General features: G+C 39.8%; 2 protein-coding genes across 4 annotated transcripts; one reads left to right on the plus strand and one right to left on the minus strand.

Annotated features, from left to right (window-relative positions):
* Positions 1 to 8: 8 nt before the first annotated feature.
* Positions 9 to 2,176, minus strand: LOC130549866 (histone-lysine N-methyltransferase, H3 lysine-79 specific-like; the record flags this gene model as incomplete). Its single annotated transcript, XM_057327210.1, has 8 exons — positions 2,096 to 2,176; positions 1,881 to 1,980; positions 1,475 to 1,554; positions 1,313 to 1,378; positions 1,058 to 1,227; positions 415 to 495; positions 158 to 311; positions 9 to 75 (listed from the first exon to the last, which is right to left on the minus strand). Coding segments are annotated over exons 1-8 (799 nt in total), but the record flags the coding sequence as incomplete, so codon positions are not given.
* Positions 2,177 to 6,870: 4,694 nt separating this feature from the next.
* On the plus strand, positions 6,871 to 39,533 carry LOC130549867 (uncharacterized). 3 transcript variants are annotated; one of them, XM_057327212.1, is made up of 16 exons: positions 6,871 to 8,241; positions 11,869 to 12,010; positions 12,118 to 12,331; positions 12,418 to 12,477; positions 12,787 to 12,846; positions 13,278 to 13,337; positions 13,769 to 13,828; positions 14,264 to 14,318; positions 14,609 to 14,668; positions 14,835 to 14,942; positions 22,009 to 22,061; positions 24,934 to 26,911; positions 27,053 to 27,148; positions 30,487 to 30,561; positions 33,327 to 33,398; positions 38,883 to 39,533. In XM_057327212.1, the coding sequence occupies exons 1-16, from the start codon at positions 8,085 to 8,087 to the stop codon at positions 39,113 to 39,115; spliced, it is 3,483 nt and encodes a 1,160-aa protein (XP_057183195.1). In that variant the 5' UTR covers positions 6,871 to 8,084; the 3' UTR covers positions 39,116 to 39,533. The 3 variants fall into 3 exon arrangements, with proteins under 3 accessions (XP_057183195.1, XP_057183196.1, XP_057183197.1); XM_057327213.1 differs by lacking the exon at positions 13,278 to 13,337; XM_057327214.1 differs by lacking the exons at positions 12,787 to 12,846; positions 13,278 to 13,337.
* Positions 39,534 to 51,628: the final 12,095 nt, after the last annotated feature.

The following is a 51,628-nucleotide window of genomic DNA, read 5'->3' on the forward strand; positions in this document are numbered from 1 at the left end:
CTACTTACTCTTTTCAAGACTCTCCAAGGTATCTCTTAGGTTTGTCAACTTGGTAGTAACCTTCTCAAGCATCATCTGTGAGACAAGAGAAAAACAACATGATGTAAAATCAAAGCCAGCCCAGGAGTTTTAGAGCAGCACTTGTGTGCACACTTACCGTGTTTTCTCTCTCCTTTTCCTTTTCTTTCTCCATCTTCCGCTGCAGCTTTTTCAGTCTCTCGGTGTCGCTAGCGATTTCTTTTGATATCTTCTTCTGCTTTGATGGGACGCCTTTGTTTGCTTCTAAAGCCACTGATTTATCCTGAAGGTCACTGTGATCAGAGTTAGTATTAATACGGTCAAACACGTACGACTGAAACGTGAAGAAATAAAAGCAAACAGAGCGATCATTGTGTGTATTATGTGTCTACTTACCTTTCAATATCTTCCATCACATGCTTCAATACTTTGCGCACTTTCTCATACTTCAGATCGAGGATGACCAGATCTTCAGCCCTGTGTGATAAATCAATATGTGGAGAATCATGAGCTCTTAATGTTCAACATCTCCATGATGCTTGGAACAAACTGCTCGCTGATGAAGAGATTAGATTCATCTTTTCATCCTAAAATCACTTCATTATTACAGTTTGGAAATGCATCGTGTGCACAGTATGCTATGTTATCTTTCAAGCCAAATATAATATAAAACACAAGTCTGCTTCTCTTTGTCAGTCAAACCATCTGCTAGAGAACAAAACTCCTAAAACTTCATTTCTTAACACAATAACAGTGAGATTTTGATCATTCAACAGCTTTCAGTGACTCCTGATGGATCCGTAATAATAACGGGCAGAGCAACAACACATTCAGACATCTGCTCGGTTGTGGATTGGAACAGTTCTTGGAGTACACATTTGAGGATGAGGACGCATATTCAGTTGAGATAAATCAACATTGATCAAAAGCATGCTGTTTGTATGTATATATACTGTGTTTATGCACACGTAATGACTCACAGCTTTCCCTACAGAAGTATTCACCAATGAAAGGCTCAACAACATGATGAAAGTCTTACTCTGATTCTGCTATCGCAATTGATTTCATCGTGGATTCTTTTAGGGAGGATAAAAAGGCGTGGGTTTCTTTCTGCAGCTTCTTTTTCTCTCTTCTTTTTCTCTCCTCCATTTGTTCTTCTTTTTCCCTCAGTAGCTGCTGAATTTCCTCGCTGTTGTAAATCTGTGGATGCTGACAAAGAAACAGAGAGGTCAGTCAGAAGAGTTTTCACAAAGGCATATATTCTTTTAACCTGATCAAAATACACTAGTCTTACATTCTTCCAATCATGTTCCCTGAGCTCAGAAACGTGCTGCCAGACCTCCAGACGGTCATGATGTTGCTGTACAAACACAAGGAGGAATAAGAGAGGTGTAACACATGAGGTTTGTAAAAATACTAATGTGCTTAAAGAAGAAATTGATTATGAATGAAGTACGTGATCTGTGACGCGCTCTTTCTCCCGTGCATTCCTCTTGGGCTTCTTCTGTTGTTGGCTCAGCAGAGGCAGTTTGACACCTAGAACACAACATATTCACATCAAAGCAAATTCCTTCATTAAATGTGACAATACAGTTGATTCATGGTTTCATGAGCTCACCACGAATGGACTCAAACAAACTCAAAGGGAAAGACAGCCTAACACAGCTGTCAATCAAGATTTAAGAGAGTATAACCATGTCTGTGATTACATTAAAACCAAAGCAACAACAATACTTGAATAAATAACACAATATTTGCATCTTAACTCTATTGATCATTGTGGGTGGAGCTACGCCCGTCAGGCCCGTCCATCGTTCTACATTAGAAATTTAGCACAGCGTTCCAAGCTTGAATGAACTCACCTCTGGGGTCAAACGCTTGTTCATCATTGAACCTCTGACAGATGAGGCCCTTCCCACGACCATTCTTCTTATCTGGTTTGCTGAACAATGTCCTTGGATCCTTCAACAGACAACAGAACACAGCAATTGTCCATATTATACTAAACATATAAATGAAAATGTTCTCAAAATACATTCAAACACCTGTCTGGGATTTAGCCATATGGTGAACTCACTTGAAGGACAATGATGTGGCCGCCTCTGAACGGCTTTGTTTTGGATGGTGGTGGCTGTGGCCGCACTCCTCCAACATACATAACATCAAATGTATCATGTTAAAACAGTTAGTGTACCTTCTGTATTTTTAACTCACCCCAAACTAGTTTTTACCATTTTAAATCCTGGATCAGTTTAATGTTGGTTATCAAACTCACCTGTGTGTGAACGTAAGATGTTTCCACCATCTTTACTCCTCTGGGGTTCCTGAGGACCTTTGCTGCTCTCAGACTCCATGTTCCTCTCAGGTGGTGGTGGGTGTGGACACAATACAGCAACACCTGCATAATTACATTATTTCATCTGAAATATGGTTTTCAAGTAAACCTTCATGTACTTTTACTTTACACACCAGCAAATATGTTTTAACGCTGAAATGTAATACATTACCAGAACGAGCCTGTTCTTCTGTGGTGCTGATGGGCCTAAAACGTCTGAATTTGCTCTGGATCATTTTTACTGAAAACTTCAAACAGATAAAAAATAAATAACTTCACTTTCATCTAGACCAGTTTTGCATCTCTGACATTTGGGCCATCACAGTGTAAATCTGCAGTATTCAATAAGGTATATGTTGAATGACATGACCAAACTGGAAAACAGATCTTTTTTAAAGTACATTTTGCGTAAAATAGCTCTAGTATCCCAATTCCCACACTATCTGTCCTAAATACTATTTGAGTCCAATTTAAGTTGAGATCCAGTTTCTATATTTCCTTGCCAGCAGATGTACAGACTATAATTCATAAATAGACAAAGTGTCCTAGATGCATGAAATGAACCCAAGAAGAAAAGACATTTCCCAATGAGAACATTGTTTATGATGAATAGTTCTTAACGTGCTGATTAAAATGATGAATGTAGAAGGAAGGACCATAATAATCCCTCACAGAGCTGATGAAACGTTAGCTGATCGTTTAGAGTAATAGTGTAATTTGCTGCATTTTTTGTTTTCTGCAGCATTGTAACTTATTTTTTTTGCTTATTTTGTCTGCTTTTCTACATTACTTTTGTTGCTAGTTATGTTTATATTAGTGTTGTTAAAATAATCTGCAGCTTTGTAATGTGTGTTTTTGGGCGGAAAAGAAGCTCGCGCAGACCGGAAGATCTTTAAATGATGACAGTTTTTAGCGCCATGTCTATTCCCTTACAACATTCAACCATGGTTTTATTACATTTAAAACAAAAAAACACGGTTACTATAGTTAATCCACGACTTTATTTTCCGGGATAGTCAACTTCGGTCATGGAGGGCCAGTGATCTGTACAGTTTAGTTCCAACACACAAATCAGATTCAAATGTATATAATTACTATGCAGGATTTATTTTTACACACTACAAGGATGCAATACTAATGGAATTCATGAAATTGATAAAACAGAAAAGAACTGAATATTTATACATCTCAAATTCTTGATGCTTAATTTATGCATCATACATCCTTAACCAGTCTGTGTTTCTTGCAGCTGATTTATACCTTTTTTCATTAAACCAATTATTTTCTTTGCATTCAGATGACTTTATTCCAGAAGCACAGGAGACCGAAGTTAAGGACATTCAAGAACCTACTTCTACAGTAGTTCTTAACCAACACCAGAGGAAGTCGCCTAAAAAGAGAGGTGATCTTAGAAAAGTAAACCAGGTTGATTGTCCTGATCTTTAAGACGGATGTTTTATTCGAAGATGCATGACAGTGATGTGCATTTAAAGTAACCAAACAGACCTCAGTCCCCCTTTTGACTACTGCAATAGGAAAAATACTATGTAATTAATGGGGGGTGAGATCTGTTTGATTACCAACATTCTTTCAAATATCTTTCTTTTGTTTCGCAGAACAAAGACATGTATACAAATTTGGAAAAACTAGAGGGTGACTAAATATGACAGATTTGTCATTTTTGGGTGAACTATATTGTATTATTTCTTTAGCTTGATTATTAGAAATAATCACACAGGTGCACTTATTAGAATGATTTCCAAAGGATCATGTGACACTGAAGATTAGAGTAATGGTTTTTCCATTAGAGGAATAAATCATATTTTATCTATATTTAAAAATATATCCTTAATAACCATTCTTTTAAATTGTAATTGTGTTTTAACAGTGTTACTGTTCTCTGTATATTTGATCAAATTAATTCTAGCCTTGATGAGCATGAAACTTCTTGACATAAAGTAATCAGTTTAAATGATGAATTTATAAATGTTATAATTTATAAAAAACTTAAAAAAAATGTTTTATGTATACTTAGGTAAACAAGCTGCTGTCAAAAGAAGCTGGACACCGGATGAATGTGCTGCAGTAGAAAGGCACCTGAAGAAGTTCATTGTGAGGAACCAAGTTCCAGGCAAAATAGACTGTGAGAGCTGCATTGATGCAGAACCTCAAACCTTAGGAACTCGAGACTGGAAGTCAGTCAAGTACTACATCAAAAATCGCATTTCTGCCATAAGAAGAAGAGTACAGTGAATTCCAGGTATCTCAGTGTTTTGGATAACTTCCCGTTAGTGTTCACATTGGCACATGTGTTCTAAGTGGTTTCAACAAAAGGCTGGCTCTTTTGTTTTTATGGTATCCTTATAAAAAAAGGTTTAGTTTACCCAAAAATATACATTGTCTTCATTTGTCATTCCAAACTCATAAGAGATTTATTTATCTTCAGAACACAAATGAAGATATTTTAAATGAACCATGCAAGATTTCGGTCTCTCCACAAAAAAATCTGCTCATCCTAAATTTTTTCCCAATTTAATGTTATTAAAGTTAATCCCAATTTTATGAAGTCATGTGAATGCTTTATACGTGCAAGAAAAGTCTCTGACAAAATATTTTTTTCAGTTTAGATTTGTATTCCTAAACAAAGTTTCATGGAAGAGACACAAACAAAGCTATCACATTGTCCCATAAAATTATCAAAAAAAATAAATTATAAATGGTTTTAAGCTTGAAAGTGTAGGATGAGTGGTTTTTAAATCGCAAGTCAGAAATCTCAGGTTTCATTCAAAAATCGCCACTTTTGTTCCAAAGATAAATACATTTCTCATGAGTGAATGTTCATTTTTGGATAAACTACCCCTTTAAAGTTCTTTCTGTTATCTTTATATTCTGTTAAAATATGAGATAAAATGTGCAGACTCGGACAGTTGTCTTCAAAAATGTTATATTTTTATATTAAAATATCAATTTCTAGACGTGGGCAAATGCCTTTAAATTTAAAGTTAAGATTATTCTTATAGTTTTATACTAATGGAAAAAACTGTTGACATTTCCTTTGTGAAGCCATGAGTTGCTTAGAGCATTGACATTACTTTGATAAAAAAATAAAGCATTTTGTACAAGTTTGAAATCTGAAATGTTGTTCATCCTCTTTGTATGGTACTGGCCCACGTGTATTATTACGAATTATAAAAAGTTAATTTCCAGTATTTGACTGTAGTTGCTCAATAGCTGTGCTTTAAAGTTCGTTTACAGAATTTGTGCTACTCGGTGGGCTTGTTTGTAGCAACACCTCCAAGCAGGGTCACCTTGTGCCACGAGTCACCCATTCTCCTGAATGTGGAGTTGAAAGGAGCATGGTGGAGTAAAATTGAGCTAAAAACACCTATAACTGCAGCTTCTGCATATGTTGGCAAATGTCTGATGAAACTGTGTAGAGCCCTGCCCCAGACAATTTCCTTCGCTGTAGTGGCCATATTAAGCCTTGATTTCTCACCTCATGCAGTGTAATTGCAGTGGTGCATCTGGTTAGTATTTAGTATTCTTGGCATTACACCGTTTCCTAACCAAACGCGATGCGACGCCGGGACGTGCTATAAAATATATATTTTCTGTTAATCAAAGGTTTTGACCTAACCAGCCGTGACAGTGCTGCGCGACGAGCAATGGCAGTTTCTATTTTAGAAACTGTTTCTATTTCTGTGAATGATCAATGATCTCATCTGATGTAAGTTCTGCACCTCATGAATATTAATATACAAACATGGATGAGGACAGGCTATATATGTTTGATTACATGCATTTAGATTCTGAAATTATTGTATAGCGTCCGGTGAGGGATCCTTGAAGTTATGAGAACAGGACGCATCTCTCTATGTGCACTCTAGCTGCATCGCGAGAGGCTGCGTGCACAGAGAAAAAAAAATCTGATTGGTGGTGTTTTGTGATTGATTGTTGCGTCCCACCTCTTATTTAAATTTTTTATATGTACAGAGCCTTTTACAATGTACATCGTCACATTTTCAGGTAAAAAAGTAACAATCAAATTATAATTAAATGTTCTACACTTTATATACAGCTTTTGCTTTTTATTATTACACACATAATTTAGAGACGTAACTCCATAAACCTACTGTGCAGGCAATTGTTGGTTGTTTCCATAATAGTAACTTTGTTCCCTGCTAAGATATAAAAAATAGAAATGTGTGTGTATCTATGGACGAGGACCTCACAAGTTCTAAATGTTAAAACCAGAGCCCCACAAGTAACCAAAAAACGCATATGAGAATATTTTGTTCAAATTTCATTAAATTCAAGTTATATTAGTTTTTAAAAAATTCTCATTATCTTGCTTGATTTTTTATAGAAGCGTAGGACCACTGGAAAGGGTGGACCCCACAATTGGTCAAAAAACGGTGGTCCCCCTTATGCCAGAAAAACAAGTACGTGTGTGTGTGTGTGTGTGTGTGTGCGTGTGTGTTGGCATATGTGGTTTATGAAACCAATTTTCAGGTTTACATACCAGCATTATGAGACCATTCGGTTTATGAGGCCATTTTTAGTGGTCTCGTATTTCTGGAAATTTAAATTGTCATAAATATTAACTAAAAATTATTAAAATTGTTATTAATGTGTGTATGATTCCTAAATGCAGTAATTTATTCATTAGTGTTACTATTTTACTTTTATTACACTACCTACCCTTTTTAGAACCTTTAAAATGATGGTCCCTTAAACCGTGTTGTGTCTGCGTGAACTTACAACAGTGCCCCTGTAGGTGGGATTTGGTATTGCAAAGGTATACACACTGGCGCCAAAATTACACACACATTCGCGCCATATGCGTTAGGCGGAAGTTACCAGCTACGCACGTAATGTTACGTTGGCCAAATCAAGAGTTGCCGCACTTGAGTGAACAACGGAATCTTCGGAGAAAAGTAAGTCCTTAATATCTTATATTTTTACATTTATGTTTGACATTTGTCACTCTTAAATCGACCTTCTCCTGTCCTTTTTGGGATTTCGAGTTAGTAAGGTAGAACTGACGCCATTTGTCGACGTTCATTTCAATTGTCAAATATTTATTTAATGTGATTTGTTTTAATGTAATATGAAACTGTAATGATGAACTTCAAGGTGATGTAAAAAAGTTAGTTGGCATCAAATGTGGTAATTATTCAGAAATTCAAGGAAAAGTGGTGTCGTTTCCTTGTGCGGAGCACACTGCTAATTTGTCACATCGTCTAAACACTTATACGATATACTTTCATTTGATTATTTATCGAAGTTCAAATATAACACAGTAGAGAATAAGCATAAAGTCCACAAAATGTCACTTTGCAGTCTCGAGTGATTTCAAATCATCCTAACGGGAGAGCTTGAAGGTTAAGTTAATGCGTACTCTAACATGAGGACCTGCAGCTTGCTCCCCTGGCTGCCTTGCTTCACACGCGTTGGTCAGTTCAAGAGTGAAAAATATTATGTGATTTATGTAATTATATATCGTTTGTGATATAATAAAAAACTATTTCGTGTCTATCCATGTATTATTTAACTGGTTGATATGGGATTTATAAAGTACTATATTTTGTAGAGCAGTGTTTTTGTAATGTTATTGTAATGATGTTTAGGTAGGCCTATGTTTAGGTAAAATAGTTAAACATTCAATAACCACGAGTTTAAAAGGCAGTCCTTTTCAAGCACCAAGCAACTTAAGCATGTTATTAATATAATGCTGTTTATAAAGATTGAATTTGCATGGTATTTTTTAGTGAGTCGAATGACGAGTTGTAGCAGAGGATTAAATCCTCTCAAAGATGCCATACACCATGTGAAAATGGGGAAAGACAAAGACACAATAACAGAGCGATACATTAATCCCACCAAAGGTGAGTGTTTTTTTTGTAAACCTTATCTTGATTAGTTAAATTCTACTATATTTAGTTAGGTTTTTCAGTCCGTATTCCTTACCATTCACCATGGATATAATGTAGTCACACTAACTGTAACCATGGTATGGTGGCAGGGTCAAATGCTACTTCAAGGTGGTCTAAATATTCTGCTTCTTGAATGTCATTTTGGTAACATTTATACTCAGGGTTCATTTGTTAATAGCTAACTACATTGGTTAACATGAACAATTCTTCTACTTCATTTTTTAAATCTGTATTAGTCTTAACTTCAGCATTTACTAATGAATTTTTAGATCAAAAGTTGTATTTGTTCACATTAGCACTGTGAACCAACATTGATATGATCATTTTACAAAATTGCTATTACAAACAACAAGCTATCATTAACAAATGTTAATTAATGTTGTAAAATTATAGTTATTTCATGTTAGTTAATGCATTGACTCTTAACAAATGAGACTGACCCCATCTATAGTTAGTTTGCACTACCTTCTGCAGAACTTAGGCTTTGTTCAGACTGTCACCCCAAATCCGATTTTTGTGCATATCCGATTGGAATCTAATTTAAATGATTGATTGTCCACACTGTGTATAGCAATTGTTCAGATCCAGTGTCCCGTTGTGCTCTCTCGTGTTTTGCAATATCTGATTTGGTTTCTATGACAAGGGAGTGTTAAACTTTATGTGCCGCTGTGCAAACCGACCAGTGTATGACATCGCAGTACCGCAAGAACAATTCCACAGCACACTGCTCTATGTCGCTCTCGCAGTATGATGATGTCATACGCTGATCAGTCAGAGCAACGCTGTGTAGAGTTGAACAATGTTAATTTTTCTTATAATATGATGATGTGTAGCCGATGCGCTGGATTACTATGTCTAATGAACCTGCTGCTGAAGCACATGGGACTGGTATACTCGGCTTTATTCAGTAATCCCGTCTCCTCCAGCAGACAGACAACAATATCTGCATTGACATCTGATGTGCATACATTTGAATGTGTTGTTTCACGTGGCGCAAGAACGTTATGTAAGCCAAAAGCAACTCGTATCCGATCTGAGCGTTCAGACTGAAACGGATTTCCAGAAATGCAATTTGAATAGGACTTTAAACCACATATGAATGTAGCTTGAAACTGATTTGTATAAAACGGATTTCATGTGATTTTTTTTGCTTTCACACTGGCTAAATGTGATCGTATTTCAATCGGATATGCACAAAAATCTGATTTGAACTGACGGTCTGAACTAGGCATGTGCCGGTATCAAATTTCCATGCTGCGATTAATTGATTAAGGTTTCGTCGCGGTAAACGGTATTATCGCAGTATTCAATTCTATGAGAAATGCAGGTTGAAAATATAAACCAACTTCAGTGTTTTCCTCTTGATAACAACTTTATTTTAAATAATAAAGAGAACCTCAAACATTTAAATATAAATAAAACAACACACAGTAATGATGTATAAAGTGAGTTTATTCAAACGGAATAAAGTGCAAACTGCAAAAGAACAACTTTTGTTAACTGCTTTTAAATATACGTCTGAGTACTACAATTCATATTATTATTATTATTATTATTATTATTGTTTGAATAACAAGCCAAGCCAGTGTGTTAACTATTATAGCAAGCTAAACATTTATAAACAGCAAATTCACTCGCACTTTGTGACAGTGTATGACTTTATTGCGTTCCATCAACGTATAATTAAAATAATTATTCTGCCACAGTCAAATTTCATTACTCGGCTTACTTTTAACCCAAAATATTTCCAAATCTCAGACTTCACCCCTTTAGAAGGGGGATAAATCGTCGGCAGCGTTCCTCCTTCCGCCATGCTTCCTCTCCGTGTGCTACTGTTTACATCAGAGTGCGCACGCGTCTTTTGCTCAGCAGCGCGCGCGCACACACACGTAGGCATCTCCACATGGGGAACGGGATTGTTTAGATCAGAGTGCGCATTCCTACGCAGCATACACGCAGTGTACTTTTATCCAAAAAATAAAGAAATACGCGTTCTAAAAATCAAAATGCTGATCTATATATTTTCGCGGTATTTGAAAGTGCCTGCGATAACAACATCGTGCGAATCCATTACTGCGATTAATCGCATTACCGAATATCGGCACATGTCTAGTCTGAACGTAGTCACCGTGGCACATGTGCTATTGCCCTATAGGGCTGGGCGATTTGACGATGTTATCGTATATCGCCGATGTCTCGCAAATATCCCCATGTCGATTACAACAGACAGATACCGGACGATAATCGATAATAATGGAAAATACGCGTTATAACATTATCATGCGATGTAGGCTTTAGCGTGAACGTTAATGTTCATATGCCCAGGCAGTCAGTAACAGTGACAGAATTTTGGAAGCGCTGTTTTGTTCGGTCAGTTGAAAGTGCTGCTGTTTTCTGCCGGTCGCTGCAGACAGACCAAGAGAAAGACGAGCTGCGTCGGCAAAGCAAAACCTCACACTCACGGGGCTGTACCGGTGTTCGAATTGTCCTACCCTGTCAGATTTTCCTACCGCTGGGCAAAACTTAATATAATCTAAACCACATTGACAAAATAAACAGGTAGGATGATTTTACAATGCAAAATACCCTGTCAGATAGTCCTACCATCTTAAAAGAAACATGTAGTATTCATTTACAGCGCAACACCCAATCAAATTGTACTATAGGTATTAAATAATATGTAGAATGATTTAACAAAGAAAATACACTATCATATTCCTGTAACAGTATAAAATAAACAGGTAGGATGATTTTATAGCGCAAAAAAATGACGTAACATTAATGTTCGCATGCCTGGATAATCTGACGGGTAGGATGGAATTTCAGGAGATCTGCAACATTTTTCTACTGCATAAAAGCTTTATGGTTTATCTACGCGCCTTACCTGATGAAAGAAGTCACTGCAACACTGGTTTGTGCGCGCGGCATGCCTGTGTGCGTGTGTGCACGGGTGCGTGTTTGTTTGGCACTTGGCGGGTCTGGAACGAATTCCTTCCCGGTCCGTATCCGCAGATTGATCGTCTGCGCAATGTTGCATGAAGTCAAACACACCCGATATTATCGGATATCGCGATGATTTTAAAGTCGATTATCAATAAAAAAAATGTAACACATCGCCCAGCCCTATTGCCCTATAGCAGTGGTCACCAACCCTGCTCCTGGAGATCGACCGTCCTGAAGATTTCAGCTCCAACCCCAATCAAACACACCTGAACTATCTAATCAAGGTGTTCAGGTTTGCTTGATAATTACAGACAGGTGTGCTGAAGCAGGGTTGGAGCTGCAGTCTGCAGGACGGTCGATCTCCAGGAACAGGGTTGGTGACCACTGCCCTATAGTGTCACATGTTGCCACAGATAAGAGAAGTCCAATTCGAATAATAATTAATATACTTGGACAACGATCAAACAAGGAGATGCTCAATTTCACAACATAAAATAACTTTATTAAATAATTTTATAATAAAAAATATTAATAAAACATAATTTAATACCTTTTTTTAATAAAAAATTACTTGAAGAAATATTTATTTTTAATAAAAATGTTTAACTGTTGCCTGTTGTTTTTTATGTCATTTAGGTCGGGGAGTGTTTGCAAAAACCCTTATTTTTAAAGGTTCCTTTATTCTTGAATACAGAGGAACTTTAATTGAGAAAGGGGATTTTGATGAAATATTAAATGAATATGCATACTTTTTTAACCACCAAGGCCATGACTACTGGTAAGTAGCCTGAATTTTACTGAATGTTAACACTTCTGCATCATAATGCATTTTTTTAAACGTATTTCTTAACCCTGAAACCAACAATTCAATTTTTTTCCCTATAGCATTGATGCTTCTTATGATGATGGCTCACTCGGTCGACTTGTTAATGATGATGAGAGGCCAAATGCGAAAATGAGGAAAATTGTTGATGTTGATGGAAAGCCACATCTTTGTTTATTTGCAATCAAGGACATCAATGAAGGTGTAGAAATAACATATGATTATGGAGGATATAACTTGCCATGGCGTTCTCGCCATGAAAAGGAACATTGCAAGGTACTATTGTAGAGTATTTCTGAATGTTAAAATAAGGTAATTTACTAATATCATCTAATTGCTTCAGCTTTGCTTCTGTCTTTCAGCACCTTCATGAGCCTGTCACTCCAGCCATGACAGCATGTGACATCACATCTCCTAAAAAGGTTTGTTTATAGTTTTGTCAATTTAGTTTGACGCTCATCCAGTGCTAAAAATTAGTTCTCATATTGCTACTAAATGTGACATAGCGGTAGACTGTTGCTTTATAACACTTGTGTGCGTTTTCTCATGTGAGATGAGGACATGATTTGGTTTATGAGAACACAAAATGTCTTTGTATGTGACTTAGCAGTAGACTATTGCTTTATAACACTTGTGTATTTTCTCATAATTTGGTTTCAGAAGAGTTAATGCTTTGATTAAACAGCTGAATGTCTCATTATTCCTCCTTTCTCCTTGTCTCTGTCTTTCAGCACCTTCATGAGCCTGTCACTCCAGCCATGACAGCATGTGACATCACATCTCCTACAAAGGTTTGTTTATAGTTTTGTCAATTTAGTTTGACGCTCATCCAGTGCTAAAAATGAGTTCTCTTATTGCTACTAAATGTGACTTAGTGGTAGACTATTGCTTTAAAACACTTGTGTGCGTTTACTCATGGTTTATGAGGAGACAAAATGTCTTTGTATATGACTTAGCAGTAGACTATTGCTTTATAACACTAGTGTGTGTTTACTCATGGTTTATGAGGACAAAATGTCTTTGTATATGACTTAGCAGTAGACTATTGCTTTATAACACTTGTGTGTGTTTACTCATGGTTTATGAGGTCACAAAATGTCTTTGTATATGACTTTATAACACTTGTGTATTTTCTCATAATTTGGTTTCAGAAGAGTTAATGCTTTGATTAAACAGCTGAATGTCTCATTATTCCTCCTTTCTCCTTGTCTCTGTCTTTCAGCACCTTCATGAGCCTGTCACTCCAGCCATGACAGCATGTGACATCACATCTCCTACAAAGGTTTGTTTATAGTTTTGTCAATTTAGTTTGACGCTCATCCAGTGCTAAAAATGAGTTCTCTTATTGCTACTAAATGTGACTTAGTGGTAGACTATTGCTTTAAAACACTTGTGTGCGTTTACTCATGGTTTATGAGGAGACAAAATGTCTTTGTATATGACTTAGCAGTAGACTATTGCTTTATAACACTAGTGTGTGTTTACTCATGGTTTATGAGGACAAAATGTCTTTGTATATGACTTAGCAGTAGACTATTGCTTTATAACACTTGTGTGTGTTTACTCATGGTTTATGAGGTCACAAAATGTCTTTGTATATGACTTTATAACACTTGTGTATTTTCTCATAATTTGTTTTCAGAATAGTTAATGCTTTGATTAAACGGCTGAATGTCTCATTATTCCTCCTTTCTCCTTGTTTCTGTCTTTCAGCACCTTCATGAGCCTGTCACTCCAGCCATGACAGCATGTGACATCATATCTCCTACAAAGGTTTGTTTATACTTTTGTTAATTTAGTTTGACGCTCGTTCAGTGCTAAAAATGAGTTCTCTTATTGCTACTAAATGTGACTTAGTGGTAGACTATTGCTTTAAAACACTTGTGTGCGTTTACTCATGGTTTATGAGGACACAAAATGTCTTTGTATATGACTTAGCTGTAGACTATTGCTTTACAAGACTATTGCACTTGTGTGTATTTTATCATCATTTGGTTTCAGAAGAGTGATTTGGTTTATTACATTTATAATTGATCATGATGATTTGTTATTATTTTATTATTTGCTGATTAGTTGTCTTTAGTTGTTGAGTAGTTGTTTTATTTTATTTTACTTTTACTCTGGAGCAAAAATATGCCCTAAAATGTTACAGATATAAAGATATAAAATCATAATCATTGCTTTATTCATGTTTTATTTTGTACCCAGGACATAATAGTTAGATCCAAGCAGGAATCCAGAAGGCCAGGCAGTGGTGATGATGGTAGGACATTCTTCTTAATGTAACAAATTTAATATTTTACACAGAGAATTGCATTTTTGGACTCTAATTTTTTCACATTTCCAAAATTTATTTAGTTTTTAATCAGAAACAAGAATCTGCCAAAGAACACCAAAAGCTTTCAGCTTCAATTGCCCAGTACTTAAAATAGTTGAAGGAATTAAAATGCCATCCTAGGTGTATATGTGTTATACCAATAATACCAATGTAAGTATACCACTCATTAACACAATCTAATTGTTTTCTCTTTAATTATAATGTTTGACAAAAAGAAAGAGGAAGAAAGAGAAAAAAGAAGACAGTAGGAATGAGGAGGAGAGAGACATCCAGAGGTAAAAATCAACTGACCCATCTACCATTCATATTCAAGCATTCAACGGCCCTGTAAAGTGTCATTAGCTTAACGCGGTTCAGTGTCGATTCTGTTCAATTTAATAACGGAATGAAATCAATTTTAAATCAATTTTCAAGTTATTTATTTGCATTTATTTTCTTCAGTTTGTAAGACGCATCAACTTGTCAAAGAGGAGATGAATTCGCTTGAAAAATGTTCACTTTGCTCTGGACCGTTTTCCCCGCTAAAGTGGTGGGGGCTGAAATGTAAAGGTTAGTGTAAAATTATCTTGGGATTCAGTGAATATATTTATTACTGTGCAATACGTGGTAATACTGTGCAATACACTTCTTTTCTGTGACCGGTTAATTCTCCACCAAAGCCCTTGGAGAAGAGAGGGCACTTTTCAACCCCTTCTCTACACTATAGGGTACAATATCAATAGCCCTATTGACGCATGTCAGAACAAATAGGCTTTTTAAATCGAGGTCAATAGAGGAAATGTGAGGAAACAACTGATCACTTTATAAACTGGCAGCTGCTAATGTTCATAATATTTACCATAAAACATTCATTTTATAGAAAGCTATATTTGGAAGTTACAACAAAGTAAATGTTTTTTAAGAGAATTCATAGAGAACTATGTTTTTATGTCTTGTGACTTTTGCAACATTATTTTTGTTTTGGCTAATAGACTTTCTGAATGGCCTGAAAACTAGAACCGGTTCCCATCCAAAACAGATTTTGTTTATGAAAAGAACCAGAACCGTTAGCAGAAGACATGGTTTCCCATGACTGTATATGCATTTCACAGATGCGCTGCACCTTAAACAGCCAAACACACAGTTCCCCATGACTCTACGTGCGTCTTTGGTAACTGCACATTGTTTTTTATGTCTGTTCACATACCGGCGATTGGAGGTGTAACAGTATGTGTATTCGTACTGAACCGTCATGGGGAACATTCAAAATGAAGTGATCATTCCTATGCCCTTTCTACCTTCGAAGGGCAGAGCGTGCCATTAGGTCAGTGGTTTCTTCAACTCTGTCCCGCGAGATCTGTTTTCCTGCAGAATTTAGCCCCAACTCTAAAACACACCTGAACAAGCTAATCAGCGTCTTTAGGAACAGACGTGTTCAACTGAAGCGGGCTGCGCAAATCTATCGGCGTATGTCATTAAAGTACCGCGAGAGTAATTCAAGTGCCGACTGCTCCGTATGGATCTGAATCGCTCTCGCAGTATTTTATGCGATACGCCACGCAAATTGCGCAGCCCTGCTGCAGTTGAACGCCCCTGTTCCTAAAGATGCTGATTAGCTTGTACAGGTGTGTTATCAGAGTTTCTCGGCAGGAAACTGGATCTTGCGGGCCAGTGTTGACAACCCTGACATAATGGCACGCCCTGCCCTTCGAGGGGAGTAGGGCATAGGAATGATCACTTCCATTTGGAATTTTTCCTGTGACGATTCGGTACGAATACACATACCGTTATACCCCTTCAGGCAATGCGCAGCTCCTGTCGCAACTAAGTTACATTATACTGTATTTATCTCAAATGATCATTAATATACATACTGACTTCCACCTACACCAAATACATTGACTGCTATTGTTATGTAAATAGACTCTGTGACTCACGTTTTATTTCAGTTGCCTTATAATTTTTTTAATTGATGTTAGAAAAGTACTGTCTGATCATATCATGTATGAGTGTATTTTATTGTAATAGCTATGCCATTTTTACCAAGATAGTTGGGTGAACTAAAACAATTTACTAGTCAGTGCTAGGGTTGCAATACGAAAACCGGAATTGTTTGGGAATCAGTATCGAAAGGCTAGGAATCGGATTGGAATCAAAAGCAATAGAAATCAGATACTTGAAATGAAAACTTAAATTATCTTCATCAATTCCTGTGTGCATATTTTCTGAAATGTACATGTTAAGTTATAAAGCACAGGAACCACAAATTGACCATAGTTTCATTATATTAACAACAGTTTAACCATGATGTAGTTAGGCTTTGGTAATACGAACTATAAGATCCCCTCAGTAGCTTCATGGGCTCCGAAATTCTTGATTAACTGGCTTTATTGACCAACCAGATGGATAACCATAGACTCAATAAATGCCGTGAGAACTAATAAGAATAAGACAAATACAACATACAAAGGACTTAAATAAAATAAAAAATACATAGTTTTTGCATTCTTATAAGATAGAATTGAACTGACTTCATTATAATTATTAAACAGAAATCAAAACAGAATCCAAATGAATCACGTTTCAAAAATGACAAACTTACTTCATTGTCCGCTTATTACTAAAGGAGAACTTTATCTTGCATCCAAAGACCTTCTTAATCTTAGATGGGTAGAATTTAACGTCTTGGTTACGGATGTAACCTCGGTATCCTGATGAAGGGAACGAGACGTTGTGTCGAACCGACAGAATGGGGTTTGTCTTGAGAACCTATCATCTTCTGAGTATATAGAAAAGGCCAATGAAAATTGGCGAATGAAATTTGCATGTTCATTCATTCACCTGTTGGTCTGAGGAGCCTAAAGCATCCTCCCCAGACCGCTGGGGTGGGCGGCCAGTGTTGTGGCATGAGGGACACAACGTCTCGTTCCCTCCATCAGGGAACCGAGTTTACATCCGTAACCAAGACGTTCCCTTTCTGTCGGTCTCTTGACGTTGTATCGAACCGACAGAATGGGGTTCCTATGGAAAACGCCACAGCACTGAGCCGCATCACAATCTCTGCGGAGCGACGTTGACTGGCCTGGGCGAGTCAGACGAAGACGCTAACGTGAAATTATGACCATCCAGTGGAGAGGAAGGGGGACCCAGAGCTTTACACAAAGTTGGGAAGCCCCTGCCACCGGCCGTCACGGATGGAGGCCTAGTTCTCTAAATGGCGAGAAGCCGCCCGGCACCGTACGGGCCACTGGGTAAGCATTCTTTCCCCCAGGGGAAAAACGCTGCAGAGGCCACTACCTACCGTAGGGAGGAATTAGTGGAGACACCACATGGTCTCACCATCAGGGGAGAACTCATGGGAAAATGTGCGGACTGCAGGAGTTAACCGCAAGGTGGGAGTCCACCTAGGGAGGTCATGGGTTGCCGAGGTGGGAACCATTCATGAGGATACATCAGACGGAACAGCCCACGGAGGGGGGGTTACCACGTCTGGAGCACTAGGTCCGGTTAGAGCCATCTGGGAGATAACTCAACTGTTCCCCGGCCTAAGGGGGCAGGGCTGCTCTGCCCAGCCTTCCCCCTGGAAGGGTGCTTAGTGATGGATAAAATTCCTGTTCTTTACCCAGTGGGGGAAAGAGGGGAGGCGTAATAGCCGCTCATCCCGCTAGGGAAGGGGGAAGGGCTTTCGCAGGCGTACGCCCTACCGGCTGCCGGGCCTACACCTGCCAGGATGCAGGCTGACACCGGTTCCGCGCGTAGGTATTAGAACCTCACAGAGTTGTTGGGCATAGCCCAACCCGCAGCTCTGCAGATGTCTGCTAGAGAGGCGCCCTGAGCCAGTGCCCATGAGGAGTGAGCCTCACTCCCAACGGGCAGGGGCGAATAGAGATCGGTATGCCCTAACGACGGCACCCACGATCCAGTGTGCCAGCCTCTGTTTGGAGACAGCCCTCCCTTCTGCTGACCTCCGAAACAGACAAAGAGCTGCCCAGAGCTTCTGGGCTCTGCTTGCGGTCCAAGTAGAGGCGCAGTGCGCGTACTGGACACAACACAGAAAGGTTGGGTCTTCCTCCCCGATGGGGGAGCGCCTGCAGGTTCACCACCTGATCTCTCGGAAGTGCGGTGGGAACTTTGAGCAGCGTAGCCGGGGCGGGGTCTCAAGATAACGTGAGAATCCCGGCCCCGAGTTCTAGGCAATCTGTGGACACGGAGGGTGTTTGCAGATCCCCTACCCTCTTGAAGGTGAGCGCCATCAGGAGAGCCGTCTTCATCGTGAGGTGAGAAAGAGCGGCATCTCCGAGGGCTCGAAGGGGGCGGGGCCTGCTGAGGCCCGCCATCTAGGTCGCAAGAGGGTACGGAGCGGGGATAAGGCGGTCACCCTCTCACGCCCCTTAGGAAACTAATGACCAGGTCGTGCTGTCCCAGAGGCTACCCAGCACTTGGGTCATGATGAGCGGCCATAGCGGCTACATACATTCCCAGTGTGGAGGGGGAGAGGTTACCCCCCAGTCTCTCTTGAGGAAGGGACAGCTTGTAACTGACCGAGCAACTCCGCAGGTCTTCTCGCCGAGAAGAGCACCAGGACGAGAAAAGGCGCCACCTATGGGCGTATAGCCGCCCAGTGGCCGAAGCCCTAGCCTGAGTGACGTCCAAACCAGACCGGGGGTGGGTCACTCAGGATCTCCTCACCCCGTCCAGACATGGAGACCAGGTTCTGCCTGGGATGCCATAACGTGCCCCTTCCCCTGGGGAAGCCATCCGCCAGGTGGAGCGGCCAGGGGGAGTTGTTGTCAGAGCCTTAGCTCCGAGAACCAAGTCCTGGTTAGGCCAAAAGGGGCGTAACTAGTACCACTTTATGCTCCTCTTCCCTGGCCTTGCACAGGACCTGTGCAATGAGGCTCACTGGGGGGAAGCGTACTTCCGCTTGTCCCGCGGCCAGCTGTGCACAAGGGCATCCGTGCCAAGGGTTTCCTCGGACAGGGAGTACCAAAGCAGACAATGGGTGGAGTCCGGGGAGGCAACAGGACCACCTGTGCGTGGCCGAACTGCTCCCAAATGAGCCGGCTGATGAAGCCAAATGAGAAAGAGGACGCTCTGCACCGGGGAGAGCTCGCTCTGCTCACTTGACCTGTAGCCCCACTGATCTAGGTGCCGGAGCACCAGGTCCCTGTGTGTACACAACAGATCTCGAGAGTGCGCCAAGCTAAGCCAGTCGTCGAGATAGTTTAGTACCCGCACACCTCCTTCCTTAATGGGAAGGAGGGCAGCTTCCAAGACCTTCGTAAAGACTTGTGGAGACAGGGACAGACCGAAGGGGAGGACCCTGTACTGATATGCCCGTCCCTCGAACACGAACCGTAGGAACGGCCGATGTCGAGGGAGGATCGAGACATGAAGTATGCGTCCTTCAGGTCGATTGCCATGAACCAGTCCTGACACCTGACGGACGTCAGGATGCGCTTCTGCGTGATCAACCTGAAAGGCAGCTATTGTGTAGGTACCTGTTCAGAACACACAGACCCAAGATAGGGCGCAACCCCTCGCCTTTCTTGGGGACAATGAAGTACAGGCTGTAAAACCCGTTAAACATCTCGGCTGATGAGACGGGCTCGATCACTCCTTCGCCAGAAGGGTGGCGACCTCGCCCGAAGTACGGGAACATCCTAGCCTCTGACTGAGGTATATCGGATGCCCTAAACTTGGCAGGCGTGAGGCGACTGGATCGCGTAGCTGAGATGGATCGTCTTCCCTAGCCAGCCTGACAGTCTGGGAAGCTGGCAGGTTCCCAGAATGAGACAGGGGGACTAAAGGTACAATCTTTTTCATCGTCCCCCCGGGGGGTGGTTCGATGGCTAGCAGTACGGATTCCTTGCCGGGGGAGGTCCCCCGGGGAGGAGATCGGCTCTGCTGTTTTTCCTGCCTGGTGACTGCGCAGCTCAACGCACTGTCTGACTGAGAGTGCTGAGGGCTGGTGTTTATACTCGACATTGCCCGGAGGGGGCCAGCAGATGGAGAGACGGGGCAGGATCCATCCCTATCCGACTTCCCAGCGATGTGGCTGGGGTCGGGCCCAATGGTAGCCTCGATCCCCCTGAGATCTTCCCATGAGGGCCACTTCGCCGCAGCTGCTGATGGGGCGATGGTCTCCTCTTCGCTGTCTCCTCCAGGGGGGGCTGCCTGAGTGGGGGGCGCCAGAGCTGGAGGGCATCGAAGAGGACCAGGGCTGCTGGGAAGCAGACAGTGCACGGGACTCGGCGGCCGAGTCGCGGCACGCAGGACTGCTTCTTTACTGTCGAGAACCCTCCGGGGGAGGCCGCGTGCGGGTCTCGCGCCCCCGACGGGCGGGGGGTGAGCGGGGCTGCTGCGGCTCGATAGTAACACCAACCAGCCCCCCCCCTTGCGAGACGGGTGCATCGAGAAAGCGGACCTTCTCGGCGTTACTCATCTGCGCAAGGATCAGCCAGAGGAGTTTCTCATGGACCACAAGTGTGGACATCGTCCGACCCAGGGCCCGCGTGGTCACCTTGGTCGCCCGTAGAGTGAGGTCGGTGGCGGCGCGGAGTTCCTGCATAAGCGCTGGGTCGGTCTTACCCTCGTGGAGCTCTCTCTACGCCCTGGCCTGGCAGGAGCCATAGCGTGGAGAGAGGAGGCAGCTTGGTCTGCCGCAATGTAAGCTCGCGACACCAGAGATGCTGAGACCCCACATGCTTTGGACGGGAGTCTAGGTCGAGCCCCATCCCCAGGTGGCCGGCGGCATACTCCACTTGGGGGACATCGACGTATCCTCTAGCTGTCCCAACCTCGAGGGAAGAGAGGGTGACAGAACTTTGTTTAACGTGAAACGTTAACGTTTAATCAGTTTCACAGTTAAAGTTTCAAACAAAACACACAAAATATGATAAACAATAAACTGCATTCAATGTCAGTTATACAAACTGTAATAAATCAGACAAAACTTGGTTACTATGTGAATATACACACAAAATGGTGCTCGTAAATGTGTATATATATATTTTGCAGACCAGTCAATAAGCAGGCTAAACAACCATACAGGTTGATAACTAAATGTTATACTTAAACTGTGGAATCGAAACTGGGAAACGATAAGAATCAAAATCAATAAAATTCAAACGATACCCAACCCTAGTCATGTGTCTGTAGCGATTGTATTTATGGTGTATTTTCCATGAATCAGTGCTGGAATACTCTTAATCATATTGATCATTTTATGTATTTTACCAACATTTGGGCTTGTATCACACAACCCAATATTTTTACAAGTATTATTTGTTGTTACAGGTTTTGGTCACACTTCAGTTTAGGGGGGAAATTCTCGCTATTAAAACTATTAACTACAACTTTTTCCCCAATAAACTCTTAATTTGTTTCTTTTTAATAGTTAGTAAGGTAGTGGTTAGGTTAAGGTATTGGGTAGGATTAGGGATGTAGAGTATGGTCATGCAGAATATGTGCTTTTTAAGTACTAATAAACAGCCAATATGCCAATAATAGGCATGCTAATAACAACTAGTTAAAGGTGAGAATTGCCCCCTATACTGAAGTGTTACCCAGGTTTTTAATTAGTAGATTGGCTGTGTGAATAATTGTAAAATTTTCTTATCACTTTGTTTTACAGTGTGCAGTACTGCATTGCATGTGTATTGTTTCCATAAAAGACAAAAGGCATGGGTAAGTGTTTTGAAATCAAGTGTTTTGCAACACTTTGTTTTTTTATGCTAACTTAATGTATTTCTCTTCATACTTTCTGACTTATTTTTCTAATGCCACCCTAATGAAAGTTTTCAGTATTTACAAGGACTAACAAAACTCAAACTATAGCCAAATCTTTCTGAAATAGTCTCTCTTTCACACCCCCACACACAATTAATTGTAGTACTGTTATGTCACACCTACATCCCCCAATTTCCACACAGGCACAACACAACTCACCAGGTTCGGTTTCCTTTCACAAAATAATCTAAGACTGTTTATACATCCAGACACATTCACATTGTCTGTCTTCAATCCTTTGCTATCTTGCTTCTTTTACCTGTGGATACATACTTTGGCGCTCTTTCGTTTACTCCATTATCTGATCCCTCACTCTTTGTTTGGTGGTAAACCACACCATTGAGAGAATCTGTCTGCTTCCTATGACTCCTATGACAGAAGAACCCACAAATACAAATTCAGTGGGGATGATTTTTTCCATTTAATCTCATCAATTGTTCACTCAAGGAATAAACAAGCTGCATCTCATTTTGGAAGGGTGTGTCCTCGTCTTCCAGAGGTCAGATCCTAAAAAGCAGTGGTCACCAACCCTGTTCCTGGAGATCGACCGTCCTGCAGACTGCAGCTCCAACCCTGCTTCAGCACACCTGTCTGTAATTATCAAGCAAACCTGAACACCTTGATTATATAGTTCAGGTGTGTTTGATTGGGGTTGGAGCTGAAATCTTCAGGACAGTCGATCTCCAGGAGCAGGGTTGGTGACCACTGCTCTAAAGGATGCGGTATATGGAGGATCTTCAACCTAGAATTAAACGAGACGCACTTCATGGGACATGCTAGAAGAAAATGCTCTTAAACCGGTCAAATTAATACAAATTTCTACATGATTTTAAGAGATGAAAAGTCTCTTCCTTGAGCAATGCCAGAAAAGTTAAACAAATTTAAACGTTCTTGCCTTACTGTTAATTTAAATGTTTAAGTGTCACACTTTAATCCTACTACAACTAACCTTTGAGGTTATAAATTGTAAACCTAAAGCAGCTGCTTTCGTTTATTCAAAGAAAAGACAGGTTCCTGACGATGCAAAGCAAACACCTCATGAATTCTCTTAATTACTGTGAAAGAAGCTTGCATTTAAAGTTTGCATTTGGGGTGTCCTACATGCTTTTCTGAAATTAGACAGCCTTAGTGTCTTCCACACCTTCGACTGCACCTTGTTCCTTCAAGCTCAGGTTTCCACCTTGGCCCTTCAACACAGTGGCTCTATTGTGGTCTGTCATTCCTCTTACTTCAAAGCGCCAAATTGTCTTCCTGATTTTATCTTGGTATGTCAGCTCAGCTGTTTCGATGAACATCGAGGCCTGTTTGGGACTTTTTACTCCTGTGCTGCTGAGGTCCTTTATCTCGCCAGATTTGCTGGTGTCCTCACTAGCTTCAGATCAGTTTTCCCCGCCCCCAGCTTTGCATTGGTCCTCAGATCCCCTTGATTCAACTTCTTGCTGTCTGGCCGCACATCCATGGACCTATTTCTCATAGACATTAAGGCATCAAAATGAACCTTTAGGAAGGAGAACTGAAAATCCCTAGTACTTCCCTTGTTTGTTTATGGTGTAAATTAATTTATGGTGTAATAAATTGTAAACGTGTCACACGTGCAGCTGCTATCGCATGCTTGCTTCAGTTCAAGGATCTCTCCATTAATGAGCTGATGATTTGAGACAGGTGTGTTAGATAAGGGAGACATGCCAATTGTGCAGAGCAGTGGTTGCCCAGGAACAAGTTTGGGAGCCACTGCCCTGAAGGATGCAGCCTTCCAAATTAAACCGAGATTGGTGAGTCTTATCATATATTATCTATTCCCAATGTTTGGATCTGGCCCTTCTTTTGAATGTGTCCCCTAGTAGTAAATAGCAGTAAAGAAGGACCCTAGCAGTGCAGGTGCAGATTTCCAGGGTTTCCACAGTTTGCTCTTGTTATCCTAGTCAAAGTCCACTCCAGTCTTCCTGTTGACCCTTCTAGCAGCATATTGTCCAGTCAGGACACTTGTTGATCACACCGGTGGTTCCAAGTCCAGGCTTAACCATGACAATCATCATGGGTTGCATCCTCACTCCACATTAAATCCACATACACTGTCCCACACCCAAACTCTTACCTGATCTGTTGTCTTGCTGGTTTCATTCAGCTATATAACCCCAACTCTGCTGCTAGTTATGTCCATTTCCCTGGTTGGTCCAACTTGGCTGACTCTATAGCCTCCAAGCTTCATTCACCGTGGTCTTCAGAGAAAAGATCAAACCTTTTGATTGCACCTTGTTCCTTCAAGCCTAGGTTTTCACCTGGGCCCTTCAATACAGTAATACCAAGATGACATCAGAAAGACAATTTGGCATGTCAGCTCAGCTGGTTTGATTAACTTTGAGCTGCTCTCAGCTCTGCATTGGTCCTCAGATCCCCTTCCACCTTTTTGCTGTCTGACTGCACATCCATGGACCTATTTCTTGTAGACAATAAGAAAATCCTATGTTTTATACCACTGTTACTCACCTGCATTGCCTTCATCTCCATTAAAGAGATGTTTCACCTAAAATAAGACAATTGTCATTTACTCACTTTCAAGTTGTTTTAATTCTTCGTTCTGCTGAACACAAAATATATATTTTCCATACAATGCAAGCCAAATGTCAGTGCCCTAGAACTGTTTGGTTAGAAATATTCTTGAACAAATCTGCCATTGTGTTCATACATGTTTGTAACATCAGAAGTTGCTAATGAATTACCCAATTACAAAAACGCATACCAAATGTTTTGTTCTCTTTGTATATTTAAGGAGACTGACAGAAGTGAAGAGTCTGATGAAGAATGTGACACAAGTGAAGAGTCTGATGAAGAATATGTTCCAGACTCCAAAAATGAAACAGATGATGAGAGTACAAACACTATGGCAAAGTCACCATTTTTTATTAAAGAATCACAATTGGGGTGCTCTACAACAGGAGTCGACATTAATGAAAACTTCAATGGAGGAGCATCTGCCAATGAGAAATCTATTGATAATGAAAACTTCAATGGAGGAGGATCTGCCCATGATAAATCTATGGATAAAACTTCAGAAGACACCATAAAATCAACCGCTGTAGAAACTTCAGACACCGTACAAAAAACTGCTGTTTCATTTGGAGGGCAAAATATCTGCTTTGTTTGTCAAAAGCCTGTTTTCAAAATAGCGCGACACTTCAAAACGCACATAAAGGAGGATGGTGACATAGCAAAGGCTCTCAGTCTCCCTGCCGGGTCAAAAACTAGGAAGGAGTTGCTTGAGAAACTTCGGAATAGGGGAAACTTCATGCACAACAATGAAGTTCTAAAGAGTGGATCTGGTTCACTCAAAGTAAAGCGAAAGGCTAAAGGTGACAGTAAAAAGTATGAGTACTGTATCCACTGCAAGGGGATGTTTTTACGTCACGAGTTGTGGAGACACATGAAGAGGTGCTCGTCCAAGCCAGGGGACAGTGAACATCATGGCAGAAAGTACGTTCTTGGCCTTGCAGCACTGGTAAAAGCTTCATGCTCTAGTACTGAAAATGGAGTACTTAAAATGATAAGTCATATGCATGATGATGAGATTTCAACTGTTGTTCGCAACGACTTTTGCCTGCTACGTTTTGCAGAGTCCCTTTATAGCAAACATGGTCATGATCCATCAAAACATGACTATATCAGGCAAAAAATACGCCAAGTTGGCAGATTTTTACAAACTTTGCACAAAATATCTCCAATCATGACCTTGGAGGATTCTATTAAACCACAAAACTTTATGACTGTGATTAAAGCAGTACAAGTGACGGCAGGATTTGACAAAAATACGAACAGCTACAAAACTCCAAGCCTTGCACTGAAAATAGGACACTCACTTTTGAAAGTGAGTGACATTGTACGTTGTCATGCTCTTATGGCTGGGAATGAGGACCTGATCAAATCATCAGAAGCCTTCCAGAAACTCTATCAAGCAAAATGGTCTGAGTACATATCACACTGTGCTCTTACTACAATTAGTGATTCGAAGTACAATAAACCAGACAATCTACCGCTCACTGAAGACATAAAAAAACTTCACCAGCATCTTGACAAAAGTGCAGAATTGGCAACCGCAGCCCTGAAGGAGGTAGCAACAGCTCAGAATTATTCCAGTCTAGCACGTACAATTTTAACCAAGATAGTCCTTTTCAACAGAAGACGTATTGGAGAAGTGTCAAAGATGAAACTGATGAATTTCCTCCAACGAGATCACTCACACACGCATGAAGGAACAGGACTGTCGAATTACGAACAGAAGCTATGCAGGTATTTTGAACGTGTTGAACTGAAAGGGAAAAGAGGACGGAAAGTAGCAGTGCTACTCACACCAGATATGACGAATGCGCTCAATCTTTTGATTGCAAATAGAAAGGAATGTAGTGTGCCAGAAGAAAATGATTATTTATTTGCCGTACCACAATGCCTGACGTATTACAGAGGACATGAAAGTCTCAGACGACTCGCAGATGAATGTGGTGCGCAGAAACCGGATTGTTTAAGATCCACTAAGCTACGTAAAGAAATAGCAACAACTTCGCAAATTTTAAACCTAAAAGACAATGAACTAGATCAGCTGGCTGATTTCTTAGGACACGACATATCAGTTCATAGACAGTTCTACAGACTGTCTGAGCCTAAAATACAAAGTGGAAAAATTTCGAAGTTGCTGCTTGCATTGGAAAAAGGAAAACTACATGAGTTGCATGGAAAATCACTTGATCAAATTGGAGGTATTTATGTTTCTAAGTGAAGTTTTAATATCAAATGTTATAATGTATACATTTCAAGATGCCATAATTCATGTTAAGAGCCAATAATTATTTGTTGTTAAAACTGAAAATAAAATGTGTACTTTCCCATGTTATGTTCAGATTTCACAGATGAGGATGAGGAGGATGACAGTGAAGATGAGGAAACCATTCCTCCTGAAAATGCACTGGAAGAAGATGCCTCTACTGAAATGAATGGTATGTATATTGAATACAGTGTCAGTATACTAGTTAGGATTCTCTACTATTTGTATTCTTACATGGTAAACTGTAGGTGATTTGTTTAAGTGACAGAATTTTCATTTTTGAGCTATACCTTTAAACAAATCACCTTTGAACAGGAACATTTGAGTATATAAGGCCAGTAGTTATGTTCTAAGGAGCAGAGAAGCATCTTGAGCACTGTAGAGGCATACTTCTCCATTCCCCTAATCGGGGAACAAGGGTTACTGTACATAACTGGGATGTTGTGTCATTAGTAGTTAATTTTTTCAAATTAACGCGTGAGAAAATATTTATCGCAATTAACGTAGCATCCGTTTGTTTTGACATCCTTTGTCTAGCGTTACATTATGTAATCACGCTCTTATTCGTGTACAGGCTTTTAAACCACTTAAGCGCGATTTTAAACAGTTGCTTTGACGCGTTCAATGGAGATAGACAGCTTCTAAACTGGGACGCGGCAAAACGCAACGCGAGGTCCAGTCTGGTGTAAACAGTCACGGGCTAAAGGCTGCGTCTGTGAATCTCTGTCAGACAGCGCATCCGTGTTTAGTTCTCTTTCGTGCTTGAATGGATAAAACCACACAAGATTATGTCAGAAAGCCCGTTTTGTCTAGCATTTTCTTAAGCAAGACTTCAAAGTGTAAAATAAAATCTTAAATGAATGCAAAGTGTTGTGAAAATGGGAGTGCGGTGACGGTCAGATCTGCGTACTGAGACAGCTCTTAAAGGGGCCGCGTTCTTAAACGTGCTGCTGTGACTCCTGTCACTAATGTTAGTCAAAGAACAAAATAAAAGAAGAAATCAATGTGATTTTGTAGCTTTAATGAGAATTCTTCTGCATTTAATTTATAATTTAGCATTAATAAAGACTGTAAAGTGTCCTTCAATTCCTGTATGTTTCCTACATGAGCTCTCAATTATACTGTTGAATGGCTATAATTCATGTTAAAATAATCAATTTAATAGAGACATCAGTTACAGTACTAATATCAAAATGCTAGCTTTCATAAAATGATGCTGTTAAAGAAATATGTTGTTTCTACATCAATTTGAAGATTAAATGTGAAATTATTAAAATGTAAAAGTATATTTTAAAATATAATAGTTATGTGCGATTAATCGTGATTAATCACAGAAAAAATGTGTGAGTAATCCGATTAATTTTTTTTATCGATTGACAGCACTAGTCATTAGTGACGCTAGGTGTCCCTTAACTAGAACTACTGAGCTGCATCACAACTGAGCTGCATCATGAATGTTCTCAGCAAAACTCTGAAGCAGCATTTTGTCTGCCAAACTAGCTGTAGCTGTAGTGTGCTTGCTGTGTTTGCTTAAACTAGACTAGTAGCTGATTGTCCGTAGGGATTGTTGAACTATTTGCACTTTTCTTAAAGTAAGCTGTTGTTTTGTTAAGTAGCTGTTTAGCCCAAGCCATCTAGCCAGAGTTTCACCTATCTTTTTTAGTCACTTTGGGGCCTTGAGCTGTTAACTGAGTAGGTGGTCTCAGCCCTTGTTGAGATGAGCTAAACATCGACTTCAACATTCACCTCAATAGGCCCTTTGCAACAGACATTTTATCCCTCCTCTACTCATTTGACCTCCCTCGCTTTATGTATCTGGTAACCAGAGCTGGGTAGTAACGGATTACATGTAATCTGGATTACATAATCAGATTCCAAAAACCATGTACTTGTAATTAGAGTAAACTCAATTTTAAAATACTCTTAATCAGACTACAGTTACTGTTTTATGGATTACATGATTACATATTATTAAAAAATGGCAGTGAGTTCCTTACAGTTCAGTGATTTTCCCTACATTTTGTCATTTCAAATTTTTTTCACCTACATTTTTCATAATACATACCTACCACTGATATATGTTTGTGATTCTTCAAGCTTTTCCTAGCAGAGAGGGGAGTGGTTTGGAATCGCACAGGAATGCTAAATAGTGGCACTCAGCATTTGACAGATGGATGTATAGACATTAGAGGTGTGACGAGACACAAGACAAGATTTTTACACTATTTTGAAGTAATTCTCAATTATGAACTAAATGAAAAAACGGTCTTTTATTCATCTGAAAATCGCAAAATAGGTGCACTTTGAAAATGTAGCTCAAATGAATGTAATTTTACGTCTTATTTTTATAAATTATAATATAATTTAAGAGTGGCAGGGCATCTTCAATATTAATTTCACCATCAAACTCCATCATGCTGATATCACAAGACCTTGACGAGAAATCTTGTTACATTTTAATCTTTCGAGATCTTGTAGCACAAGATCTTGTCACACCCCTAATCGACACCCTTTCATTTTTAAGGAAACTCATGGGAAAACTATTCAGTGTTACTATCAGTAAAGACTGACAACAAGTTATATCAGTGTTAGTATTTTGTCCGTACTGTACTTTGAGGCTCTTGTTGTTGGTAAAGAATGGAATATTTTTCCTTGTTGTATCTGTCAAAAAAAGTACACAATTATCCTGCTTCAATATACAGTATGTGACATCAAATAAGATTTAAATCAAAAGTAATCTAAATGTAATCCAAAAGTAGTCAGATTACATTACCAAAAATGTGTAATCTAAGAGATTACGTTACTGACTACAAATTTTGTCATGTAATCTGTAATCAGTAACTGATTACAATTCATAAGTAATCTACCCAGCTCTGCTGGTAACCAATTTGACCTCATCTTTACTTGCAGTTGCAATAGATAACATCAACCTTTGCACGTCTCTGACCACTTTTCTTTCATCTCCATCAACATACACCTTCCCACATGCATTACAGCCACACCCCTGCCAGTCTCATTCAGATATAACCTCTGCTCTTTCTCTACGAGCACCCTCTCCTCTGCTGTTGAATCCTCTCTTCCCTTTAACTTCTCTTCCCTGGACACTAACACAGCTACCAACACCTTATGCTCAGCTCGATCTCCTGCAACCATCAAGGGGAGTATTATTATCAGTCACATCCTATATATAACCATATTTTCTTCGGGGTGATACCTGGAGCTCTTGATGGTGAATCCAGGTAGCCTAGCCTCCACCTAGGTAGTGGCTAATGGGGATCCAAAATAAATGAATAAATACCAAGTATTACTCACCTGCATTCCGATTGTGTGTGTCAATAAAGTGTTGCAAAGTAACTTGCTGTCTGCCTTCAGAGTATTCCGTTACACAGATGTGGAGTTGCCATTTATCTTACAATTACAATCCTGCAAATTGTTTATAAATAAGTATGCATAATTGTTATATTTAAATAAAACATTGTAAAATAATCATTTGCATATTCATGTCTACAGTGCTTTTGGAAAGAAGACCATGTCTGAGCACATCTAAAGGACCAAAAGCTGCTGGACAGATCTCTGAAGACAATGGTATGATAAAGTTAACAACACTATGCCATTGGTTTAATTTAGTTAAATGTATTTCTGCTAAATTGCAGTACTGAAAGTGGTTATGGATATTTTGTCATGTTGACAAGCATGTGTATTGGTCAAGACTCAATTTAGCAACCATGATTTTCCTTCTAACAGAACTGCTTTATTATAATATAATAACTATGTTTATTACAAGGAGTTAAAATCTAAGGTTTACCCAACAGCTCCTTAACAGCTCTTTTAGAGATACCGGGCAAACTGTAGAAAAGCCCAGGGGAATCCCTATTCGAGGTGAGGAACGAATCCTCTGCTCAAGTCGTAAAAAAGAATCCACCACTATCTTTGTCAAAGACGATAAATCACTTGGCATTCAGAAAAGCAGTGCCATGTTCCAAAGATACTGTCTTGCCAGAGTATGTGAGCGGAGTGTAGCGGCAACAATTCCCGTTCCAGTATTGGAGATGGGCACTCTAACGAGGCGACTCGCTTTCTGCTGGTAGGGAAAGCCCCTTTCGTCAGTGTCTGAAGTCCCCTAGCTCCGTCTGTTTGATTTCTGAACGCGACACATTGAGCTGTAAATTACTGGTCCACAAGATCTCCGGCCCACCGAGAGCTCCAAATGGCCATCCGCGCCTGTTTCTGTGCGCCACAATTTCAACAACTGTCATGTATACTGTATATCACTTTCAGTGGAGAAGCCCTTCCCCCACATATATACCGCATATAGTGCATTTCACATAAAAATATACTTTTATATATAATTATCGGAATACGTATTTTTTGCAACTCCTGCTAAATGTTCTGGTTTTTCTTCATTAATCCATCAGATTACTATCAAGAGCCATGAACGCCTCTCTCTACAGCATCGTACCATTCCGAAGGGTCAATAGAAATACACAAGGCGCTGTCATTAATAATTATGAGAAATGTCTTCTCATTGGTCAAGAAAACAGTCTCATGAATAATTATGAGACACAGACGCATCATCAATGTACTATAGTACATTGCCACGTCACATCCTTTGACGTTGGCCAGATGCGGTCGAGAAATGGCTCATATGGTCACCCTATATACAGGTGCTGGTCATATAATTAGAATATCATCAAAAAGTTGATTTATTTCACTAATTCCATTCAAAAAGTGAAACTTGTATATTATATTCATTCATTACACACAGACTGATATATTTCAAATGTTTATTTCTTTTAATCTGATGATTATAACTGACAACTAATGAAAATCCCAAATTCAGTATCTCAGAAAATTAGAATATTACTTAAGACCAATACAAAGAAAGGATTTTTAGAAATCTTGGCCAACTGAAAAGTATGAACATGAAAAGTATGAGCATGTACAGCACTCAATACTTAGTTGGGGCTCCTTTTGCCTGAATTACTGCAGCAATGCGGCGTGGCATGGAGTCGATCAGTCTGTGGCACTGCTCAGGTGTTATGAGAGCCCAGGTTGCTCTGATAGTGGCCTTCAGCTCTTCTGCATTGTTGGGTCTGGCATATCGCATCTTCCTCTTCACAATACCCCATAGATTTTCTATGGGGTTAAGGTCAGGCGAGTTTGCTGGCCAATTAAGAACAGGGATACCATGGTCCTTAAACCAGGTACTGGTAGCTTTGGCACTGTGTGCAGGTGCCAAGTCCTGTTGGAAAATGAAATCTGCATCTCCATAAAGTTGGTCAGCAGCAGGAAGCATCAGAAGCGTCTCGCCTGGGCTAAAGACAAAAAGGACTGGACTGCTGCTGAGTGGTCCAAAGTTATGTTCTCTGATGAAAGTAAATTTTGCATTTCCTTTGGAAATCAGGGTCCCAGAGTCTGGAGGAAGAGAGGAGAGGCACAGAATCCACGTTGCTTGAGGTCCAGTGTAAAGTTTCCACAGTCAGTGATGGTTTGGGGTGCCATGTCATCTGCTGGTGTTGGTCCACTGTGTTTTCTGAGGTCCAAGGTCAACGCAGCCGTATACCAGGAAGTTTTAGAGCACTTCATGCTTCCTGCTGCTGACCAACTTTATGGAGATGCAGATTTCATTTTCCAACAGGACTTGGCACCTGCACACAGTGCCAAAGCTACCAGTACCTGGTTTAAGGACCATGGTATCCCTGTTCTTAATTGGCCAGCAAACTCGCCTGACCTTAACCCCATAGAAAATCTATGGGGTATTGTGAAGAGGAAGATGCGATATGCCAGACCCAACAATGCAGAAGAGCTGAAGGCCACTATCAGAGCAACCTGGCCTCTCATAACACCTGAGCAGTGCCACAGACTGATCGACTCCATGCCACGCCGCATTGCTGCAGTAATTCAGGCAAAAGGAGCCCCAACTAAGTATTGAGTGCTGTACATGCTCATACTTTTCATGTTCATACTTTTCAGTTGGCCAAGATTTCTAAAAATCCTTTCTTTGTATTGGTCTTAAGTAATATTCTAATTTTCTGAGATACTGAATTTTGGATTTTCATTAGTTGTCAGTTATAATCATCAGATTAAAAGAAATAATCATTTGAAATATATCAGTCTGTGTGTAATGAATGAATATAATATACAAGTTTCACTTTTTGAATGGAATTAGTGAAATAAATCAACTTTTTGATGATATTCTAATTATATGACCAGCACCTGTATATATAGGAGTGGAGTCACCATGTATCTTACAATCACTGTCCTGCCCAATAGTTTATGAATAAGTATGCGTAATAGTTCTATGCAAGCAAAACATTGTAAAATAATGATTTCCATATCTATGTCCACAGGGCTTTTGGAAAGGAGACCATGTCCAAGCACATCTGGACTAAAAGCTTACAGACATATCTCTGAAAACAATGGTATGATAAAAAAAGTTTGCAACACAACAAATGTATTTCTGTAATAACAACACAAGTATGGTATACTGCACAATTATTCAACTTCAAATCAAAAGATCATGCTGACCTCTGTCTCTATCAGTCGTTACCTCGCACTTAGTTATGAAGGCTCAGCATTCAGTGGGCTCAACTGCATAGCATTGAGAATTGTTGATACAGGGTTCAGAGGTAGTGTGAGGTTCATGAGAAACCGGGTGGCTCTGCAAGAGGTGTAGCGAAATTAGTCAGATCAGTGACCAGAGCTGCCAGGTTGCCAGTTAGAACGCTGGCGTCTGCCCCCACATTTTAAAACGAACGCACTTGCTCTCATTAATTCATTAGGGCTAGAATAGAGGGGGTTTGACGAGACTGAGGTCCTCCAACCTGCCATGTACGCGGTTTCTGGCAGTTGTCATAGCAGCCTTATCTGATGACACTTTGCTCATTTGTTTGTTAGCCCACCAAAATACAGTCCTAATGTAGCAGACCTTACTCGATCAGGGCAGTTAGACAGCCATAAAGCTGTGCCCTGGAATGCCTTGTCAAGTGGTACTGCACTGGTAAGGTGAAGATTGTAATTTGCCGCGTTCAGATTCCAGTGAGGTGAATTTGGCAAACCATCCTCCACTGGGGAAGTTAGAGAGAGGCCCTGCCATAAACTGTGGACCCTCAGGAATGTCCTCTGGTCTGCTTTTCACAAAAAAAACACTGAGCTACAGGAAAACATTTTGTAATGTAAATGTTGATCATATTAGACATGAACAAAGATGTTCACAAAAACTTGTTTTGGTGAGCTTGCTTCTGCAAGCATGTGAGAAATCAAGCCGATCAGATTTCGCTCCTCTTATGACATAGGAAAAACCTCTTAGAAAGAGGTTCTTATTATAATATTACCGCCCATTAATCTGCATGTTTACACCCATTGCATGTACTACACCAGTGTTTCACAATCCTGGTCCTCGGGGCACACCTCCCAGAATGTTTGAAATGTCTCCCTAATTAACACACCAACGAGCTGAATCAGGTGAGTTGAATCAGGATGAATCTAAAACATTCTGGGAGGTGTGCCCCGAGGACAATGTGGGTTGTGAACACCCTGAACAGAAGAAGGGTGAGGTGTGCAGTAACTCATTAGCAATTAAAGAGACATACACCAAAACGGGTTGCTGTGATCATAGAGTGAACCATTGAGTGTTTTTAAGCTAGATATATTACAGACATTTCATGAAGACCCTATTAAAGCATGGCAACTTATTTCATGTTTTATTTTTACATAAAGTTCACATTGAGTGTTCAGGCAACATTATACAGTATTTGTAATGAACTCGGCGCCTTCACCAGCCCCCCACACCAGCGCGCTCTCTCCATTTCACCCGTTCACAGTCGCCGGAGTTCTGATCTACAGACTTAATTTCCTATAACCCCTTGCACTCCTGATTACATCCGCGCCTACAACTCATCACCTGGACTCTGTATATACACATCGTCTTTTGTTTGCTGTCAGGTCTAGTTGTCTTTAATCACTAGTTCAGATCGCTATTATCCCATGGATGTGTACTTTGGATTTACTTACCTGTTTGCTTTACTTGTGGATTTACGTACCTGTGGAACTGTACCAGTGAGTTTGACCAGTGGAGGTCTGTTTACCTGTGGATGTTTGTAACCACGTAAATGCTAAGATAGCCAACGTCATCTCCCTGCTGTCCATTAAGGCCCTGAATTGGGCTAAGAACATCTAGGAAGCCGGGAGTCCTCTCACAAGATCTTTAAATGTGTTTCTCCGTCATTTTCAAGAGGTGTTCAGTCAATCAGCTAATCTGTGCAAGATCAACTGCTTCGTTTATGACAAGGAAAATCTTCGGTTGCGGCTTATGCCATCCAATTCCAAACTCTAACAGCAAACTGTGGATGGAACGAGTCGGCTCTGATTTTCTGTTTAGCGTCAAGGTCTGGATACCACAGTTCGAACTCATCGAACACAGTTGGACTAAAGAATCTTATTCAGTATTCTGTGCGCTTGTCACAACATCTGGCTGCCTGTGTTAGTTCTAAACCCGCTGCATCTTCTCCGCAAACACCCATCAAACCACCACCTAACCCTCCAGAACTCATGATGGTGGACTCGTCTCGGCTCTCCCACGAGGAACGACCTCTCTGGATCTCACAGCGGCTTTGCTTGTACTGTGCTGGACTGGGACACATGATTTCCACCTGCCCAGTCTGCCCGACCTGGGTGAGTACGGTACAACCCCCTTCTACATCTTGTGATCTTACATATTGAGAAGTTACTACAACATCAGAGAGTGGTATCTCTTCCAGCAAAAGCCTTCATAGACTGGTGCTGAGGGAAACGTCATCTCTCTAACTCTACTGCAAACTCTTCGCCATGGAGGAATGGAGGAGTGGAGGAATATATCTCTGAGGCGTTGGCACAGAAATACAACCGACCTTCAATTTCCCATGCCGCATCTAGTTTTTTCTTCTTTCAATTCAATTCAATTTTATTTATATAGCGCTTTTCACGATGTGCATTGTTCCAAAGCAGCTTTACAGGAGCAAATAAGAAAAACACAGAAAGGTAAAACACAGCACAGTGCATGGTGTTTATAGACCAAGCAAGATCATTATAATAAATAATATCTAATAAATAAATGAATGAATAAATAAATAAATGCAGTCTCCTGGTGAGCAAGCCAACACTGCACTGCTGTGGCCATGCAGTGCTTTCCCCAACACCTAAATGTTACCGTGAGTTTAACCTCTGGATATCATCCCTAAGCCAACGGCCAGGCTGAGCGGAAGATTCAAGACATGGGGAGATCCTGAGATCGTACTGCCACGACCATCAGCACGACTGGCACCGTTATCTCGCCTGGGCCCAATATCCACACAACTCTCTCCTTCAGTCCTCCACCGGTTTGACCCCCTGCCAGTCTGCCAGTGCATACTCTGCTACCAACCCCCCATGAGAGCGACAGGGTATGGGAGCTCATCACCATCTACAGCAGGCTCTCCGCAGGCAAAAATTTGACAGGCAGATACCCGACGCTCACCTACTCCTCAATACCAACCTGGGAAAAGAGTATGGCTGTCCAGCTGGGACATTCACCTGCGGCAGCCTTGCAGAGAGCTGAGTCCCAAATACTGCAACATATTAATCCAGTTACCTAGTCTTCAGCTCCCTCTACAGCATTTCAGCTTCATTCCATGTGTCACTCCTCAAACCCGCCCATAACCCTGTTTCTGTTCCGTGCACAGAGTCTGGTGCTGGGGTTGAGCCTCCCCCTCCTCCTCCTATTGACGATACCAGCAAATTTATCGAGTGGAGTCCATCCTCAGCTCGAGACGACAAGGCGGCCATCTGGAATAGCTTGTGGACTGGGAGGTTTATGGACCTGAGGAACAGTCCTGGGTTACCTCAAGAAGACATCTTGGACCCAGATCATCTAAAGGACTTCCACAACCTGTGGCCATACTCGTCAACCAGTGAGGTCCGCTGGAGCGGACTGTGGAGAGAGGGGACTTTAACAAACTCTGCGCCTTCACCAGCCATGCCCCCCACACCAGCGCGCTCTCCCCATTTCACCCTTTTGCACTCACCGGACTTCTGATCTACGGACTTCATTTCCCATTACCCCTTGCACTTCTGATTACATCCGCACCTACAACTCATCACCTGGACTCTGTATATACACATCGTCTTTTGTTGGCTGTTAGGTCTAGTTGTCTTTAATCACTAGTTCAGATCGCTATTATCCCGTGGATGTATATTCTTTGGATTTACTTACCTGTTTGCTTTACCTGTGGATGTTTACCAGTTTGTTTAACCTGTCGATTTACTTACCTGTCGAATTGTACCAGTGAGTTTGACCAGTGGAGGTCTGTTTACCTGTGGATGCTTGTACTCACGGATTTATACTTGCCTGTGTATACTCTTTGTGAACTTGTCTTCTTTGTGTGGCATTGTTCTTCCCTTTTAAAGTGACAGTATTATGAATCAAGGGGATGTAAACTTTTGTTCTGGGCTATTTTTTAGAAATTCTGTTATTATTGTAGGGATGTGCTGATCGATTGGCCACAGATCGGAATCGGCCGATAATCACATTTAATGACTTGATCGGTACTCACTAACTTGGCTGATCTCACAAACCGGTCGCAATTTGATGATGTCATCACACGAGGACATACGTTTGGCGCCACAGTCATGTCATGTGAAAGAGTGAGCAGAGAGCCTGTGCACTTTCGCTGTCTCTCTCTCTCGCACATAATAATCAAAAGCAACAGACACAATGACAAAAGGTCAGAAGACCAAATCCATGTTGCACATGGCATTCAGAGAATATTTTTACCTGAATTGAGTGCGAGTTGTGTTTAAAAAAACGGGTTACCTTTTCTTCTCTGACGCGCACATGATGCAGGTGACATAAACCACACTTTTAATAAATGAAAATCAGTCCTTTCCAATGATAAAGTGGTTTCCGTGTTAACTTCTTTCTTTTGCGATATGTACTTAACGTCTGCTAATGTTCGATTCATGACATGATGACTCATTTGAACTGATTCGTTTAAATGAACGGTTAAAAGAACGGATAAGTCAAACAATGAACTCAGAAGACTCACTATCCGAATCCATCAAATCTGTCACTCAAAACACCTCCGAACGTTAGTGTGCTTAGGCCATTTAGCAACAGTGGCTGATAAGATTTAGTTTAAATAATCCACAGTATTTATAGTTTATTTATATGACAATGTGTAGTAAAGTAACTATAAAATCATTAGACAGAAGAGAGGTGAAACCAGAACAAAGCACAAGTTGTTGTTAGTAATTTAATTGAAGTATGTGGTCAAAATAAGAACTGCAATATTTAAAAAGGGATGGTTTTAAAACGCATCGAAATTGGGATAGGTATCGGCCGATCATGATGACAGAAAATCGGTACTCGGGATCAGATGCATAAATCCTGATTGGAGCATCCCTATATTATTCTCTTCTGTGAACTTAGTTTACATTTATGCATTTGGCAGACACTTTTATCCAAAGCAACTCGCATTGCTATTATTATATTATTGCATTATATTATACATTTGTATCCAAGTATGTGCAAACTTGCACAATGCTCTGACCACTGCACTACAGAAAAGCTTATGTTTATGTAAAGATTTCTTTCATGAAATAACTTGTTCAGAGCAGGACTAAATAAAAAAAAAACTTAATTTTCAAAATTCCTCTTTTTCCAATTTTCAGCATTTTCTAAATTTTGCAAAGGGTTTTGTAAACCTTTGACTTCAACTGTAGTTTATTTAAAGTTTCAAGTTATGGTGAAGCACATATGTTATGTAACCATGGTGCACACAGGGCACACTTGATCATTTATTTTGTTTCTAAGATTTTTAAACCGTATTAATGAAGATATGATCTGTTTGTAGTCAGCAATGCTAGCAGTTAATCATCTTGTTTGTTACTAGTCTCTAGCAGAGGAAGGCGCATGCCCAAAAGGAGACCGTGGACGAAACCTGAGGTGAACGCTGTGATGAGACACTTCAAATTGCACATAAGCAAAGCTCACTTGGCAACAATGAGGGAATGTGAGGTCTGCAAAAGGTGCGAGCATCCAGTCCTACAAAACCGGTCTGTCCAAAATATACGTGATTTTGTACGGAACCGAGGACTAAACTTAAAACGCATGGGGGAAAATTAAGTCCAAATTAAAATGTTCGTAGTCCAAGGGGCTAATTATCTGTTCGACACATTTCACTTCTATTCTTGTAATTGTAATATTGTTTTGTTAAAAATTCATGTTTTTATTCCTGTCACATAGTGACAATGTTTTATCAATTTCAAAATTGAAATTTTAAGAAAGCATGTTTTATTCTCCTGCTGGTACTGTTGAACATTTTAGCATATATGTTTAGTCTGAGGGACTATGACCTCTGTTCATGATTTTTTAACTTTAACATTTGTGATGTTACTGTCATTTTAATAAATTGTGTTATGCAGCATATATGTTTAGTCTGAGGGACTATAGACCTCTGTTCATGATTTTTTAACTTTAACATTTGTGATGTTACTGTCATTTTAAGAATTTGTGTTATGTTTTTTATTCCTGTCCCTGAAAGGCAATGTTTTGTACCTGTCATTGTACAATATTTGACAATATGTTGTTGAAGATTTAACACTTGCAACATTTTAATAAATAACTACTAATTTGTTAAGTAAATGTTTCGTTAACCTGTTAATCCACCCCCAACTTTCAGTTCAAACAATGGAAATGACATACCCACACTAAAATGTTTGTATTTATTGAGTAATTTGACCTACTGACATAATTGTGGCATCTTCCAAAAGACTTTATTGAACAAATATTCAATTCAATTTTATTTACAGTATATAGCATTTTATGGTTTTCATTGTTGCAAATAAGTTGCATTGTTGCTTTACATACATTTGAATAAAAAAATAATAATAATACACAAATAAAACAAAGACAATAAATGGTATTATATTACTATATTTACTGCTGCTAGAGCATTTACTTTATAAAACAGGGATAAGATATCAATGCTAAACCCCTTGACATTTCTAATAATATCTAGTATATGTTTGACAGTTCTTGAGCAATATAATACATCGTAAACGTAAGTTGGCTTAAAAATAAAATTAATAGAAAAACACTTATTGTCCCGTTTACATTGACAAAAACTAAAAAGAATTCAACAATACAAATAAAATAAATAACATTCAGACATCATTTGACATTTTGATTGAAATACGTATAAAAGACTAATTAAAACGATTATACCTACACATTGGGAATCTGTACCTTCTCTGTACTCAATACATGCAGTGGATCAGCTAAGATTTTCTGTGCTTCACTGAGAACAGACTGCTTATATATCAATTTTATTCATTAATTTCTTCCATTTATTTATTTCTGTATTTCTGTGTCCGTATGTTAATAAGGTAGGTGGTCCTTCTCAGTGCAGGACAGGTTGTTTGCACATGATGTCATGTTACTGCGTTTCAGTAGCGCCAAGTGCAGGACAGAGCATGAAGCATTTTCTACAGTACTGTACATAACACAAGCCCAAAATGCCTTTCTTGCGTTGTTTGTGGTTGAACATTATCATTAGACATTATCGTTAATAGCTTTGTCGATATGGATATTTCTCTTAAACAAATTGATTCGCTTCAGAAGACCATTGTTAAGACTACAGAGCCGTGTCGAGCAGTTCTTTGATCGATGGATGCACTTTTTGAGGCTTCAAAAAACTGCAAAAAACTTCACTCCCATTCTAACCAAGAAGTTCTACCCGATAAATGATCATATAACTCCGTCTGCATTGTTCTTCAAGAACAAAGTCATATTCACTTACAATGCCTTGAGGGTGAGTAAAACATGAGGAAATTTTGTTTCATGGCCGAAGTATAACTTTAAAGGCATAGGTCACTCAAAAATGAAAATTCTGTCATCATTTACTCACCCTCTTGTCATTTCAAATTTGTATGACTTTCTTCCATCAAAAAAAGGTGTCAAAATACCATTTTTGTGTTCTGCAGAAGAAAGTCATAAGACAAGACATGATAAGAGAGAGTTCATCCGAAAATGACAGATTTTCATTTTTGGATGAACTATCCCTTAAAACAGAGCACCAGTTCTATTCTGACTACTCCACAACATTGTATCATTGCTACTTATATAGAAAATGTTTTTAGCTATTAAAGGCAGACTAGGTGATCCTGTCCAGAAACATTTTTTGTTTTGCTGGTTGGTAATCTCTTTACACCCTCATATCTATCAAGTATAGTGGTCAAAGGCGTAGGACCAAATAACGTTCACCCAATCAAAATGTTCTGGCCGAACGCTGTGACTGGTCATGTGTACATTTTCATCCAACGTATTTTGCATCACTCTGCGCACCCTGTTTACGCAGACAACATACGTCATCAGCTTGCTGACGTCCGCTGTGTCAATGTAGGGAGAATGACGGACAAGCAACAACAGCCGAACCGACAATAAGTAAATCTACAAAACGAATGTCCGTTTTTAAAAAAAGCAGTGACAAAGAAACGTCTGGATCACGAAAGAGGAAAATCTAGAATTAAAATCGGTTCAGGTTTTACATGATGGAGACAGCTCTGGCACACAGCTCAAATCTCTTTCTTTTGGACAGGTATGTACATGCTTCGATAAGAATTTAATGGACTTTGTTTGGAGTTTGTAATTCGAGTCAGTGTGCGTTCATGTTTTTGGAGGAGGCGTGGCTTTGGACGGTGTATCGCATAGAGGGTGGGATTATAATTATAGTGCTAGCAAGATGTACTAATGTATGTAAGAACACTAATGGATGTAAAACTGTCTACATTTTATACATTTGGTTGTATGTAGAGACCTCATAAACCCTGTTGACCCTGTAAACCAGTTAGTGGCTAGTTTTGTGTGTTGTATGTAGAGACCTCATAAACCCTGTTGTCCCTGTAAACCAGTTAGTGGCTAGTTTTGTGTGTTGTATGTATAGAGACCTCATAAACCCTGTTGTCCCTGTAAACCAGTTAGTGGCTAGTTTTGTGTGTTGTATGTATAGAGACCTCATAAACCCTGTTGTCCCTGTAAACCAGTTAGTGGCTAGTTTTGTGTGTTGTATGTAGAGACCTCTTAAACCCTGTTGTCCATGTAAACCAGTAAGGGACCAAGCAAGAAGTCAGTTGTACAAAAGCACATTAGTGCTTTCACCCCAAACATGTTTTTAAGACAGTTATTTATATATCTTCTATTGTGTCACTCAGAAATATCAGTGTACATTTCCAAACATTCCTTTTGCCATTACTTGTAAGAATCCAGTGATATTTTTACATGTACAGGGAGTCATATGTATTATTACATGAAGAAAAGGGGAAAAACTGAAACAGGCAAAATCCTGAAGAATTGTGGCAATGTTAGGAAAAAAACGGCTTCAAACACAAAATGGTCAACTCATCAAATATTGATTTGATGGGATTTATTTAATTGATAAATAACTTTGATATATAACATTGTTTTTAAAAGCATCCCAACATACCTGAACTTTTACTCAAGTGATTAAAATGTCTCACAGTACTACAGCTTTGCAGGTAGGTTTCTTAGGTACCTAAGGTATTTAAGCTTGTTGGAGACTAATGTGCCCCAGACTTGCACAGTAATATACAGTATACAGTAGAGTATGTATATAAAACCAGTCAGTTCTGGTCCTTGATTCTGATTGTTTGAGTCACGTTCTAAGCTGTTGTAAAATACCCCAATTTATAAATGCTGACTGCATTACATAGCCAAAGTACTTGCACATTCACACTATATGCAGCAGTTGAGACATGAGTTCATTTTTAATGGGGAAAATGCTGTAAGCAGCAAAACACTGGCAGTTTCGTTGGTGGAATGGAGGCGGATCTTATTTTATGAAGCCTTGCTACACATATGAAATAACAGTTTTATAAAAGCAAAAAGGTCCTCGAAGGACTGGATTTGAGTGCATTTTATAACTTTGCGTTGAGCCTAACAACACCCTTAGCTGTTATTAAATGTACTTTCTTGGTGCGTATTGCTTTAATAGAGACCTCATAAACCCTGTTGTCCCTGTAAACCAGTTAGTGGCTAGACTTGTGTGTTGTATGTATAGAGACCTCATAAACCCTGTTGTCCCCGGAAACCACAATGTGGCTCGTCCCCATAAGCCTGTGAAATGTCACATATTTAATATAAGTGTGTTGCAAAAGTGAAATAATGTTTTTGAAGTTGTGTTAGTCTTCTGTAGATCAAATAAAATTTTTTAACATTATTTTTACCTTGATTGGATGGAGGGAAAGGTGTGTCCCCGTAAACCACCAAAAAGTCACATTGACCTCAGAAACCACATATGCCTGTATGTGTGCGTGTGTGTGTGTGTGTGTGTGGTGTAAATGTTTAATGCATGCTTATCAAGAACAGGCAAAGAAGTACTTCAAGAAAAGCAAAAAACAGAAGTGTGTGAGTTAAGCAGAGAAGAGCAGCGACTGACCTGACACAACATCTAACTAAATCTAGCACTTTCTTCACCTACTTCCCTGCCAACAGCATGGAGGAAAAAACGTGGGAAAGACTATAGAGTGAGAGAAAGTGCAAAAGGGAAAAAGGAAAATCAACAAAAAAGAAACAGTGAAAGATAAAACACAAACGAATAGACAGTTGAAAAAACGATGGAGAAAAGATTAAACAAAAGTACGAGTTCTGTAGTGTAATGATCATTCTTATGAAAAAAAATAAAAAAATCACATAATTCTAATACTAGACAACACCCAAACAGCTTTGATTTCTTTTCACTAGCGGTCTCTAAGCTGCAGGACTCACCGTGCCCTCTAATTTACAATAACAGATTTGTTGTCACATCCAATATATATTTACTGTACAAAAACCTAGTCGATAGCTCAACATCAATAATGACATTTTAATGTCTTTATTTACAACTCGCCTAAATGTGCTTTGACAGTTTCATTGTGATGATGGCAGGAAGCCCAACGTGCATTATAATTAGCTCTGAAAAGATGCTCTGACATTGGAATTCTCCTCAGACTCCTTAACAGGGAATTATGCAGAACACACAATTCCATACAAAGCCCTGGATTCACACAGGACTGACTAACTAGATTTTAATACTTGGTCAAGGACAGGTTGCATAATCGCTGTTTATTGATGAACACAATACTGTACTGGAATTGAAGGGTGGGTTTGGTTGGCCTCAGCGTTCCTGGTAGCCTTCCCCTACAATGGTCTTGCTGCAAACAGATCAAATGGCAAATTAACCCAATGAAGAAAGAAAACATTTTAACCGATACGCCAAGAACACTACTCATATCAAATCTTAGGAACTTGGCTACATACTGTGCCCCGTCAGGACGCTTTAACATGATGTCGTTTTCCCATCAAGGAAAGGATGTATTGATCTTGGCAGGACTTCAGAGGCAAAGAAAGAATACGGCAAACCTCGGTCTCATCAATAGCTGTCAGAAAATATGTGGAAGNCTTCTCTCTCCTTTATCCTAAATGTGTGCTCTCACTGAGCGTGTGTGTGTGTGTGTGTGTGTGTGTGTGTGTGTGTGTGTGTGTGTGTGTGGTGTGTGTGGTGTGTGTGTGTGTGTGTGTGTGTGTGTGTGTTTGTGTGTGTGTGCGTGTGTGTGTGTTGTGTGTGTGTGCGTGCGCTCCGTGTGCTCGTGTGTGTGTTCTATGTCTATGTGTGTTATACGTGTGCATATTGTGTGTGTGGAGTGTTTTGTGTGTGGGTATGTCTGTCTTCTGTGTTTTCAACCTTTTCTTGTTTTTGCAGGTACAACTTTAATTGTTTTGCTTATAGTCAATGTGTCTCATGTACAGCTGCTTTGTAACAATGAAAATTGTAAAAGCGCTATATAAATAAAGTTGAGTTGAATTATGCGATCCTGTCTGTGAAAACCAGGCTAGTCTCAACATCTAATTATGAGATGAGCATCAAAGTTTGATTTCAACCATTAATTTCACAATTTCACTAAATTTTTTACATGGCCTTCCACAGTCAATATTAAGATATCAAGATTATGTTTCAATAAATGTTCTTTAGGTTAGGTAGAATGATTTTATATAGAAAATAGCAAATCGGGAAAAAATTACTTTAGCTGGGTTTTCAGTCTGGGTCATCAATCCACACATTCAAGCCAATCAGAATTAATAGCCATTAAAAGGGCGTGAACACATGCAAACATAGATTATCCCTTACAAATTTTTAATTATACACAATTATTGCTTTCATATCCCAGTTGACAATTACCTGTTTTTTAAAAAACAATGCTGGCCATTTTGCCTTCACCTCTGTCACAAGTGGCTCGTTTTCAACTATCTCTTTTCGTCGCACTGCAAACGTGTTTGCCATCATCTTGTGTATTTTATTCCAGTCTACCTTTGTCTTCTTTGTTTCCATAATCATTGACTCTCTCTCCTCCTCGAGCATTACTGGACTTTTATCTTGTGGTACATCTGGAAGGAAATTTACTTTGGCCTTTTTTGCTTTCTTTAGTTTCCTTTTAGGCCCCATATCCGAAGAAGCATAGTGACGATTAATGTGCAGTTCAGCACATCCTGCAGCCCGCAGCTTGCCGCGGTAATTTCCCATGTTGTATTTTAGACTGTACCTCCAACAGTACCATCCTTTCTCAGACCCAGGTTCCCTGAGACATGGATGCTTCTTAACAAGACTTTCCGCAACATTGTCAAAATCATCACGTTGTGGGTATGGGGTGAAAGCATACATTGCGTCAGCTAATTTTTCTAGAATTTTGGATTTTGTATCCTTGCTTATGTCCAATAAGTGACCATTCTCGCGATATCCCTCATTACCACGTCTTAGTTGTAACTCTATGTCATAAGTAAATTTAGGGACATCAAATGGACATGGCAAAAGGCGTTGCCTACCAGAGACGAGACAAGATGTGGGATTATCCAGGGATGATGCAGCACTTGAACTTTCCAGCTCTACCGTTGAGTCGGTGTCAGTCGACTCCAAGGTTGGCTGAACGATTACTTTTAATGTGGCCTTTTCTTTAGGAAGCTCTGCCAAATTGGTCAAATTACAAAATTCATTGTTAAAATCTGGATCTTGGAATTGAGCCACAAAGCTTCTGTCAAGTGCAAGCTTGCATTTCAAAAATGCAAAGAAATCATCAAGAGTCTCTGGAAGACAATCGGCATGGATCTTCCGAATGTCATTCTCGCCGAGTATGACCCTAAACAGCATGATCCTCGAGCACTAAAAGAAAAACATTTGTACAATAAAAGCACAATCTCTAGCTGTTCCAAATAAAACAAATATTCAACAACATTTTAAGCTTACAATGACCATTTGAACAACTGTTATAACAATTATTGTATAATTCATTTCTTTTCAATGAGTGTAATGATTCAGTAATTACCATTACATTATCAATGCATGAATCGAATGTTACATGTGTATTAGGTTATGTATGTATGGTGTTAATTACAGTTCTGTACTATTCTTTTCTGTGTTTTCCATACATTGATTTTTTTATGGCACCACCCCACAACAATAACACTAACACACACATAGACACAAATAACAACCGCCACCTGCTGATGGTGACAATACTGCATTACAGCGATTACATGGATTAAAGTGAAAATAATTCTTCTGACTGAAATTGTTAATAAAAACACTACTCAAATCTCACCTATCCAGCGAACTTGAGCCTCTTGGTCTGGACACACAAACAGGAATCACTGAGGTGTTATTCTGCTAAAAACACATGAAGCAGTGCAGAAGACTTACATGTTAATAAAAACACTAGGGGTGTCGAAATTAATCGTTTTTACGATGCATCGCGATGCAAACGAGGACGATTCGATATCGGTTCAGTAACAGACCATAACCGGTTATAACGTACTTACGTTTTTCTGACGTCATGTCGCATACGTGCTTTTACTGCTTTAGCATACAATGGCGGAGGTAGGCGAGACGCGAGTAATTAAAAATGCTCCAACTACTTTAAAAGCCGACATCTGGGCACATTTAAGCTTTTATGAAAAACCCGGTAAGCACGACCTGGACAGGACACATGCTGTGTGTAAATCTTGTCACGCACAAATAAAATATGCAGGGGGTAATACCACTAACTTGAGAAACCACGTCAGCCGTTTTCACCCTGAGCTGTTAACACCTGTCAGCGCCACTGCTGTCTGTGCTCATCGAGCTGCTATAACATGCGATTCCTGGACTTCGGTCGTGACAGAGTCCTATGTGACAATAACGGCACATTACATTGGCGAGGACTGGGAGATTACTACATTCACACCGCAAGCCTAGTGCTCAATTCAGATTTTTTGCTCAGATCTGATTTTTTGTTCGGTTGTTCACACTATTTTTAAAATGTGGCCAATATCAGATTCCAGTGTGAACTCGTGATGGTTATAAACTGAATCGTATGCACAAAACAACAACAACACGTAACAGGCAGCACGTTTTCATACAGAATTAAGGGTCTAGTCAGCGCGTGTTTGACTTTATGCGGTTCCGAGCGGATTGATCTCACGGCGCGATTATAGAGCATTCCCGGAGCAGTCCGCTCTCAGGCTGTGCGCATGCCAGTGTTCTGCCAATTTATGCTACCCATAAATTTGTGCTACCCTCCTGTTGTGATTGGGTTGGGGGAGGGGTTATTTAGGTGTAAGGGTTGGGTTGGGGGAGGGGTTATTTAGGTGTAAGGGTTGGGTTGGGGGACGGAGTATAACACACACCTATAGCTTATGTTTTACCACCGTGTCAACACACACGCGAGTGGTGAATGCAAGTGGCACAATTTCTTATTATAACGGATTCTATAGTCATTTGTTACATCGCATCGTGCGGCTCACGTGCGGTAGACAGTGCAAGGGCTTATGTTTATTATAATCTGATCCTTAATGTTTGGCAACCGAGCTGTAAAGTGCACTTCCCTCAACAGAATAGTGCGTGAAGCTTTAAATTAACGCAGAATTATGACGCAAGTCGATCTACAATGATGCAAAAGTCGCATGAAATCCGATATGACCGTTCAGACTGAGGTCGCATTTAGAAACATCAGACCTGAATCTGATTTAGGACCACATATGGAAGTGGCTCAGATCAGATTAAAAAAGATTGGCGTAAACAGATCTGGGTCGCATATGAGCAAAACAATCGGATTTTGGTGGCAGTGTGAACGTAGTCATGGGTGCTCATCTGGCAGAGCTACTGTCTCATGCTGTGGAGAAATGGCAGCTATCGGATAAAGATGTAGTGCTTATGACAGATAATGTTTGATACGTCGAAGAAGAGCAAGTCAAATTAAAGGTTCAATTCATATATCTGACTGCTTGTATTTATTGACAAAATTGTATACATGTGATTGTGAACTAGTAAAATTTAAATTTGAGGATGCAGTGCATCGTCAATGCATCGTAATATCGAATTGAACCGAATCGATGACATGATAATCGTAACCGAACCGTGACGCTAGTGTAGGTTCACACCTCTAAAAAAACACAACTCAAAAAAACTACACAAACCTCACCTATCCAGCGAACTTCAGCCTCGTGGTCTGGACACACAAACAGGAAGCTCTGAGGTGTTATTCTGCTAAAAACACAAACAGCAGAGGACATAAAATAATCCTTAACAAATTGCAATATACAAACTTTACCAATTCCACCCTATTTTCTGCTATAGCATAAAACATAGGGTGATTTTACTCACTTCACTGAAGAAGAAATGCTTTCGGAGAGAGGAGGCACCTGCCTCTTACCATGTATGCAGAAAGAGGAGAATAATGATTTAGGTCCTCTGGTTGGACAACACGGTGTCTTTCTAGGTGATTTTTGCAGATTTTATAACATCTGAGATGTTCTATGTACCAGGCTGTGTAAGGCTCAATGACGAAATATGGCTTGTTCTCAACAACCAACACATTGATTATTTTACCAAAGTCAGGAAGTCCACTCGTGCTTCCAGCTGATAGAAACATCCCTCAGGTGTACTTTGTCTCTTGCTACAAATGCTACAATACATGGAACACAGTCTTCACACTACTGAATTGACTCTTGACTGTATTTTTAACAGATAAATCCAAACAGTCAAGTGCCACTAGGCATGTGCCCGGTTAACCGCGGTTACCACTAAATCCTGCTGAAAACCGCCAGCGTTGACAGGTTGCAAGATGACATAATATCAGCGAGCATTCAGTAAAAATTCATATTCCGTCATCTTATTATACTTGATATGACGTTCGCTATGCGTCCGTGTGAGACAATATCGGCCATCTTGGGCTATCTATCTATCTATCTATCTATCTATCTATCTATCTATCTATCTATCTATCTATCTATCTATCTATCTATCTATCTATCTATCTATCTATCTATCTATCTATCTATCTATCTATCTACCTATCTACCTACCTACCTACCTACCTACCTACCTACCTACCTACCTATCTATCTATCTATCTATCTATCTATCTATCTATCTATCTATCTATCTATCTATCTATCTATCTATCTATCTATCTATCTACCTACCTACCTACTGTCTTCAGTGTCTGTTTACACTAGTATGTGTATATGTATGTTAGTATGTATGTACGTCTATCCATTTATCTCATGTATGTATGTATGCTTGTATGAGTCTGCCTAACATAGTACATACCGTATTTATTATGTGATATATTTTATATTTCGCCACAATAACATATAGTTAAGATGTAATGGATTATTATCTGAGGAGATCAGTGTTTCCACCTCTCCTGTAAATTGGGTTGTCTGAGGACAAGTAATCAAATAATTTCTAAATCATTCCTGTTTTCTTTTTTCCTCCTGATTATCTCATCGAACGAAGTCCTGACTTGTCATTAGTTCACCCAAGAATAGGCTGGAATACCAAAATTGATGTTTTCCTTCTAAAACTAAAAACTGAAGATGTGTCTCACTTGTTGTTTTCAGTTGTGTGAATGAACGATGAAGCCGTTATGTTGTCATTGTTGCGTTACGTGTTCAAATGGGTCTACCATTGTAGTAACTGTAGTGCCTTTGGTAGGTTAGGTTTATTTATGTAACAATATCGTTGTAGTTATGCCAACAAGAAACACTTGATGCAACAGCAGGTAACATTTATTGTGACGTCACTTTTAAAGGCGGGATAACATGCTATGTCATGCATTCTGACTTCTTTACACTGTTGAACGTGCTGGCTTCTCATACTTAACATGGTCAACTTGTTAAAAAACGAGTTGGACGTATGGCGTAGTATGTCTGTGCTTGATACACTCCCCCAGCACTCCAACTTGTTTCAGAAAGTTTTTTAAAAGTCTATTCCTTTTATTGGGCAATTCTCCTGGAAAAGCACGGCAAGGTGAAAGAAAGAGCCCGCCCGCACGCCGACCAATGAGCGAGACCTGCTTACCATCAGGATTGGCTGCGCCGCGTCAAGATTGGCTGCGCTGTGGGCCTGCAGCTGCAGCTTGTTACTATTGCGATAGTGAAGCTTAGGTGTCTGTTTGTTCACGGCATTTCAGTGATGGATGTTATATAAACGGTGGATATAACGCTGGATTTGGAGATCGTTTAAAAATGATAGATGGTGCGGTCCCAGCGCTAAAAGATGCCGGACATGAACTGCATATGTGGTCATGTGTTTGTTCTTTGTTGGCAATCGGCGTGTATGTGCATAATGTAAAAAAACACGAAGGAATTAATGTGATGATGTGTGGTGTGCTCATGATGTAGTTACGTCTCACTGCCAGCCTCCAGCAGCTCGTGTTTTTCCGGAAACAATCGTACAGCTGTATCTCTCTTTTATAAATTTGATCAAACTAACACTCTTGGAAGATACGACGTATGCAATACTACTGTATAGGTACTCAAGATTAATATGAGATTGGCAGAAACTAAGTTTCAAAGAAACCTGATCCTTAAATACCGAAAACCTCAAGATATTACGTGGCTAAAGAAGCTTTTAAAAAAGCTGAGAAGTGAGACGGGTCAGCTGAATAAAGGGATAGTTTACCCAAAAATAAACATTTTGTCATCTTTTACTCACCTTCCAGTTGTTCCAAATCTGTATACATTTCTTTGTTCTGATGAAAACAGGGAAAGATATTTGGAAGAATGCTTATAACCAAACAGAGTGACTACCATAGTAGGAAAATTACTTTATAATTTTTTGTTCTGAACACAAAAGAAGATATTTTGAAGAATGTAGGAAAGCAAACCGTTCTGAGACACATTTGACTACCATTGTAATTTTTCCTGCTATGGTAGTCAATGGGGTTCAAGAACTGTTTGACTACAAGAATTTGTCCAAATATATTTCTCTGTGTTCATCAGAACAAAGACATTTATACAGATATGGAACAACTAGAGAGTGAGTAATTCATGACAGAATTTTCATTTTTGGGTGAACTATCCCTTTAAATGTGCCGATGATGACAGCGGCTAAATATTCGATTCAGATTATTCTTATAGTGCTTTTCACAATTTTGTGTTGTTTGCAGAGCAGCCAATATACAGTACATTAAGGCAGTATTTACAGTATTAAAGAGATGTAGTTATAAAAAATAAAGACAGAATACATGGCTGCAGTTTTCTCAACACAGTGTACATTGATGAAACTGAAGCTTCATGAGTTTGTATGTTAATAGTACCCACTGTAGA

This window comes from Triplophysa rosa, unplaced genomic scaffold (assembly GCF_024868665.1).
Source record: "Triplophysa rosa unplaced genomic scaffold, Trosa_1v2 scaffold189_ERROPOS487652, whole genome shotgun sequence".
NCBI classification, from domain to species: domain Eukaryota; kingdom Metazoa; phylum Chordata; class Actinopteri; order Cypriniformes; family Nemacheilidae; genus Triplophysa; species Triplophysa rosa.

Bases quoted from the DNA above. Each gene is read 5' to 3' on its own strand.
- LOC130549867 (XM_057327212.1), top strand. From the start codon at position 8,085: ATGCTGTTTATAAAGATTGAATTTGCATGGTATTTTTTAGTGAGTCGA. The intron at 12,847-13,277 runs GTTTGTTTATAG...TCTGTCTTTCAG, and splicing joins ACATCACATCTCCTACAAAG to CACCTTCATGAGCCTGTCAC. The intron at 30,562-33,326 runs GTATGATAAAGT...CTATGTCCACAG, and splicing joins ACAGATCTCTGAAGACAATG to GGCTTTTGGAAAGGAGACCA.